The sequence below is a fragment of the Hakea prostrata genome, chromosome 4, assembly GCF_041222555.1.
Source record: "Hakea prostrata isolate BN-2017 chromosome 4, UWA_Hpros_2, whole genome shotgun sequence".
Taxonomy (NCBI): domain Eukaryota; kingdom Viridiplantae; phylum Streptophyta; class Magnoliopsida; order Proteales; family Proteaceae; genus Hakea; species Hakea prostrata.
The window spans coordinates 41,921,328-41,993,416 of NC_142603.1; the positions used below are offsets into that span (position 1 = coordinate 41,921,328).

The 72,089-nt window shown below is 38.7% G+C and overlaps 1 protein-coding gene, 1 non-coding gene and 3 pseudogenes across 2 annotated transcripts; all 5 read left to right on the forward strand.

The window, feature by feature from the left end:
* The first annotated feature begins 4,817 nt into the window (after positions 1-4,817).
* On the forward strand, positions 4,818-6,657 carry LOC149018925 (pectinesterase pseudogene; annotated as a pseudogene).
* A 14,493-nt stretch (positions 6,658-21,150) lies between these two features.
* LOC149018926 (small nucleolar RNA R71) lies at positions 21,151-21,257 on the forward strand. Its single transcript, XR_016173233.1, has one exon. It is a non-coding gene; the product is annotated as a small nucleolar RNA R71 (small nucleolar RNA).
* Positions 21,258-39,733: 18,476 nt separating this feature from the next.
* LOC149018927 (pectinesterase pseudogene) lies at positions 39,734-41,576 on the forward strand (annotated as a pseudogene).
* A 9,330-nt stretch (positions 41,577-50,906) lies between these two features.
* LOC149018928 (pectinesterase pseudogene) lies at positions 50,907-52,745 on the forward strand (annotated as a pseudogene).
* Positions 52,746-63,975: 11,230 nt separating this feature from the next.
* On the forward strand, positions 63,976-70,216 carry LOC149018929 (uncharacterized). Its single transcript, XM_089154015.1, has 5 exons — positions 63,976-65,029; positions 65,152-65,538; positions 65,627-66,333; positions 66,526-67,388; positions 69,298-70,216. Exons 1-5 carry the CDS (start codon positions 63,976-63,978, stop codon positions 70,214-70,216), a joined length of 3,930 nt encoding a protein of 1,309 aa, XP_089010141.1.
* Positions 70,217-72,089: the final 1,873 nt, after the last annotated feature.

The window sequence follows — 72,089 nt, forward strand, 5'->3', positions numbered from 1 at the left end:
AATACATGGACTTTGGTACCAAGGACTCCTGAGATGAATGTTGTGAGTTGTAAATGGATTTTCAAATCCAAGTTAAAACCAGATGGTACTCTAGAGAGGCTTAAAGCCCAAATGGTTGCTCGTGGGTTTACTCATGAAGAAGATATTGATTTTTTTGAGACTTTTAGCCCAATTATTAAACCTAGGTCTATACGTTTGGTTCTTAGTATTGCCACTATGTTGCATTGGGAAATTCGGCAATTGGAAGTTAAGAATGCCTTTTTACATGGGTTTCTTACTGCTCCAGTCTTCATGAATCAACCACCAGGACTTGTTGATTCATCTCGACCTAATGATGTATGCCATCTTCATAGATCTCTTTATGGTTTACGTCAAGCGCCAAGGGCTTGGTTTGATCGCTTTAGTAGATTTTTATTGGAGTTTGGGTTTGCTTGTAGCATGTTTGATAGCTCCCTTTTTGTCTATCGGGCTGATGGTCTGATACTTTTGTTGTTGCTCTATGTCGATGACATTGTCCTCACAAGAAATGATCCGGCATTTATTACCACTTTTATCTCTACTTTGGCCAAGACTTTTGCTATGAAGGATTTGGGTCCCCTTCATTACTTTCTTGGCATTGAGATCATTTCTACATCTTATGGCTTGCATCTTTCACAAACAAAATATGCTTCTGATTTACTTCGACGTGCTCAAATGGATGGGGTGAAGCCAATGCCCACTCCTATGTTACCTCATTCTTTAAAGACGATTGGTTCTTCTCCATATCCTAATGTGACTTTCTTTCGTAGCATTGTTGGGGGTTTACAGTATTTGACTATGACTCGTCCAGATATATCTTTTGCCATTAATACGGTTTGCCAGTCCATGCAATCTCCCACTATGGCTGACTTTGTGGCTGTCAAACGTATTGTACGCTATATTAGTGAAACTTTGGACTATGGGCTTCACATTCATCGTGAGAGTTCTTTTCAGCCCTATGGTTTTTTCGATGTGGATTGGGTAGGATATCCCGTAACTTGTCGTTCTACTAGTGGATTTTGTACTTTTCTTGGGGCCAATTGCATCTACTGGAGTGTAAAAAAGCAACCCACAGTTTCCCGATCAAGTACAGCAGCCGAATATCGTGCCATGGCTTCCACTACTGCGGAGCTCACTTGGTTGACTTTTTTGTTACGTGATATTGGAATTCCTCAACCGCAGCCCACTGTTCTTTTTTGTGACAATCTTAGTGCTTTGCACATGTCCGTTAATTCTATATTTCATGGTCGTACAAAGCATGTGGAATTGGATTATCACTTTGTTTGGGAGAAGGTGGCGTTGGGTCATCTTATTACATGTCATGTTTCTACACATCACCAATTGGCTGATTTTTTTCCAAAGCGCTTCATAGAAAAGAATTTGGGGGAATACTTTTCAAACTCGGTCTAGTTCCACAGCCTAGTTTGAGGGGGGGGGGGGAAATAAGACTAACATGTGTCACATAGAGGTAGTGTGATGTAAATCGTGTGATGTAAGTCTATATATACCTCTGATTTATCTTATCATTTCATTCAATTCAATTTCATTTTTCATACTCTATTAGATAATCAACTGAAAAACAATATTCTCAAGTTATTTGATTGAGAATCAACTGTAGGGACTCTGAGACCCTAAAATAACCTGAGATCATTTGTTCATTCAAGAAGCTTTTACCAGTAGAGAATTTTTAGCCGGTGGTAAGTGTCCCCTTGTTTTCCTGCTTCGAGCTAGGAGGTCCATGGAAACGGGGGACATCATAAAATCAGTTGGGCTTCTGTATCTGCAAGTGATAAGTCATGGAAACAAGGAAGCACAAAAACCCATTATTTTCATTAATATTTTAATTTGTATAGAATGACCTGAGCACCTTTCTGCAGCTACAACTTTGGGTTCTCTTTTCCCTTATCAATGCATGATGTGGCAGTGGACCTCTGTGAGCGGAATTACAGTTTTCAGATTGGCAAATCATGTGGGACTTTAACAAAGGGTGCAAGTTTGGCCCTGGTGGCCCTGACCAGCCCTAGGCCTGAACAAGGCCTGCACTTAGGATTTTGGCCATAAGGGTGGGTCAGGGCAAAAACATTATTGTCTTGAATCAAGGCCATGGGCAGGCCTGTGACCACATGTAGTTTCACTTGGGCCGGCCTTTCTTGGTCCTAATTTTTACGCTTATGAATTTGGCCCTTATTCAGACTGTAATTGTGGCATTGATTTTCTTCCTAATCCTGAATTTTGTCTTTGATTTTAGCTTTAATCTTGACCCGGACTTTAACCAAGAACTTCGTCCTCATATTGACCTTCGTGCTATGCTTTATCCAAGCCCTGATTAGACCTTAAGTCATTTTGATTCAATGATTCCATTTATGTTCTATTTTTTTATTATGTTACCACAAAGAAAGACTTAAGTTTTTGGTTAATTCTACATTCTTTTTAAATTTATTTATGTAAATTTTTAGAATCAAATTGCTAATCCAATTGAATTCTTGATTATTTTTAGAATCAAAACGAGGATTCCAGACTATACATAATCGAGGAGCTCATAAGCTGGCCCGATGAACCTCAAATACCAAAAGGAAAAAAAAAAAAAAAAAAAAAGAACATATTTGAGCATATACTTTGAAGACAACTATAATTGGTGTATGTTACCCTCCGTATTAAACATAGAAGAAAAAAAAATCTCAACTGTACACATTTCTCTACTGCACACAACAGTGCACTTTCACATGGCGACATGTGGAATATGCTAAACGGAGGGTTCAGATTAAAAGGATGATTTAAATGAAAAAGAAATACCCAATTTTGAGACCCGTTTAGCTGATACCCCCATTTCTACAAACCCACTTCAAATCTTCTTCAACCCACAAATTCCCTCTCACTCTCGTTTCCTCCATCCTTTCTCTTTGAACATATATGGCGTCCTTCATCACATATGTTTCCTCAAACCACAGAGAAGATGAAGAAAAAAAGAGGGAAGATGAAGAATCTAGATTTCTGCAAGTTGAGATTTATTCTCAAAAATCGTTTAGAAGTTGATCTCTTCTCAGAAATTTATGCAAGTTGGATCTCTTTCTCACCCCTTTCCTCCATTTTTTAAAGTTGAGGTTTCTTCTCAAAAAATGGTTCTGACGTTGGATCTCTTCTCAGAAATTTCTGCAAGTTGAGATTTCTCTTCCACCACTGCCTGTATTCCCATTTCCGCTTTCATTGTTGGGAGGAAAAAAAAGAGGTTCAACAATTATTATATACTTGATAAACAGTGATTTAATGGTTTCAGTGACAAATTAGACTAAGGTGTCTAATGAAAATCCAAATTTGGGGTGTCTATGCTTTTCAAACATAAAGTGGGGTATTAGTGCTTTAAGGCCTCTATTCTTTAGTGCCAGTGCAAAAATTTATGTTATCTAGTTTATTTAACATACAAAAGAGAAGGAAAAAGAGAAAATAACAAAATATTCCAAGATAAAGTAGAAATATTTAGATAAAGAATAATGAAACTATGCATAACTTTAGTTATTTTTTTCAATGGAAAAAACATTATTTAGTAGATCCAGGATAAAGAAATTAAAAACTAATGAGTTGTATTAGGTAGTAATTTTGAAAATAAAAAATTGAATATCTATTTAAACATCAACATAATATAATCAAAAGTCGAATCAAAAGACACTTCCTTTCTTGCCTTACTTATATGGTCACACCTGCATTTGCACGTGTTATTTTTACTAGTATTATATATAAAAATATATAGGGTCTTTCCATTCAATTAAATAGTCCATATGTCGAAATTAACCAAATTAACTAAGGGTGCAAGTTTGGCACTGGTGGCCCTGGGCCCAAACAAAGCCTGCAGTTAGGATTTTGGCCATGAGGGTGGGTCAGGGCAAAAACATTATTGCCTTGAATCAAGGCCATGGGCAGGCCCTCGACCACATGTAGTTTCACTTGGCCCGACCTTTATTGGTCTTAATTTTTTACGCTTATGAATTTGGCCCTTATTCAGATTGTAATTGTGGCATTGATTTTCTTCCTGATCCTGATTTTTGTCTTCGGTTTTAGCTTTAATCTTGACCCGAACTTTAACCAAGAACTTCGTCCTCATATTGACCTTCGTGCTATGCTTTATTCAAGCCCTGAATTAGAGCTTAAGTCATTTTGATTCAATGATTCCATTTTTTTATATTTTTTTTATTATATTACCACAAAAACAAACTTAAGTTTTTGGTTAATTCTACATTCTTATTAAATTTATTTATGTAAATTCTTAGAATCAAATTTCCAATCCGTTTGATTTCTTGATTTTTCAGAATCAAAACGAGGATTCCAGACTGTACGTAGAAAGTAATTCCCAAGCTAACTCCTGTCCACAGAGAAAAGAAAAAAGGAAAAGGAAAAAAAAAATCATTTACAATGTATATGATGTTTGCGAATTAGTTATTGTGGAAGTAGAGGACTAGAGGCAACGGGCGTGGAGTGGATAAAGTTTTACAGAATCGAATTCTAACCTATTATTTTCTTTCCATTGCTGGGGCTTCTTCTGCGGTCTCGCTCAATTGAGATCGATCCGACGACCCAAAAATATTGAATCCCAACCCTATTATTTAAATTTAACGTTCATCAACTTTCAACAATGCAAAGACTCCTAAAACTTCTGGTGTTGCATTATCACTTCACACTTTAATTAGGCAGTATCATCTCATCACCAAAGCGTTGCCATCACGCTGTGGGTTGTCGTCTGTGTTTCATCTCCTGGTATATATAATCACCTTTGTTAGTCTCAATTTGTCACGATCGACGACGACGAGATGGGGAAAGGCAAAGCAATAGTTGCCGTCGTTTTACTCATAGTTGTGGTAGGCGTGGTCGTTGGTGTAACTCGTGCTAAGCATAGATTCAGTAATGGAGGCAGCAGTAACACCAACTTGACGACGGGGATGAAGACTGTTAAGATCGTCTGTGAACCCACGAGCTACAAGGATCTCTGCGTGAGCACCCTCAGCGAGATTTCCAAAAATGAAACTGTTGATCCCAAGGATTTCATCAGACTGGCAATTTCCGCCACCCTAGAGGAGGTGCGAGTTGCTATGGCTAAAGCAGCCATCCTCGAGAAGGATAACAAAATAAACAAGACGAAGATTTCATTCGCAGTATGTAAAGAATTTCTGCAATATGCCATCGATGAGCTCCAGGAGTCCATCTTGGTAGCAGCTGACAACGATTTGAAGACTGTACACGCACGCGTGCCAAACCTTGCCAATTGGTTGAGCGCCGTGGTCGCTTACCACGAGACTTGCAAGGATGAAATCGATGATCCAAAGCTGAAATCGGAAATCACAAATGTGCTTCTAAATTCAACCCAGCTGACAAGCAATGCCCTTGCCATCGTTGTGGAGTTTTCCCAAATACTTGGCGCTCTAAACGTACCTCTTGACATCACGATCCCCAAGTCACGACGGCTCTTGGTGGCAGAAACTATCCAAGTCGACAGGGAGGGCTACCCCACATGGTTATCGGGAGCCGATCGCAAGCTCCTGGGCCCAGGAAAAAAGTTCAAGCCCCATGCGATTGTCGCAAAGGATGGGAGCGGCAACTTCAAGACAATTGCAGAAGCTGTAGCTGCCAATCCAAATCCTCGTTCCAAGGAAAAAAAAGACATATCGATACCTAGATACGTTATCCACGTTAAGGCCGGTGTTTATAGTGAGTACGTCGTCATTCCCGGCGATATGGCTAACGTTTTCATGTATGGGGATGGCCCCTCGAAAACCATCATTACAGGAAAGAGGAGCAATGTGACAGGCTACAGCACGTCTCAAACAGCCACCTTCAGTAAGTTGAATTATATTAATTATATGGAACCACTTAAAAAGTTTAGCAAAATGACCATGAGGGAAATTAAGGAAGGGGATTATAATTATTTGAATGTTTAATAAATGTGCAGCGGCCATAGGATACGGATTTATGGCGAAATCGATGACATTTAAAAACACGGCGGGCCCAGCAGAACACCAGGCCGTGGCTCTCCGAGTTCAATCCGACGAGTCGTCCTTCTATGATTGCTTGATGGACGGTTACCAGGACACGTTGTACGCACATACACATCTTCAGTTCTATAGGGATTGTGTCATCAAAGGGACCGTGGACTTCATATTTGGTGACTCTACAACGTTAATCCAAAACTCTAAGATCATCGTCAAGAAACCCTTGCCAGGGCAACAGAATACAGTGACTGCACAAGGGAGAACAGATCATAAAGAGCCAAGAGGTCTGGTGCTCCAAAATTGCCACATCATGCCCGACCGGGATTTTGTCCTTGCTAAGTTCCCAGCCCAAACATACTTGGGCCGCCCATGGAAGGAGTTTTCAACAACGGTGATCATGGAGTCCACCCTGGACGCCTTCATCAACTCTACAGGATGGCTGCCATGGAACACTTCCGACTTTGGATTAAACACTTGTTACTACGCTGAGTACGCCAATCGTGGGCTTGGTGCCAAAACTACTGGAAGGATCCGATGGAAAGGCTTCCATGTCCTTCACCATGAAAAAGAGGCTCGTAGGTGGATTGCAAGAAATCTCTTCTTCGCAGGATACAAATGGCTGATGGCCGCCGGTGTACCTTATTACCTCGACTTCTCACGTTGACACTTGTACATCCATGTTAATTTTTAATTAACCTTTTTACGTGGATTCGGGCAAGGTTTAAAGTGTATCTCGCGATACGGTGCGATACTAGACGATACACATCCATATTAGATATAACAGATACGAGAAATATCCAGACATTTTTCTCTCTGGATTGCACTAAAATGCAATGTCCAATACGATACAGTACTCGACACAAGACGACACGCCTCTTAAAATTGCCAGACCGATACGATACTCGATACCGATACTTAAAATCTTGGATTCATGAACCGTTCTAATCTGGTATTTTAAGCTGGATTTCCTGAGCTTATATACAAATGAAGAGAACAACGGCAAGCGACAGTTAAAAAGAGAGTCAAGCCACTGTATAATAATTTTCTCTTCTTTCTTGTCTCCAAGGGGATGAATATCGATTCACTGACGATCCTAATATCTTTTTTCTCACGGTTCCAACTGTGCATGATTTCGATCACGGTTTAAAGCGTCCCAGAATACAGTGCGATACTAGTTGTAGTTATGTATCCATATTAGAGATAACCAATAAGATACATATCGAGATGTTTCTCTATTGGATTGCACTAAAATGCATTGCCCAATACCATACAATAATCGATACAAGACGATATGTCTCTTAAAATCACCTGACTGGTGTGATGCTCGAATACTAAATTCTAAACAATGATTTTGATAACCATCTTGAATGCCGATTGAAATCATTGTTCTCAATAAGTTCCACCAATTTTTTTCTTTTTTTATCATCATTTTTAAGACCAAATAATGTATAAACCCCTGGGTTTGTAAATTACTATGTTCATACTCCCAAAACTAAATTTTCTTCAATGCATTTATCTCACACCCCACGCAGTTGGATCCAGTCATATCCGAATACCCGTGGGGGTGATACATTACAAGACCAAGGTTCACGGCCAAACCTATACTACCATACAACATAGCATAATTAATGGACAAGAACAAATTAAAGATTGTGATTCAAAGTTATAAAAATCAAGTTATCAAATATGATTACAGTCATCCATGAATTAAAAGTGTAAACATTAACCAAAGTTAATCAAATCCTAATCATCAGAGTTAAAGAGAGGAATAGTTAACTGTGGAAGTCTATTTTCTTGAGAGGTTTCAAAAGTTAAATAGTGCCCTCGCCTATTTGTTGGGTGAGAATGATAAAGCACAAAGATACAAGGGTGAGAAAGATAAAGCAATACTATAACGGCTGGACTCCGTAGGCACAATCTGTAGAGGCACACGACTCGCCATGTAGCTCCGTATCCTTTGCCTTGGGTCCCTTGTAGGACTCTGTTATTCCCAGATTGACACTGAGAGGGGGGTGAATCAGTGTCTTCAAAAATTCACCACAATGTGGCTGGGTCTACCAGATAGTGTACCACCACTCTGCAATCAAGGCACTCCAATATGTGCAACAAAGAAAAATAAACAAAAAACGCAATGCACCAGAGTTTACGTGGTTCGGCCAAATTGCCTACATCCACGGAATAATACCCTACCTAGGGTTTCGTATATTACTCAATGCACTCTTAGATATTTTGACTGCTACAACAGTCCAGGAACACCAATCCCTGCTATAGTCTAAATGCAATTCAGACAAGGGCACCAACCCCAACCCCCTAGACAAGCTCCAACTTGCTAGGTCACAATGTAAACCAATAATTCAAGTTCCCCAAATTACATTCATGAGCTAGATTCTTCATCATTAAACATAACCTAGAAAATAATAGACAATCACTTGTGAATACGGGTTACCTCAACTTGTGTAAGATGCATGGTAACAACACTTGTTTCTCTTGGGTTATGGGCCCACCATGCTTCTGCTGCACTTTTCAGACAGGCTAACAACAACCCTTTATCATTCTTGAAAGCAAATAACTACAATCATGTTCCCTTCTTTTCTTCTGTTGCTTCTTCTTCCTTCTCTTTCACTTTCTTTCTTGTTCAGCAAAACAAAAGACTTCCTTCAACAGCAACTTTTCTTCCCAAGCTTCAGATCTCTAAAGCCATCCAACATCTTCTGGTTCGACCTCCACGCTCTTCCCAAGCACCTCAAAACGTCCTTATCTTCTGCTGGAGTTTGCTCTCCTTTTATAGATTAATTTAACTCAGAGTTTGAATCAAACTCAGAGTTCTTATCTGACTTAAAAGGAGTGTTTTAACGTACAAATCGGACTAACTTCGAGATCTCCATTGAACAATCCCACCGTTGGATTTGAAGATCAAGAAGTCGTGAAGCTCTCCTCCAAAAATCGGCTCAATCGGACACTGTATGACCATCCGATGAAAGGGTTGATCAACGCTGGACAGAGACCCTCAAAAACGGGATTCTTGAGTTTTCTTTATTTGAATTGGATTCTTTCTCTCAAATCTAATTTCCATATCAAAGCCCACTTAAGTTGCCAACAATGACAACACCTTCATTTTAGGCCAATGGAACAATAGACTCATACGGCAGTGGACTCTAAAGGTAAATGGGGTCCTCATAACCTGCAGTGAGATTTAAAAATAACATAAACATAAAATGAATGAGTTCAACAGAACTCAGTAAGATCAACTTAACTGCATATCAAATATCCATTCACGATTCTCCATACAAAGTCATATAAATAATATTAAGATAAATAATAAAAAATATGCAATGATGCTTCTAACTCTAATCATGAAGTTTGTATGGTAGACACTCATTAAGCTATATACACCAGCCTCCTCTGGACGGTTTCAATCATGCTCGCTCAACAAGAGACGTCTATTGGGTTCTTTGTGATTGTTGGGTCAAGTCACATCAATCTGTGGTTGGAGATATAGGTCACCACTCTCTCACATAACCATTTGGCTTGAGAACTGGAGCGTGTCAAGGACAACTCTATGCCCAATGCATGGTCATACGGTTTCATACTACATATGGTCTGGAAATCATTCTTCAACGAGAGGCATATGTTGGTCTGATATCCTTATCCACCTAGAAACGGGATCCTCAATGAGAGTCATTTCTTGAATTCTATTTCTCAACCCTATGGTTATCCACATATATATAAGCGGACGCTCTCATCACTTCCCTGCGGAATTGCACATTGATCGTGTCGCTAACCAATCAAAAATAAAATCCTATACTAATCTAGCAAGTAGAAAGTACAGGGTCGAAGGTCTGGAAATCATTCTTCAACGAGAGGCATATGTTGGTCTGATATCCTTATCCACCTAGAAACGGGATCCTCAGTGAGAGTCATTTGTTGAATTCTATTTCTCAACCCTATGGTTATCCACATATATATAAGCGGACGCTCACATCACTTCCCTGCGGAATTGCACATTGATCGTGTCGCTAATCAATCAAAAATAAAATCCTATACTAATCTAGCAAGTAGAAAGTACAGGGTCGAACTATGGGGAACTAAAAGGCTAAGTCACTAAGATTGACTTCAACAAAACTAAATCTACTAATTAATGCAAAAACGTTAACTATGAATATGTGAAGATCTTTGGGATTTCGAATCCCCAATGCTTTTCCCTAACCGATATAACTCTATACTTCAAAGCAAATTAGGGATGATCTTCCTAGATATGCCCTATCTTCGCAAGACTATCGTCCTTCGCCGAAGCTTGGCACGCTTAATTTGCTGAGCTATAGAACATCTTTGGCCAAACTCAAACAAAATCAACTAGAAGATATAGAACAATCAAATTAATGAACTAAGCATGGTTCATCTACATCCCAAAGAAAAGGAACTAGCTACTCATTATCACAAAGTTCATAAGAAAAATAAAGATGAAACATAGAGAGAGAGAGAGAGAGAGAGAGAGAGAGAGAGAGAGAGAGAGAGAGAGAGAGAGAGAGAGAGAGAGATGTGGTCTTCTTCTTCAGCAATGAGAGAGATGAGAGCCGCATTTGCCGTCTTTTTCCTCTTCTCTGTGGTTGGCTTCTCTTTTATGTCTCCCGCACACAATGAATCCCCCCTCTTTACCCGTCGATTTGACCTTTATTCTTTCTGATTTTGGAAAACCTAAAAACTGGAAAGTTGTAGATATTTTTGATATTGTTCTATAGCATCTTCAATCACCGAAATCCAAGCTCATACGAGAGAGATATGCCCAAAACACTGAAGGTATGTCTGTTTACCCGATTTTCAGATTTATTACCAATTTTGTTTCTTGGACCTCCACTTGTTTCCAATTTGGCTAAGATCTAACTTTTCATGATTTCTTGAGCAGCAAGATTGAATGCTATGATTTAAAATCCACCAATATCTAATATATTTGCCAACTATACTTCATATTATCTCTAATATCCAAAATCACCTTATTCCTAAAAAATACACAAAAATACTCAATTTAGCTCTCTTCAATTAAATAAGTATGGGGAATTAAATCAAATAAATAATGGTAAATGCATGCTTATCACACATCACGCTAAAAATGACACGAGCCCAAACACTATTCATATGCAACCCTACCATCTCATGATGGCAATGGGCCTGCTTGATGCTTGCAGTACCCAACCTAGTATCCATGTACTTAGGTCTAAGTGTGTGTCTATATATATATATATATATATATATATATAAGTCACATACATACAAGAGGACAAAGTCCCTACAATCAAATCCACACATTCACATCATTCTCATATCATAATTCATGAAATTTGAAAGTGGAAACAAACATAGAATGATCTTACTTTATGTTCGCGCAAAGTCACATAGAATTTATAATAACATACAAGATATAACAAATAATGAAGATTCAAATAACATCATCAATCACCCTAGATATGGTTAAGTATTTTCCTCACCTTTCAAGCTAATATCAATCCTCCATGTTACAAACAAATCCTCAAAAGAGAGTGTAATTGACCAAACACGAGAAATTAAATTATCAACAATCGAGGATCAACCTAGGTCAAAGGGGGTAAAAACACGCACTCGAAATTGGGGCGGGGGGTTGAGCCACATAGGGCTGGTCGACTGCCCATTGTAGGGCTCAGGCCACTTTGGTGGATTTTGGCCCCAATTCAAAATCAACTTGAATGGGACTTTGGGATCTACAAATTGACAACATTAGGGTCTCCAAACTACCTTTTGAACATCCCAATTGGTTGCCAAACGAAAACCCCCAGTTTGGGCTCTCCGTGTTTGCCCGTGAGCGTCTTAAAGAGGTTCAAATCCATTTCAAATGAAAGGTATTGCACGAGCCAACTCTCACAAAAGTCGGGAAACATTAATGGGAGCACAAATAAGCATTCAATGCTGCCCAACAACTACAACCGCCACAACTATCCAAAGATCTCATACTAATGCTTCAAAAGAGAAGTTGCAAAAATGGGTTTTTGAGTCTCCTTACCTTATCGTGTGATTTCTTTTGTATCTCGCACTACAACACCACCAAAGGAGTAAAGAAGCTTCAAAATCCGAAGCTCTCCCTCGCTCCCACGTTCTCAGCCTCCCTCTAGCATAAACAATGTGTTTGTGAGGTTCGAAGAATATAAAATATGGTTTTTAACCCGAAATTATGAATATGCCCTTAAACTGAGCAAGGGTGATCGACCCAACCGATCAACCGCCTCCGACCAACCGGCCCTATATCTCCTTCACGTGAAGGCTGATTCCGACGGGATTCAGAGGGTAGATAGGTCCTTTCAAGATCTAATCAGTGGTATAATTTACCTCGAATTTTGAGTCTTATAAAATCAGTTTATGGGCATGTCAAAACCTCCTTTTTATGCCTTTTGGACTAACCTTCTCTTTCTCCTTGAAATCCATTAGAGTGACCGGGCCCTCATCATGGTCATCCATCTCCATAGGTTCAATTTCCAAACACCCGGGCTCAACTTGTATGGTCCAAAGTTGTCGCTTACTTACACTCCGGGTTACCAACTCGAACTACGTCTTCTCTTAATCCTATTGGTAATCCACATATAATGGACAAGAAGCTCTCATGTTTTCTCACGGTTGGTTACCAATCTTGATTGTAACAACCCCCATAATTCTAACCCGGAATCCGTATTGAAGGTCCGATAACCCAAAGGTCAAGTCGGATTAAGTTGTGGAGTGTCCAGATAGAAGTCCATGATCCATACCCTGAACCCATGGATCTAGGTTTTCTTGATGAAAAACCTGCCTTGCTGAGAAGTTGGATCTCTGGTAGAAGGCAAGTGGTGTTTGGAGATGTCTGGAATGAAGGTAAGACCTCCCCCATGTGTTGTTTAGGATTAGGTTGAAGTTGGGAGTCAACCCCTTGAGCAAAGCACCCAAGTGCAGCAATGTACTAGAGGGCCGTTGCTTAAGGTGGTTGATTGGGCCAATCAACCGCCCCAAGCGATTGCCATAGTCTGCTTGCTGGATTTTGCCCTAATTTACCCCCTGTCCTCTATAAATAGCAAATCCCGTGTTTTTAACTCATCATTATATTCGAGATTGCTGTTGTGGACGTTTAGGAGGCAAAAGTCACGTGTTGGAAGGTGAGGAAAGCTTGGATTGCGATCTGGATCTATTCCCCGAAGTCTGTTTGCTAATCTAGTTGAGGTAAGTGCATCCCCTTCACTTCTTTCAACTTTGGATTGGTGTTGGATCCATCTCCATCATGTTGGAGAACCCCTTTGCTTGCTAATTTAGAAAACCAATTTTTAGCTTTAGAAAGAGAAATTGGCAAGAAACTCATTTAGTTTATTTTGTTTGCTTCCGCTGAATTTGTTATTTCTTTTGAACATTGTTTCTTTCTTTGATTCTTTTATTGGTGTATTTGGACTCCTGTAATCCTTTTTTATTAATTATTGAACTTACTCTTGCTCTTAATTATCTATACTTGCATTTATTATAATTGATGGGTAAGACCGTGGATCCTGTGACGGATCACACCCACGAGTTGTCGAGCGGGTAACCGAGACCAGCAAGTGGGGTGTGACATTGAGTGTCCATGAGCCCAAGTATTATATGCAACCCTACCAATGAGGCCCCCACAATGTGGTTGTGTCCTCTCACGAGTTGGTTACCGGTGTTGAGCGCCCATAAATCTCCATTGCTACCACGGGTCACTTTGTCTCAATTCCCCTTCCGATAGGGTCAGATATGACAGGGGTTTCCCTTGCCAAACACTTCTAGACCAATCCTAGGTATGTCAACCAGTAGTCAGGGAAAGCGCTAAGTCGCACCACAGGAAAGCGTCCCATACCATCTCCACTAGTGTCCAATGACAGAAATGCCAAAATGGCATTCCCCATTCCACAACCACATACTAGGCAATCACATCACATCATAGTTCCATAGATAACATATTCAAGTCCAATTCACAATTCATATAATTCATAATCAATTCTAGTATGTAAATCACAACACGAATAGCCTATTGTAATTACAAAAGCAATACAATATAAAGAAAGTGAAACTACAGTAGTTAACTCATGCATTCAAGTAATACATCAAGGGATGTAAATGTGCATATTGTGAGTGGACATAGTCATCTTGTATTCAACTTCTAAATCTTCAAGTAAGAGATCACTGAACAAGTCCAAAATCACCTAAACAACCTTAGACAAACATGTATATAATATAAGGAACAAACTCCAAAGATAAGAGACAAAACGGAGACAAACAGAGCAAAGTTGCTGTCAGCAAATAGTGTACGGACAGTAACTCCCAACTTTCGTCGGAAACTCGCTGAAACACATTAGAACACTCTGAAAAGAGTTCTAACGACCTGTTATCCTTGGAAGACTTTCCTGGCATATTGCTTATACAGAGCAATTATAGACTCTATCACGAGCTTTTCTAACCTTTGAATTAAGTTGTTATTATGTCCGATAAGGTAATAAAAGGTTTCCTATATCTGGTCTTTGGGTTGTTCTTTGAATCAAGGGCCATCAACTATGGAAACAAGATTGAAGAAGTATCAGTCTTTTCTTAATAGATATCTAAATTGTCAAGAGGTGCTTTTTGGAAGGTTAGTTTGAACGGCTAACAAATAAACCTTATAGGAAAGAACATATTTGTCAATGCAGGGTTGGTAGAGTGGTATTGCGTACTTCTCAGTGGAGAGGTAATGGGTTCGACCCTTGCAGACAACAAAACTCCCCCCTGAGGATGTAATCAAGGTGTGCGTAAGCTGGCTCAGATGAACCTCAGATGCCGACCAAAAAAGAACATATTTGAGCATATATTTTGGAGACAACTTTAAGTGGTGTATGTTACCCTCCATATAAAACATAGAAAGAAAAAAATCTACTGTACACATTTCTCTACCGCACACAACAGTGCACTCTCATATGGCGACACGTGGAATATGCTAAACGGAGGGTTCAGATTAAAAGGATGAATTTTTTTTGGCTAAAAGGATCATTATATTAAGCGAAGAAGAAATATTAAAAATACATCAATTAATACCTTATGAGGAACCAACCTCCCTTACGCAACAAACTGTTCGCCCCCAATACACCCTTCCTCATTGGTTCCTACTCAAATTATAAAACCACTAACTCATAAAACAAAATCTAGGACGTCTAGAGGCACCCACATCAAGTTCATTAAGGATTGAAGCTGACCAAGGAATGTTAATATCAGAAGTTCCTATCCTAGCTGCCGAATTTGCCAAAACAATCTGCCATTATATTAGTTTCACGATAGCAATGTGAAATCTTCCTATCTATAGTCAACAAATATTCTTGTAACTCTCTCCACATATGAAAGATATACCAAGGTATTTTATTCTGCTGTATTAAAGTCACCATAGCTTTTGAATCACTTTCTACCCAAAGCTTTGTAATTTGTAAATGCCTTGCCCAACGTAATCCATGAATGAGCGTTTCCAATTCAGCCTCAAAGTTGGTTTTAACATCTAAAAAAAATATAGAAATTGAAAACCACCGCAGAAACTTCATTTCGAAATACTCCACCGCCAGACCTTCCTGGATTGCCCAAACAAGACCATCACTATTTAGTTTTACCCATCCTGCAGTAGGAGGACACCAAAAAATTTCTTGTGGAGAAGCAACACTAAAGATAGAGAAGTGAAGACCCAGTCTTCTTGTAGTCGAAAGAATGGTAGGAGTTACTTTTCTCCCATCCATTTTAAAGCCAAACTATACAAAGTCTGAAAAAACTAAACTCACCACCTCATCAGTCCTGAAATTTAAATTTTCAAACGGGATTTGATTGCAGACCATCCAAAGAAAGTATAAAAGCAAACAACATCCATTAATCCAAGCAGTCCGTAAAGGAGACTGTGAAGCCTAGTGTTTCCAAGCCTTGAACGACTCTACAATCAAATCTTTTACTGTCCAGCTATAACCAAACTTTGCTACAAAAGCTTCTCCACATGCACGTGAAAATGAGCAATGAAGAAAGAGATATCCTATGTCCTCTAAAGCTTTACCACGGAGATTATAACGAAAGGCCAACATAATCCTTTTCCGAGACAATAAGGCATCAACAGGTAACCTATCATGAAAAAGTCTCCAACAGAAAATTTGTTGTCTAGGATGCAAAGAAGTCTTCCAAATACTTTTTGCCCATTCCAGTTGTTCTCCTTTTCTACAATAGAGCTCCCATGCCGATCGAAGACTAAACTCTCCCCCCACCGAACCTTGCCAATGAAAAACATCAACAAAACCAGCACAAGGAACAGGATATAACATAGTAAGAGAGATTACCTCTTGAAATTTGGCATTGTCTACTGACAGAAATCTCCACTCCCCTTGCTGTAAACAATCTACAACAGTCAATTTCAAATGACCCTCTAGATCCAAAGGAATATCAACATAGTCTGCAATGTTAAAATTCCCCAACCATTTGTCAAACCAGAAATTTATATTCTGACCATCTCCAATTGACCACCATTCATGAGCTTGAACAAAACCCCAAACCTTCCTCAATCCCAACATCAAAGATGACTGCTGCCCATAAATCTTTAAATTTCCCCTTTTGTCCACCATCTTCCCCTTTAAAAAGTGAGCAAGACCAGAGTGTTTGTGTTTAATTATCCAAGCCAACTTGCATAAGGATTCAAAATTGACAACTCTTAATCTCCGAATACACAAACCACCCTCACTTTTTGAAGTACATAGTTTTGCCCAAGACATTGTTGATCGTGTCGCTAACCACTCAAAAATAAAATCCTATACTAATCTAGCAAGTAGAAAGTACGGGGTCGAACTATGGGGAACTAAAAGGCTAAGTCACTAAGATTGAATTCAACAAAACTAAATTTAAACTAAATCTACTAATTAATGCAAAATCGTTAACTATGAATACATGAAGATCTTTGGGATTTCGAATCCCCAATGCTTTTCCCTAACCGATATAACTTTACACTTCAAAGCAAATTAGGGATGGTCTTCCTAGATATGCCCTATCTTTGCAAGACTATCGTCCTTCCCCGAAGCTTGGCACGCTTAGTTCGCTGAGCTCTAAAACATCTTTGGCCAAACTCAAACACAATCAATTAGAAGATATAGAACAATCAAATTAATGAAATATGCATGTTTCATCTACATCCCAAAGAAAAGGAACTAGCTACTCATTATCACAAAGTTCATAAGAAAAATAAAGATGAAACATAGGGGGAGAGAGAGATGTGGTCTTCTTCTTCAGCAATGAGAGATGAGAGCCGCATTTGCCGTCTTCTCCTCTTCTCTGTGGTTGGCTTCTCTTATATGTCTCCCGCACACAATGAATCCCCTCTCTTTACCCGTAGATTTGACCTTTATTCGTTTGGGTTTTGGAAAAACTCAAAACTATAAAGTTATAGATATTTTCGATATCGTTCCATAGTATCTTGAATCACCAAAATCCAAGCTCATACGAGAGAGATATGCCCAAAATACTAAAGGTAGGTCTGTTTACCCGATTTTCAGATTTATTACCAATTTTGTTCCTTAGACCTCCACCTATTTCCAATTTGGCTAAGATCTCAACTTTTCATGATTTCTTGGGCAGCAAGATTGAATGCCATGATTTAAAATCCACCAATATCTAATATATTTGCCAACTTTACTCCATATCATCTTTAATAACCAAAATCACCTTATTCCTGAAAAATACACAAAAATACTCAATTAGCTCATTTTAATTAAATAAGTATCAGGAATTAAGTCAAATAAATAATGGTAAATGCATGTTTATCAAATACCCCCACACTTGAGTGTTTGCTAGTCCTCGAGCAAAACGAAACAATAACTGTAATACGGAAAATAAAGAAGAAAAAAACCTAACTCAATTTCGTAGGAATCACGGTTGCACTTAGCATGTGCAACAAGCCTTTAAACCCCTAGGTTACCCTACTGGACGAGTTGTGTCTTGTGAGTGTTGCAGAGAATATACACACAAAATTCTTAAGTGCTCTTCTAATTATTCTAGCAATAGTAAGAGTAAAATGATAGATTCCAAGACAAAGACACTCCATTAACGATTGAAGGGAATGTAGGCACCCCCACACTTAAGCTCTTTATACCCTCTTTTGAGTCTAGCTCTAGGCAAACAAATCGAGAAGTCTCCTCTTATCTTCAGTCTACCAGTTCACCCTTAGATAAGACTAAACTAGGTACCAAATAATACCAAGAACTCAAGATCTAAGCAATATTGACCTTCTTAGACATTTCACCTTTATAAGCACATTACTTCACTTCTTTCTTTAATGCTCATAGTTCTAGTCCATGCAATGTCTTGCTTCTTAAGCTTTCTAGATGGCCTATGTAACTAGTGTTGGGTCAGCCGCTCTCAAACCATATGGCCTTAAGGGACTAGGTGTAGAATACCCCTCGAACTTACTTACTCAAGCCAACTAGGCTATAGGCCAAGACTGGACCAAAGACACCCCAACTGTTTGACGCGAGGCACGATGTTGGTGACACCGAGACCCGGTTACCAAGAAGGAGGTCTAACCTTTAAACTTCAAGATATTTTTTTTCACATTATACTTCAATTCACTTCACATTTAAATAGTCTAAAATCGGTCTCAACTTGTCACCATAAGCACAAGGCAATACAAGATAACTAGATGGTCAAACCTTTTGGACTACCTAGAGTTCCAATTTTTCGATTCAACCTCAGTCTCAAAATTTTAAACCCATTACTATTCTCTCAAGAGGATGTTCATTACATCATATGGGATTTCTAAAACACTTAAACTCTCATTTTGTATCCAAGCAAGGAATTAAAACATTTATCTTACCAAAGCCAGAAAAAAATTGGGCACTTTTTATCTTTGTGACAATGCTCTACCAACTATCAACAAATCTTACTCGAGTTGACACCCCCCCCCACACACACACACTTAAATTATGCAATGACCTCAGTGCATGCAAGATATATAAAATAAAAAAACATGATAGAAGCAAATAGAGGAAAGAGTGTACCCGCTGTTTGAAATCATGATAGAGCACGCAACAATAAAACCTAACAACAAACAAAGAAAAGAGAAGAAAAAGAACAAGAAATATCATCTAAACAAATGGGTTGCCTCCCATAAAGCGCTAAGTTTAGAGTCTTCAGCCAGACTCAGTGAGATGCAGCCAATGGAGGAGGAGGCTCAAATCTAAATGTGAATGGTGACTGCTCCAAAGAAGTGGAAGAGTCCAATAATGTGTTGACTTTCTCAATATTTAGGGTAGATTCTCCAAATGGCAAGTAATACTGCAGGGGATCATCAATAAACATGTTTGTAGTAGAATCAGCCACTACCTCATCAATAAAGTTAATCACAAAGCACTCTTCATCCCTATTTGAGCTTAAGGATGCATTGAAGATGTTGACTCTAAGTTTCTTATTGCCAAATTATATGTCCATAATACCCGATCTACAATCGATGCAAGCATTCGCAGTGGCTAAAAAAGGGCCGTCCAAGAATGATTGGTGGTAACTTATTGGTAGTTGTATTGTCCATATCTAGGATAAAAAAATCAACAGGAAAATATAGATCCTCAACCTTTACCAAACGTTTTCAAGTAGCCCATAGGGTCGTTTGATTGAGCGGTCTGCCAATTGTAGAATCACATCAATGGATTTCAAATCTCCTAGACCAAACCTATCATAAACTGAACCGGGTAAAATATTCACACTAGCTCCCAAATCAAGCAATGCTTTACTTATGAATAAATCTCCAATGACACATGAAATTAAATGTGTACCTAGATCTTTAAGTTTAACGGGCAATTGGTTGGAAATTACCAAGCTAACTTATTTAGTTAGGTGCACAATTTTAGGTGTTTGAGTCTTCAACTTACGCTTTTGGGTGCACAGATCTTTTAGAAACTTAGCATAAGCTAGGACTTGCTTGATAGCATCTAATAGTGGGAGATTGATACGAACTTGTTGGAATAAATCAATCATCTCTTGCATCTTAGCATTCTTTCTAGAATCTGGAATTGACGACTCAAGAGCTTCAGGGAAGTAGGCTTTGGGAGTGTAAGATTTAGGAGTAGGACCCTCTACAATCAGAATGTGCAACCCCTTACGAGGAAATTGATCAGGAATACTCACAGGTGGTGTTTCTTTACTAAGCTTGTGTGCATCATCGCCAATCTCATGGGTCAAATCAACCTCCTCTCGACTCTCAAGATCAATGGGCAATGGCTTGGGAGTAGGCAAAGGTGCATAATATTCCTTCCCACTACGTGTCACAATAGAGACTGCTTGGACTTGTTCTTTCCTAGACCCAATTTGATGATTAGGGTTACCTATTGATTGACTAGGTAACTGACCAACCTCCCTCCTACTGATGGCATCAGCTAGTTGACCAAGTTGAGTTTCCAAATTGTTAATAGACTGAGAATGGGAATGCAACAATTGAGTGTTTTGCTCTAATCCACTAAGTGCTTTTAGTACCTTATTCTCAAATGATGAATTATGTGAGGATTGTGGAGATGATGGTTGCTCATTCCTATAGGCATTTTGGTGCATATTAAATGGAGGTGGCCTACAAGGTATTTGATTAGAGGGATTGGGCATTGAGTTTTGCCATGAAAAATTGGGGTAGTTTCGACATCCTGGGTTGTAGGTATTGGAATATGGATCATTATCCAATTTAAAAAATCCTTGGGCCAAATGTGCATGCTCCTTAACAAACTCAGGGTATTGTGTAGCCAAATTGCACTCACTGACATGATGGGATATGCTAGAACATAAAACACATGCTTCAATCTGATTAGGTGGAGAGAAACTTGTAGGAAGTGGAGATGGGGTTTGTTGTCCTAATGACAAGAGATAATCCAATTTCTTAGATAGCAAGTCAACCTTAGCACTCATCTCAATGGTAGGATTGATCTCATAGAGACCGCGCCTCTTTGGTTGCCCAATGGATGGAATCTCAGTCTTAACTGCTGAAGCATGGTGTTGGGAGTTTTCATTAAGGGTCTCAAAAAGTTCACATGCTTCATTCTCATTCTTGTGCATGAAAGTCCCACCACAAGAAGAATCAACCATTTGCCTATGTCGGTCCCTAAGGCCATCATAAAAGCATTGAACCAATTGCCATTTAGGAATAGCATGGTGGGGGCACTTTCTAAGTAATTCTTTTAGTCTTTCCCAAGCCTCATGAAATTGTTCTCCTTCTTGTTGGGAGAAACTCGTTATCGTTCTCCTAATGCTATTAGTATGGCCAATGGGGAAAAACTTTTTGAGGAACTCCTGTTGCATTTCTGCCCAAGTAGAAATTTTAACATTGTCCAGAAAATGAAGCCAATGCTTAGCTTTATCTTTAAGGGAGAATGGGAAAAGAAGTAACCTTAAAGCATCAACTGAGAAGTTTTGAATTTTAACCGTGGAGGACACCTCTAAAAACTCATCTAAGTGCTTATAAGGCTCTTCATTGGCAAATCCATAAAAAGATGGTAGCATTTGAATCACACTAGATTTGACCTCATATTGAGACGCCTCTATGTCAGGCAACTTAATACAAGAAACCGGAGTATATATCGTAGGAATGAAATGCTCACTCAAGGGCCTCATTGGAGGATCATAGTCTGCCATGGTTCTTTGCCTTCTAAGGTTAGCCAAAGTCTCTTCTAACTCTAAGTCAAGTGGAGTCAACTCAAGGTTTAGGGAGCGACGACCATGCATACACACAAAAGAATCAAAAACAAAAAGAAGCTAAATAAGTAAAATTAAAAGAAAATAACTATAGCAAAAGGGAGAGTTTAGGACGTACCTGAAGCGCAATCCACGTGATCTCTCGAACAAAAGTTACACGTGGGATCTGAGAGATGGAGATTTTTAAAAATTAACCTAAACAACCATATCTAATGTAAATATTACAATTGAAAAGTCCTAAATACAATTATATCTAAGAAAGAAAAGGTAAAAACCTAAACTAATTATCGAAGCGCTACTCTTGCAGTTACCTACAAAACAAAAGAAAAAGAGATTAGTTAAATAAGCAAAGAAAAATTAAAAATTAAAAACACTAAAATTACTCTAAAAATTATGCCTAATTGATAAAAATCAATCCTAGCAACCGTGCTTTGGTTCCCCAGCAACGGTGCCAAAATTTGATCGTGTCGCTAACCAATCAAAAATAAAATCCTATACTAATCTAGCAAGTAGAAAGTACGGGGTCGAACTATGGGTAACTAAAAGGCTAAGTCACTAAGATTGAATTCAACAAAACTAAATTTAAACTAAATCTACAAATTGATGCAAAAACGTTAACTATGAATACGTGAAAATCTTTGGGATTTCGAATCCCCAATGCTTTTCCCTAACCGATATAACTCTACACTTCAAAACAAATTAGGGATGGTCTTCCTAGATATGCTCTATCTTCACAAGACTATCGTCCTTCGCCAAAGCTTGGCACGCTTAGTTCGCTGAGCTATAAAACATCTTTGGCCAAACTCAAACACAATCAACTAAAAGATATAGAACAATCAAATTATTGAAATAAGCATGGTTCATCTACATCCCAAAGAAAAGGAACTAGCTACTCATTATCACAAAGTTCATAAGAAAAATAAAGATGAAACATAGGGGGGGAGAGAGATGTGGTCTTCTTCTTCAGCAATGAGAGATGAGAGCTGCATTCGCCGTCTTCTCCTCTTCTCTGTGGTTGGCTTCTCTTTTATGTCTCCCGCACACAATGAATCCCCTCTCTTTACCCGTAGATTTGACCTTTATTCGTTCGGATTTTGGAAAAACTCAATACTATAAATTTGTAGATATTTTCGATATCGTTCCATGGTATCTTGAATCACCAAAATCCAAGCTCATACGAAAGAGATATGCCCAAAATATTGAAGGTAGGTATGTTTATTCAATTTTCAGATTTATTACCAATTTTGTTCCTTAGACCTCCACCTATATCCACTTTGGCTAAGATCTCACTTTTCATGATTTCTTGGGCAGAAAGACTGAATGTCATGATTTAAAATCCACCAATATCTAATATATTTGCCAACTTTACTCCATATTATCTCTAATAACCAAAATCACCTTATTCATGAAAAATACTTAACTAGCTCTCTTTAATTAAATTAGTATGGGGAATTAAGTCAAATAAATAATGGTAAATGCATGCTTATCAACTATAACCTTCTTCACAGCCTCTATACTCCTTGTCCAAATGAAGTTACGCATCCAAGCCTTTGCTTGAGAAATAATAGAGCTAGGCCACCAGTACACTGAAAAATTATGAATCAGCATGCTAGAAATAACTGAACGTACCAGCTCTACTCTACCTGCCATAGGTATCAGCTTTCCACACTACCCTTGTAGCCAATTCTTAATCTTGTCTAAAATTGGCTGCAATCTGATACGAGTAACTCTTCCTTTAAAAATATCTACCCCCAGATATCAAGTAGGAAAGAGTGCAATTGGGATATTTCATATGTCCACAATTTTCTGTTTCCGACTAGGAGGCACATGTCCAAGAAAAAGCTTACTCTTCTCCAAACTCATATGTTGACCCGAAAATTTTTGATACTTCGGTAAGAAAGTTTTCAAAGCTTTAACATAACATAAAGAAACATTTGAAAAAATAAAAATATCATCAACATACATCAGTATGGAAGAAACTTCTAAAAAAATGATTTAAATAATAAAAAAATACCCAATTTTGAGACCTGTTTAGCTGATACCCCCCATTTCTACAAACCCACTTCAAATCTTCTTCAACCCACAAATTCCCTCTCACTCTCTTTCCTCCATCCTTTCTCTTTGAACATATATGGCGTCCTTCTTCACATATGTTTCCTCAAACCACAGAGAAGATGAAGAAAACAAAGAGGGAAGAGGAAGAATCTAGATTTATGCAAGTGGAGATTTATTCTCAAAAATCGTTTAGAAGTTGATCGCTTCTCATAAATTTATGCAAGTTGGATCTCTTTCTCACCCCCTTTCCTCCATTTTTTAAAGTTGAGGTTTCTTCTCAAAAAATGGTTTTGACGTTGGATCTCTTCTCAGAAATTTCTGCAAGTTGAGATTTCTCTTCCACCACTGCCTTTATTCCCATTTCCGCTTCCATTGTTGGGAGGAAAAAAAAGAGGTTCAACAATTATTATATACTTGATAAACAGTGATTTAATGTTTCTCAGTGACAAATTATACTAAGGGTCCAATGAAAATCTAATTTTGGGGTGTCTATGCTTTTCAAACATAAAGTGGGGTATTAGTGCTTTAAGGCCTCTATTCTTTAGTGCCAGTGCAAAAATTTATGTTATCTAGTTTATTTAACATACAAAAGAGAAGGAAAAAGAGAAAATAACAAAATATTCCAAGATAAAGTAGAAATATTTAGATAAAGAATAATGAAACTATGCATAACTTTAGTTATTTTTTTCAATGGAAAAAACATTATTTAGTAGATCCAGGATAAAGAAATTAAAAACTAATGAGTTGTATTAGGTAGTAATTTTGAAAATAAAAAATTGAATATCTATTTAAACATCAACATAATATAATCAAAAGTCGAATCAAAAGACACTTCCTTTCTTGCCTTACTTATATGGTCACACCTGCATTTGCACGTGTTATTTTTACTAGTATTATATATAAAAATATATAGAGTCTAGAGCCAGCGCCCGCGGAGGCACCCTCCATGCTTCCCGACCACGTGTGCAATGCTGGCATGCACACCCCGTGCACAAATGAGGTTACTCTGCTGCCCATCCAAGCCTTTGGGCTGACCCATGGTGCACATGTGTGTGCCAACTGCTGCACATGTCATGCCATACCCGCACAATGGGGGAGCAGAGACGGCCAACCAAGACATGGGTTTGCTGCGTGCGTGGGCAGCTTGTGCACGCTTGGAAGAGCCTTGACACATGAAAAAATCCCCCGACGTCCCTTTTGTCCCATCGAGAGGCATCAACGGTGCGGCGACTTGGGCCGTGGTGCGCGCGGCGGCCCAGCCTTGTGCACCATAGCTCGTCCGGCTGCCTAGCCATGCACACCACGGTGCGCTCAACGGCCCAGCAATGCACACCACGGTGCGCGCAACGGCCCAGCCATGCGTGCCACGGGGCGCACGGCTGCCCAGCGTTGTGCACCACAGTGCGTGCGGCTGGGCAGCCATGTGCACCAACGTGCATGCACCGGGCCAGCCGTGCGCGCCCTGGAGCGTTTGGCTGCCAAGTCCCATGCATGTAATGTTGGCTCGATTGCATGTCCCTTATCATGGTTGGGTGGCGATGTGGGCGCGCTCACATCGCAGTGCGCATGGTCGCAGGCGCGCCTGCATCGCCATGCGCATGGGTTGCATGGGCGCCCGCGTCGCGGTGCACACGCCGACGAGCAAGCTTGTCACGTGCTGCATGTATGCGGGCGCCTCTGCAAACACACACACCTAACGAAATGCAATATTTTCTCTGCTCCCCCACCAGACCCCCCGAAGCACCACACGCAAAAAACTTCTGTTTTCTAAAAGGCATATGCATCGCCATGCGGCCTGCACCTGTTTGTTGATCGTGCCTCTGACGAGTAATGGTCTAGGCGGGGGCTGAACCGGTCGTGTTCTTGGCCCCCTACCGCAGGCGGCGCCCCTAGTGGGAACTCCTCGGGGACGACAACTTATGGGTGCTTGGCCATGTCCCGTCGCATGTTTTCCCCCCAAAACTCGGTTTTCATGAACATGTTTTCTTCTAAACCCCCCCCCCGTTGTTTGCTCGTACTGTGAAATCGAAGAGGAACTTCCATGCCAAGCGGGGCGTATAGGGTTCGACACTTTACCAATCCCTCCCAATGGGGGGGTAGTGTGGTTGTTGTTTCTGTACGTGTACGTGATGCGTGTGAGTGGTTGTCGGCTATCGTGTGATGGTGGGCTCTTTTCTTGTGCATCGAACCACCGTCCGCATATGCCATTGCGGTTAATGACACGGGCGATTGACAATAAGACATGCAAGGCAAATCAGCTGCTGAATTAGCAGTTAACCCTGAGAAAATAAACCTCTAGAGCTTTTCAGCAGGCTTTCTACCATATTTTCAGATTTATTACCAATTTTCAATCAATTTTGTTTTTGTCATTGTATTCTAAAGAAAGAAGTCATTAAATGAATGGATTTAAGAAATAAACTGAAATTAAGAACATTGGTAAGAATGATGTGAATGAATGGATTCAAAAATCAAGCCCCATATACTTAAAATATCCACCCCCATAAAATGGAGTTAGACATATTCAAGAACTTTACTAAGAAAATATAGTTTATCATTAGAAAATAAAAATACAGGAATGTCAAATATTCTGACCTGTAATATAATTTTGGAGGAAAGAAGAACAATAAATGAGAGGGGCACTCAGGAAACCACCTGATTAACAATCTAGAATCTAGTAGATGTGCTTCTGAATCAAAGAACAACACATATAGTAGATGTACCTCTAAATCATAGAAAAATATTCTAGAATTGCACAACACTAGTAGTTTGAAATCCAAAACCCAAATTAGGCCAAAAGTTCTTTGATTAATCAAATCATATGGATGGTATAAGGCATCACATATTTATGACACTGGATCCTATGTGAAATAAAACAGATGTCTAAACTGTCCTAAACTTCCAAATTTATTGGCTACTATTGAAGAGTCATTAACTAACCCAAACACTTGAGTATACATTCAAACATATGGCCATCAATCTAGTCTAGTAATAATTCATCTTACCATGACTGAGACTTCAACGAATCACTGATAATATTCCATTCTCACAGATAAAAGTTATGCTAACCTGTCCAAGCCAAAATAAAAACATTAAAATTTAGAAAACTCTCTGTGGAATAATACCAATTAAAAATACAAAACATCGAATCGTTTCTCATGGATACGTACTCTGTCAATCAGATTTTAGAAGGGCCTTCGAGAGTTAGACAGATGCAAGAACTTTACTAAGAAACTGTAGTTTATCATTAGAAAATAAAAAAAAAAGGAGTGTAAAATATTCCTGAACTATAATATAATTTTGGAGGAAAGAAGAACAATAAATGAGACGTGCACTCATGAAACATAAAAACAAAAGAATGAATGATTTGACAAATATTTTCCTATAAAACAGAGGAATGAAATGCATTAGAAGTTTTTAACTAACCCAAACACTTGAGTAAACATTCAAACATATGGGTATCATAATAATTCATCTTACCCCGACTAAGACTTTAACAATTCAACGATAATATTCCATTCTCATATATAGAAGTTATGCTAACTTGTCCAAGCCAAAATAAAAACATTAAAATTCAAAAATTCTTTGTGGAGCATAAGGACTGATAAGGAAAGGACTAATTTCTTGAAAAAGAGGTTCCACGGAAAAGGAAAATACAAAATTAATTATTTCATTAGTGCCAATATATTATGCAAAAGGACTGATTTCTGGTGTTGCTTGGTGGGCTTCTTTGAAGTCACATGCTGGATGACACTCGGCTTTAATAGGATCCAACCACTTAAAAAATGGGAACAACTATCAATGTAGTTAGAAATAATAAGAAAGTTCCTCCAAAAGTTCACAAGAAGCATCCAAAGGAATTTCTTTAAAAAAAAATGTCCTAACAATAATGGGTAAGAAAGCAAATGGTAAAATGATAAGAAGCGATATGCAGCCACACCTCATCCCTATTAAAGTTTTCACCACTATGAGGATCAAAGAGAACATCACCAGTTGCAAGCTCAAAACATATGCAAGAAAATGACCAAAGATCTGCTGAAGTAGAATATTTCGAAGCAAGGGAACCTCGGGGCATCTATACTGCCTTGTTTGAATATCACTTGTAAAATTGCTTATGATATTAATATAATAGCTACATAATTCCATAGAACAACTAGGGAATGGGCTACGGAATTTCATAGATTGCAGATTAATCCATATTATTCTGCTTATTGATAATAGGAAAGCTCAGATTTGAGGCTATTCTGCATCAAAAAGCTGCTACAATGAGAAAATGGGATTATAATAAGACTAACACGTGTCACATAGAGGTAGTGTGATGTAAATCATGTGATGTAAGTCTATATATACCCTTGATGTATCTTGTCATTTCATTCAATTCAATTTCATTTTTCATACTCTATTATGGTATCAGGCTTTCCAGCGTTTTGACTTCTCCATTTACGAAGTTCTTTTTGTTTCTTGAACTTTCTTTCATTTGTTTTGTTCGAAGTTAGGGTTTCGCTCTCTGCTTTCCCTGCTTTAATGGCGTCTCTATTTACCCTGTTTCTTCTCCTTATACTTATCCAAGCAACCTGAATGTGACAAACTTTGTCACTCTTCGATTAACTTCTGATAATTACTTGTTGTGGCACACTCAGATCTTATCCCTCCTAGAAAGTCAAGATCTAGACGGCTTTATTACAAGAGAATGTTTAGCACCTGAGGTGGTCATCTAGAATTTTGCAGGTGAAGATGTGCCAAATCCGAGTTATCATTCATGGCTGAAGACCGATCATCTTGTTAGAGCGTGGATTATTGGAACTCTTTTTGAAAGCTATTGTAGCTCAGTCATCATTCGATCTATGGAAATTGCTATCTAATGCTTTTTCCCAATCTTCTGAGGCTCAAGAATTTGAGTTGTTATCTCGATTACACTTTCTCAAGAAGAAAGGGTATGTATCTCTAAATGAATTTCTCATTCAATTTAAGACCCTTTGTGATCAATTAGCTACAATTGGAAAATCAGTTGAAGATCAACAAAAGGTGTTCCTTCTTTTGACAAATTTAGGTCCGGCGTATGAGGCATTTGCAACCACCATGCTCAAGCCGCCGGTACCTACATACGCTGCTTTAATCTCGCTTCTTCAGAGTCATGATTTGCGAAGCCGAGAAAATTTTAGTCAGTCTCCGACTCCGAATCCGGCTTTTCTTGCTTCGCAAAACAAATAAAGGAGGACGATCTTTTTAGGGTTGTGGTTGTCCGTTACTTCACAAAACCGAGGGTTTGCTCCTACTACGAAGTCTGTCAGCAAGAATAGTTCGAAAATTTCTTCTAGAAAAGAAAATTAGGAAAGCCTCTTGAATTCTACAAAATCTATTATTCGTTTTCAAATTTGTAAGAAACTTGGCCATGGTGCTCTCAAGTGTTGGGGTCGATTTGATCACTCCTATCAATCTGACGATGTTCCTCAGGCTTTAGCAGCAATTCGATTCAATTCATCTCAAGATCGGGGTGGTTTCCTGACTCTAGAGCTACTGACCATGTTACAAATAGTCCGGGTAAGCTTTCTTCTGTTATGTCTCTTCAAGATTCTTGTTCACTCATGGTAGGTAGTGGTGAAAGGTTGCCGATTACACATGTGGTAATGGTTCTTTAAATCTTGGTAGTACGAATTTGCCTCTTAAAGATGTTTTGGTTGTACCTGACATTAAAAAGAACTTGATCTCTGTCTCTAAACTAACCAGAGATCTTGGTTGTTCGATTGAATTTACTGATTGTGGTTTCTTATTAAGGAGATCAAAACTCAGAAGATTCTGGCATCGGGGAGTAAGAAAGGAGGGTTGTATGTTTTTGGTGATGATGATTCTGCTACTGTTGGTCATGCTTTTGTTGTTGATTCTATTAATTCTGCTTCTGTTTTTCTTCGGTATGGCATTCTTTTCATCTAGGTTTGTGATTGCCTCTGAAGATGTATGGCATCAAAGGTTGGGGCATCCATATTCTAGGATTACTACTTTTTTGAAGACTCATGGATTGATAAAAGTGAATTGTAATAAGAGGACTGTTTGTAATAGTTTTAGTTTAGTAATAGCTCTCATTTACCTTATGTTAGTTCTTTTACTAGAACATTGGCACTGTTGGACAAGATACACTGTGATCTATGGGGAAAGGCTCCAGTAACTAGTGTGCAACATTACAGATATTATGTTCTATTTGTTGACGATTACTCCAGATTCGCTTGGCTTTATCCGTTGCATAAGAAATCTGAATTTTTTAGTGTCTTCTTGAAATTTCAAGCTTTGGTTGAGAGGCGGTTTTCTTCTAAAATAAAAGTTTTTCAAAGTGGAGGAGGAGAGTTTTCTCTCAAAGCTTTCCAGGATCATCTTGCTGTCCAGGGTATCATTCATTGTGTTTCTTGCCCTAAAACTCCAGCTCATAACAGTATTGTTGAGAGGAAGCATAGACATGTGGTTGAGTTGGGTTTAGCTTTATTGTTTCATGCTTCTGTTCCCTTGAAATACTGGGTAGAAGCTTTCTTTACTTCAGTTTTTCTCATCAATTGACTACCTTCAAAAGTGTTAAAAATGGATAATCCCTTGCATGTCCTTTTTGGCCAACAGCCACATTATTCTTCTTTTAGAGTTTTTGCTCAGCATGTTTTCCCTGTCTTTGGGTTTATGCTTCTCATAAGTTTGATCTTTGGTCTTTGGCTTTTGTTTTTATGGGGTATAGTGACCGTCATAAGGGTTATCGTTGTCTTTATGTTTTCACTGGCCGAGTTTATATTTCTTGTGATGTAATCTTTGATGAGAGTGTGTTTTCTTTTTGTACTTCTCAAGTTATTGCCTTTTCTGAGTCTTCACTTCCATGTTCTTCTCTTGAGGGTTGGACAAGTTATTATAGTTTAGTTTCTGATTCTGTTTCTAAGAATTTATCATTACCTGTCTATGATTCAAAATTGTCTTCTTGGTTTAATTCTGATTCTACTCATGCTACTTGTATATCTGAACCTGCAAGATCTGGTAATGAAGGGACTAATATGGGAGGTTCTAGTGATGATTCCATGGTTAATGGACACTCTGGATATGATGAAATTGCAACACTAAATAGAGAGATTCCTGGTTCTGTTTCCAGATCTGATTGCTTAAATAACAAAATTGGTCAAGTGGGCTTGTCTTCACAAAATGTTACATCTGATTCTACTATTGTGGGCTTTGATAGTATTGCTCATGGTAATGGGCTTGTGGTGTTACAAATACTTCTTTGGGTCATTTAAATGCTTCTACAGTGTTGAATAATGATCTTGGGCCGATTTCCGTCTCTACTCATGCCATGGTTACCAGTGCTAAAACTAGTGTTAGGAAACCAAATCCACGATATGCTCTTGCTGTAACCTGTATACCTGTCAAACCTCGGACAGTCAAGGCTGCTTTGGCTCACCCTGGTTGGCAAGCAGATATGCAAGAAGAAATGAATGCGCTTGTTGTTAATAATACATGGACTTTGGTACCAAGGACTCCTGAGATGAATGTTGTGAGTTGTAAATGGATTTTCAAATCCAAGTTAAAACCAGATGGTACTCTAGAGAGGCTTAAAGCCCAAATGGTTGCTCGTGGGTTTACTCATGAAGAAGGTATTGATTTTTTTGAGACTTTTAGCCCAATTATTAAACCTGGGTCTATACGTTTGGTTCTTAGTATTGCCACTATGTTGCATTGGGAAATTCGGCAATTGGAAGTTAAGAATGCCTTTTTACATGGGTTTCTTACTGCTCCAGTCTTCATGAATCAACCACCAGGACTTGTTGATTCATCTCGACCTAATGATGTATGCCATCTTCATAGATCTCTTTATGGTTTACGTCAAGCGCCAAGGGCTTGGTTTGATCGCTTTAGTAGATTTTTATTGGAGTTTGGGTTTGCTTGTAGCATGTTTGATAGCTCCCTTTTTGTCTATCGGGCTGATGGTCTGATACTTTTGTTGTTGCTCTATGTCGATGACATTGTCCTCACAAGAAATGATCCGGCATTTATTACCACTTTTATCTCTACTTTGGCCAAGACTTTTGCTATGAAGGATTTGGGTCCCCTTCATTACTTTCTTGGCATTGAGATCATTTCTACATCTTATGGCTTGCATCTTTCACAAACAAAATATGCTTCTGATTTACTTCGACGTGCTCAAATGGATGGGGTGAAGCCAATGCCCACTCCTATGTTACCTCATTCTTTAAAGACGATTGGTTCTTCTCCATATCCTAATGTGACTTTCTTTCGTAGCATTGTTGGGGGTTTACAGTATTTGACTATGACTCGTCCAGATATATCTTTTGCCATTAATACGGTTTGCCAGTCCATGCAATCTCCCACTATGGCTGACTTTGTGGCTGTCAAACGTATTGTACGCTATATTAGTGAAACTTTGGACTATGGGCTTCGCATTCATCGTGAGAGTTCTTTTCAGCCCTATGGTTTTTTCGATGCGGATTGGGTAGGATGTCCCATAACTTGTCGTTCTACTAGTGGATTTTGTACTTTTCTTGGGGCCAATTGCATCTCCTGGAGTGTAAAAAAGCAATCCACAGTTTCCCGATCAAGTACAGCAGCCGAATATCGTGCCATGGCTTCCACTATTGCGGAGCTCACTTGGTTGACTTTTTTGTTACGTGATATTGGAATTCCTCAACCGCAGCCCACTGTTCTTTTTTGTGACAATCTTAGTGCTTTGCACATGTCCGTTAATTCTATATTTCATGGTCGTACAAAGCATGTGGAATTGGATTATCACTTTGTTTGGGAGAAGGTGGCGCTGGGTCATCTTATTACATGTCATGTTTCTACACATCACCAATTGGCTGATTTTTTTCCAAAGCGCTTCATAGAAAAGAATTTGGGGGAATACTTTTCAAACTCGGTCTAGTTCCACAGCCTAGTTTGAGGGGGGGGGGAAATAAGACTAACATGTGTCACATAGAGGTAGTGTGATGTAAATCGTGTGATGTAAGTCTATATATACCTCTGATTTATCTTATCATTTCATTCAATTCAATTTCATTTTTCATACTCTATTAGATAATCAACTGAAAAACAATATTCTCAAGTTATTTGATTGAGAATCAACTGTAGGGACTCTGAGACCCTAAAATAACCTGAGATCATTTGTTCATTCAAGAAGCTTTTACCAGTAGAGAATTTTTAGCCGGTGGTAAGTGTCCCCTTGTTTTCCTGCTTCGAGCTAGGAGGTCCATGGAAACGGGGGACATCATAAAATCAGTTGGGCTTTTGTATCTGCAAGTGATAAGTCATGGAAACAAGGAAGCACAAAAACCCATTATTTTCATTAATATTTTAATTTGTATAGAATGACCTGAGCACCTTTCTGCAGCTAGAACTTTGGGTTCTCTTTTCCCTTATCAATGCATGATGTGGCAGTGGAGCTCTGTGAGCGGGATTACAGTTTTCAGATTGGCAAATCATGTGGGACTTTAACAAATGGTGCAAGTTTGGCTCTGGTGGCCCTAACCAGCCCTAGGCCTGAACAAGGCTTGCACTTAGGATTTTGGCCATGAGGGTGGGTCAGGGCAAAAACATTATTGTCTTGAATCCAGGCCATGGGCAGGCCTGTGACCACATGTAGTTTCACTTGGGCCGGCCTTTCTTGGTCCTAATTTTTTACGCTTATGAATTTGGCCCTTATTCAGACTGTAATTGTGGCATTGATTTTCTTCCTGATCCTGAATTTTGTCTTTGATTTTAGCTTTAATCTTGACCCGGACTTTAACCAAGAACTTCGTCCTCATATTGACCTTCGTGCTATGCTTTATCCAAGCCCTGAATTAGACCTTAAGTCATTTTGATTCAATGATTCCATTTATGTTCTATTTTTTTATTATGTTACCACAAAGACAGACTTAAGTTTTTGGTTAATTCTACATTCTTTTTAAATTTATTTATGTAAATTTTTAGAATCAAATTGCTAATCCAATTGAATTCTTGATTTTTTTTAGAATCAAAACGAGGATTCCAGACTGTACATAATCGAGGAGCTCATAAGCTGGCCCGATGAACCTCAGATACCAAAAGGAAAAAAAAAGAACATATTTGAGCATATACTTTGAAGACAACTATAATTGGTGTATGTTACCCTCCGTATTAAACATAGAGGAAAAAAAAATCTCTACTGTACACATTTCTCTACTGCACACAACAGTGCACTTTCACATGGCGACATGTGGAATATGCTAAACGGAGGGTTCAGATTAAAAGGATGATTTAAATGAAAAAGAAATACCCAATTTTGAGACCCGTTTAGCTGATACCCCCATTTCTACAAACCCACTTCAAATCTTCTTCAACCCACAAATTCCCTCTCACTTCGTTTCCTCCATCCTTTCTCTTTGAACATATATGGCGTCCTTCATCACATATGTTTCCTCAAACCACAGAGAAGATGAAGAAAAAAAAGAGGGAAGATGAAGAATCTAGATTTCTGCAAGTTGAGATTTATTCTCAAAAATCGTTTAGAAGTTGATCTCTTCTCAGAAATTTATGCAAGTTGGATCTCTTTCTCACCCCCTTTCCTCCATTTTTTAAAGTTGAGGTTTCTTCTCAAAAAATGGTTCTGACGTTGGATCTCTTCTCAGAAATTTCTGCATGTGAGATTTCTCTTCCACCACTGCCTGTATTCCCATTTCCGCTTTCATTGTTGGGAGGAAAAAAAAGAGGTTCAACAATTATTATATACTTGATAAACAGTGATTTAATGGTTTTCAGTGACAAATTAGACTAAGGTGTCCAATGAAAATCCAATTTTGGGGTGTCTATGCTTTTCAAACATAAAGTGGGGTATTAGTGCTTTAAGACCTCTATTTTTTAGTGCCAGTGCAAAATTTATGTTATCTGGTTTATTTAACATACAAAAAAGAAGGAAAAAGAGAAAATAACAAAATATTCCAAGATAAAGTAGAAATATTTAGATAAAGAACAATGAAACTATGCATAACTTTAGTTATTTTTTCCAACGGAAAAAACATTATTTAGTAGATCCAGGATAAAGAAATTAAAAACTAGTGAGATGTATTAGGTAGGAATTTTGAAAATAAAAAATTGAATATCTATTTAAACATCAACATAATATAATCAAAAGTCGAATCAAAAGACACTTCCTTTCTTGCCTTACTTATATGGTCACACTTGCATTTGCACGTGTTATTTTTACTAGTATATATATATAATAAAAATATATAGGGTCTTTCCATTCAATTAAATAGTCCATATGTTGAAATTAACCAAATTAACAAAGGGTGCAAGTTTGGCCCTGGTGGCCTTGACCAGCCCTAGGCCCGAACAAGGCCTGCACTTAGGATTTTGGCCATGAGGGTGGGTCAGGGCAAAAACATTATTGCCTTGAATCAAGGCCATGGGCAGGCTTGTGACCACATGTAGTTTCACTTGGTGTTGTTGACGCTTGAGGGATCTGCACGCACACCAGAACTGTTGTTGTAATCACAGTACTTCTTTAGAGCTGAAACGTACATGAAATACTTTCTTTAAGGTATTTAGACACCCCGAATTGTGCAATATGGGTTCTAAAAGTGTCTTCACCCCAAGATCAGTCAGCCCAAACCTTTAAGGTTGGACCCCAGAAAGGTTTACTCAAGGTATAATCAGGTTATGTTCACTGCTTAACAGAATAACGGGGAGAGAGAGAGAGAAAGAGGAGGAGGAATTCTGTGTGTCAAGAATGAGCACGAAATGGAGTTTATATAGAGCCCCAAAGGCTGTGGGTGAAATGGTAAGGCTGTGAGGGTACCTTTCAGCTCAACTCTCTTCAGCAAGGTACCTTCAGCTGACCTCCCTACAGGAGAGTGCCACTCAAATGGCATCTCCACGTATTCACCCGTTAGTGGGCTTTCTAGAATAGGGCCCATGACAAACTGGGCCTTCCGGATCAAGCCCACGACCCACGGCAAGTGGAGTCAACTCAAGGTTTAGGGAGCGACAACCATGCATACACACAAAAGAATAAAAAACAAAAAGAAGCTAAATAAGTAAAATTAAAAGAAAATAACTATAGCAAAAGGGAGAGTTTAGGACGTACCTGAAGCGCAATCCACGTGATCTCTCGAACAAAAGTTACACGTGGGATCTGAGAGATGGAGATTTTTAAAAATTAACCTAAACAACCATATCTAATGTAAATATTACAATTGAAAAGTCCTAAATACAATTATATCTAAGAAAGAAAAGGTAAAAACCTAAACTAACTATCGAAGCGCTACTCTTGCAGTTACCTACAAAACAAAAGAAAAAGAGATTAGTTAAATAAGCAATGAAAAATTAAAAATTAAAAACACTAAAATTACTCTAAAAATTATGCCTAATTGATAAAAATCAATCCTAGCAACCGTGCTTTGGTTCCCCAGCAACGGTGCCAAAATTTGATTGTGTCGCTAACCAATCAAAAATAAAATCCTATACTAATCTAGCAAGTAGAAAGTACGGGGTCGAACTATAGGGAACTAAAAGGCTAAGTCACTAAGATTGAATTCAAGAAAACTAAATTTAAACTAAATCTACAAATTGATGCAAAAACGTTAACTATGAATAAGTGAAAATCTTTGGGATTTCGAATCCCCAATGCTTTTCCCTAACCAATATAACTCTACACTTCAAAACAAATTAGGGATGGTCTACCTAGATATGCTCTATCTTCACAAGACTATCGTCCTTCCCCAAAGCTTGGCACGCTTAGTTCGTTGAGCTATAAAACATCTTTGGCCAAACTCAAACACAATCAACTAAAAGATATAGAACAATCAAATTATTGAAATAAGCATGGTTCATCTACATCCCAAAGAAAAGGAACTAGCTACTCATTATCACAAAGTTCATAAGAAAAATAAAGATGAAACATAGGGAGAGAGAGAGATGTGGTCTTCTTCTTCAGCAATGAGAGATGAGAGCTGCATTCGCCGTCTTCTCCTCTTCTCTGTGGTTGGCTTCTCTTTTATGTCTCCCGCACACAATGAATCCCCTCTCTTTACCAGTAGATTTGACCTTTATTCGTTCGGATTTTGGAAAAACTCAAAACTATAAATTTGTAGATATTTTCGATATCGTTCCATGGTATCTTGAATCACCAAAATCCAAGCTCATACGAAAGAGATATGCCCAAAATATTGAAGGTAGGTATGTTTATTCAATTTTCAGATTTATTACCAATTTTGTTCCTTAGACCTCCACCTATATCCACTTTGGCTAAGATCTCACTTTTCATGATTTCTTGGGCAGAAAGACTGAATGTCATGATTTAAAATCCACCAATATCTAATATATTTGCCAACTTTACTCCATATTATCTCTAATAACCAAAATCACCTTATTCATGAAAAAATACTTAACTAGCTCTCTTTAATTAAATTAGTATGGGGAATTAAGTCAAATAAATAATGGTAAATGCATGCTTATCAACTGTAACCTTCTTCACAGCCTCTATACTCCTTGTCCAAATGAAGTTACGCATCCAAGCCTTTGCTTGAGAAATAATAGAGCTAGGCCACCAGTACACTGAAAAATTATGAATCAGCATGCTAGAAATAACTGAACGTACCAGCTCTACTCTACCTGCCATAGGTATCAGCTTTCCACACTACCCTTGTAGCCAATTCTTAATCTTGTCTAAAATTGGCTGCAATCTGATACGAGTAACTCTTCCTTTAAAAATATCTACCCCCAGATATCAAGTAGGAAAGAGTGCAATTGGGATATTTCATGTCCACAATTTTCTGTCTCCGACTAGGAGGCACATGTCCAAGAAAAAGCTTACTATTCTCCAAACTGATATGTTGACCCGAAAATTTTTGATACTTCGGTAAGAAATTTTTCAAAGCTTTAACATAACATAAAGAAACATTTGAAAAAATAAAAATATCATCAACATACATCAGTATGGAGGAAACTTCTAAAAAGATGATTTAAATAATAAAAAAATACCCAATTTTGAGACCTGTTTAGCTGATACCCCCCATTTCTACAAACTCACTTCAAATCTTCTTCAACCCACAAATTCCCTCTCACTCTCTTTCCTCCATCCTTTCTCTTTGAACATATATGGCGTCCTTCTTCACATATGTTTCCTCAAACCTCAGAGAAGATGAAGAAAACAAAGAGGGAAGAGAAGAATCTAGATTTATGCAAGTAGAGATTTATTCTCAAAAATCGTTTAGAAGTTGATCGCTTCTCATAAATTTATGCAAGTTGGATCTCTTTCTCACCCCCTTTCCTCCATTTTTTAAAGTTGAGGTTTCTTCTCAAAAAATGGTTTTGACGTTGGATCTCTTCTCAGAAATTTCTGCAAGTTGAGATTTCTCTTCCACCACTGCCTTTATTCCCATTTCCGCTTCCATTGTTGGGAGGAAAAAAAAGAGGTTCAACAATTATTATATACTTGATAAACGGTGATTTAATGTTTCTCGGTGACAAATTATACTAAGGGTCCAATGAAAATCTAATTTTGGGGTGTCTATGCTTTTCAAACATAAAGTGGGGTATTAGTGCTTTAAGGCCTCTATTCTTTAGTGGCAGTGCAAAAATTTATGTTATCTAGTTTATTTAACATACAAAAGAGAAGGAAAAAGAGAAAATAACAAAATATTCCAAGATAAAGTAGAAATATTTAGATAAAGAATAATGAAACTATGCATAACTTTAGTTATTTTTTTCAATGGAAAAAACATTATTTAGTAGATCCAGGATAAAGAAATTAAAAACTAATGAGTTGTATTAGGTAGTAATTTTGAAAATAAAAAATTGAATATCTATTTAAACATCAACATAGTATAATCAAAAGTCGAATCAAAAGACACTTCCTTTCTTGCCTTACTTATATGGTCACACCTGCATTTGCACGTGTTATTTTTACTAGTATTATATATAAAAATGTATAGGGTCTTTCCATTCAATTAAATAGTCCATATGTCGAAATTAACCAAATTAACTAAGGGTGCAAGTTTGGCACTGGTGGCCCTTGGCCCAAACAAAGCCTGCAGTTAGGATTTTGGCCATGAGGGTGGGTCAGGGCAAAAACATTATTGCCTTGAATCAAGGCCATGGGCAGGCCTATGACCACATGTAGTTTCACTTGGCCCGACCTTTATTGGTCTTAATTTTTTACGCTTATGAATTTGGCCCTTATTCAGATTGTAATTGTGGCATTGATTTTCTTCCTGATCCTGATTTTTGTCTTCGGTTTTAGCTTTAATCTTGACCCGGAATTTAACCAAGAACTTCGTCCTCATATTGACCTTCGTGCTATGCTTTATTCAAGCCCTAAATTAGAGCTTAAGTCATTTTGATTCAATGATTCCATTTTTTTATATTTTTTTTATTATATTACCACAAAAACAAACTTAAGTTTTTGGTTAATTCTACATTCTTATTAAATTTATTTATGTAAATTCTTAGAATCAAATTTCCAATCCGTTTGATTTCTTGATTTTTCAGAATCAAAACGAGGATTCCAGACTGTACGTAGAAAGTAATTCCCAAGCTAACTCCTGTCCACAGAGAAAAGAAAAAAGGAAAAGGAAAAAAAAAATCATTTACAATGTATATGATGTTTGCGAATTAGTTATTGTGGAAGTAGAGGACTAGAGGCAACAGGCGTGGAGTGGATAAAGTTTTACAGAATCGAATTCTAACCTATTGGTTTCTTTCCATTGCTGGGGCTTCTTTTGCGGTCTCGCTCAATTGAGATCGATCCGACGACCCAAAAATATTGAATCCCAACCCTATTATTTAAATTTAACGTTCATCAACTTTCAACAATGCAAAGACTCCTAAAACTTCTGGTGTTGCATTATCACTTCACACTTTAATTAGGCAGTATCATCACATCACCAAAGCGTTGCCATCACCTGTGGGTTGTCGTCTGTGTTTCATCTCCTGGTATATATAATCACCTTTGTTAGTCTCAATTTGTCACGATCGACGACGACGAGATGGGGAAAGGCAAAGCAATAGTTGCCGTCGTTTTACTCATAGTTGTGGTAGGCGTGGTCGTTGGTGTAACTCGTGCTAAGCATAGATCCAGTAATGGAGGCAGCAGTAACACCAACTTGACGACGGGGATGAAGACTGTTAAGATCGTCTGTGAACCCACGAGCTACAAGGATCTCTGCGTGAGCACCCTCAGCGAGATTTCGAAAAATGAAACTGTTGATCCCAAGGATTTCATCAGACTGGCAATTTCCGCCACCCTAGAGGAGGTGCGAGTTGCTATGGCTAAAGCAGCCATCCTCGAGAAGGATAACAAAATAAACAAGACGAAGATTTCATTCGCAGTATGTAAAGAATTTCTGCAATATGCCATCGATGAGCTCCAGGAGTCCATCTTGGTAGCAGCTGACAACGATTTGAAGACTGTACACGCACGCGTGCCAAACCTTGCCAATTGGTTGAGCGCCGTGGTCGCTTACCACGAGACTTGCAAGGATGAAATCGATGATCCAAAGCTGAAATCGGAAATCACAAATGTGCTTCTAAATTCAACCCAGCTGACAAGCAATGCCCTTGCCATCGTTGTGGAGTTTTCCCAAATACTTGGCGCTCTAAACGTACCTCTTGACATCACGATCCCCAAGTCACGACGGCTCTTGGTGGCAGAAACTATCCAAGTCGACAGGGAGGGCTACCCCACATGGTTATCGGCAGCCGATCGCAAGCTCCTGGGCCCAGGAAAAAAGTTCAAGCCCCATGCGGTTGTCGCAAAGGATGGGAGCGGCAACTTCAAGACAATTGCAGAAGCTGTAGCTGCCAATCCAAATCCTCGTTCCAAGGAAAAAAAAGACATATCGATACCTAGATACGTTATCCACGTTAAGGCCGGTGTTTATAGTGAGTACGTCGTCATTCCCGGCGATATGGCTAACGTTTTCATGTATGGGGATGGCCCCTCGAAAACCATCATTACAGGAAAGAGGAGCAATGTGACAGGCTACAGCACGTCTCAAACAGCCACCTTCAGTAAGTTGAATTATATTAATTATATGGAACCACTTAAAAAGTTTAGCAAAATGACCATGAGGGAAATTAAGGAAGGGGATTATAATTATTTGAATGTTTAATAAATGTGCAGCGGCCATAGGATACGGATTTATGGCGAAATCGATGACATTTAAAAACACGGCGGGCCCAGCAGAACACCAGGCCGTGGCTCTCCGGGTTCAATCCGACGAGTCGTCCTTCTATGATTGCTTGATGGACGGTTACCAGGACACGTTGTACGCACATACACATCTTCAGTTCTATAGGGATTGTGTCATCAAAGGGACCGTGGACTTCATATTTGGTGACTCTACAACGTTAATCCAAAACTCTAAGATCATCGTCAAGAAACCCTTGCCAGGGCAACAGAATACTGATGATCGCACAAGGGAGAACAGATCATAAAGAGCCAAGAGGTCGGTGCTCCAAAATTGCCACATCATGCCCGACCGGGATTTTGTCCTTGCTAAGTTCCCAGCCCAAACATACTTGGGCCGCCCATGGAAGGAGTTTTCAACAACGGTGATCATGGAGTCCACCCCGGACGCCTTCATCAACTCTACGAGGATGGCTGCCATGGAACACTTCCGACTTTGGATTAAACACTTGTTACTACGCCGAGTACGCCAATCGTGGGCTTGGTGCCAAAACCTATCTGGAAGGATCCGATGGAAAGGCTTCCATGTCCTTCACCATGAAAAAGAGGCTCGTAGGTGGATTGCAAGAAATCTCTTCTTCGCAGGATACAAATGGTCGATGGCCTCCGGTGTACCTTATTACCTCGACTTCTCACGTTGACACTTGTACATCCATGTTAATTTTTAATTAACCTTTTTACGTGGATTCGGGAAAGGTTTAAAGTGTATCTCGCGATCCGATGCGATACTAGACGATACACATCCATATTAGATATAACGGACATGAGAAATATCCGGGACATTTCTCTACTGGATTGCACTAAAATGCAATGTCCAATACGATACAAGATCTCGACACAAGACTGACGCCTCTTAAAATTGCCGACCGATACGATACTCGATACCGATACTTAAAATCTTGGATTCATGAACCGTTCTAATTTGGTATTTTAAGTCGGATTTCCTAGCTTATATACAAATGAAGAGAACAACGGCAAGCTTACGGTTAAAAGAGAATCAAGCCAATTTGTAGACATAATTTTCTCTTCTTTCTTGTCTCCAAGGGATGAATCTCGATTCACCGGCGATCCTAATATCTTTTTTCTCACGGTTCCAACTCGAGCGTGATTTCGATCACGGTTTAAAGCGTCCCAGAATACAGTGCGATACTAGTTGTAGTTATGTATCCATATTAGAGATAACCAATAAGATACATATCGAGATGTTTCTCTATTGGATTGCACTAAAATGCATTGCCCAATACCATACAATAATCGATACAAGACGATATGTCTCTTAAAATCACCTGATCGGTGTGATGCTCGAATACTAAATTCTAAACAATGATTTTGATAACCATCTTGAATGCCGATTGAAATCATTGTTCTCAATAAGTTCCACCAATTTTTTTCTTTTTTTGTCATCATTTTTAAGACCAAATAATGTATAAACCCCTGGGTTTGTAAATTACTATGTTCATACTCCCAAAACTAAATTTTCTTCAATGCATTTATCTCACACCCCACGCAATGGATCCAATCATATCCGAATACCGTGTGGGGTGATACATTACAAGACCAAGGTTCACGGCCAAACCTATGCTACCATACAACATAGCATAATTAATGGACAAGAACAAATTAAAGATTGTGATTCAAAGTTATAAAAATCAAGTTATCAAATATGATTACGCTCATCCATGAATTAAAAGTGTAAACATTAACCAAAGTTAATCAAATCCTAATCATCGAGTTAAAGAGATGAATAGTTAACCGTGGAAGTCTATTTTCTTGAGAGGTTTCAAAAGTTAAATAGCGCCCTCGCCTATTTGTTGGGTGAGAATGATAAAGCACAAAGATACAAGGGTGAGAAAGATAAAGCAACTACTATAACGGCTAGACTCCGTGAGGCACAATTTGAACAGGCACACAACTCGCCATGTAGCTCTCGTATCATTTGTCGTGGGTCCCTCGTAGAACTCATACGAGCAGCGGACTCTAAAGGTAAATGGGGTCCTCATAACCTCGCAGTGAAATTTAAAAATAACATAAATGTAAAATGAATGAGTTCAACGAACTCAATAAGATCAACTTAACTACATTCAAACATCCATTCACAATTCTCCACACAAATAATATTAAGATGAATAATAAATAAATATGAAATCATGCTTCTAACTCTATTGATGAAGTTTGTATGGTAAACATGCATTAAGCTATACCTGACCTCTCCTCACGGACGGTTTCAATCACACTCTCTCTATAAGAGATGTCTATTGGGTTCTCTACGATTATTGGGTCAAGTCACATCAATCTATGGCTAGAGATATAGGTCACCCACTCTCTCACATAACCATTTGGCTTGAGAACTGGCACATGTCAACGACAACTCTATGCCCAATGCATGGTCATACGGTCTCATACTACATATGGTCTGGATATCATTCTTTAACGAGAGGCATTTGTTGGTCCAATATCCTTATCCACCTAGAAACGGGATCCTCAATGGGAGCAACTGTTGAATTCGATTTCTCAACCCTATGGTCATCCACATATATATAGGCAAACGCTTTGATCACTTCCCCCGGGAAATTACACATCATGCTAAAAGTGACATGAGCCCAAACACTATTCATATGCAACTCTACCATCTCATGATGGCAATGGGCCCGCATGATGCTCACAATACTCAACCATTGACATCATTTGGTTAACCTGTCTTCAACACCCGTCTTGGAGAGGTAGTAGCATTCATGGGATTACTTAACCAATACAACTAGACACTTAGTATCCATGTACTTAGGTCTAAGTGTATATATATATAGTCACTAGGGTAATGGGCAAAGCCACAACCCTAATTGGCATATAAGTACAAGAGGACAAAGTCCCACAATCAAATCCACACATTCACGTCATTCTCATATCATAATTCATGAAATTTGAAAGTAGATACAAAATAGAATGATCTTACCTTCCGTTCGCGCAGAAAGACACACAATTTATAATAAAATACAAGATATAAAAAATAATGAAGATTCAAATAACACCATCAATCACCCAAGATATGGTTAAGTATTTTCCTCACCTTTCAAGCTAATATCAATCTTCATGTTACAAACAAATCCTCAAAAGAGAGTGTAATGGACCTAAAATAACCCTAGAATTAAACCACGAGAAATTAAATGATCAACAAACGGTGAAGACCTGGGTCAAAGGGGTAAAAACACACCCTCGAAATAGGGGATGGGGAGTTGAGCCACGCAAGGCTGGTCGACTACCCATTGTTGGGGCTCGAGCCACTTTGGTCTATTTTGGCCCCAATTCAAAAGCAACTTGAATGGGACTTTGGGATCTACAATTTGACAACATTAGGGTCCCCAACCTACCTTTCTCAACATCCCAATTGGTTCCCAAATGAAAACCCCCGGTTTGGGCTCTCTATGTTTGCCAGCGGCATCTTTGGCGATATTACTTACCCCTTGGAAAATCCAGAAGAATGAACTCCTCATGACACGATCAACATGAGAAAGTGAAGGTCCCTTCCTATCTTTTATGTTCTTTCCATATTGGTTCATGCAAGTCATCATAGAATCCGAGCCAACCCTCTTCACTTGGAGGATGTGTGTTATTGGTGGTCAAAGAAAGCAAAATATCTCAAGATGTGGACTCCTTGTTTGAAAGGCTTTGCTCTTATCACTTCTTAAATCTGGAGGGAAAGAAATCGAGAACATATGATGAGCAACGTACGGATGGTGGGTGGGAATTTCTTGGGATAATTGCGGACTTGCAACTTGGCTCTTATAAGTTGGAGGACCCGGTGGGGCTGCAAGAGCTCCTAATCGTTTGTAGACTGGTATTCACGTTCATATGAAGCACATGAAGGAACCCTTTGAGGTTTTGTGGGCCCTTCTGATGGGTGGTGCAATTAAATATTGATGGTCCTCCCTTGGGAACCTTGGACAAGTAGGGATTGATGATATTATTAGAAATAGTGATGGAAACTCCATCACTATTTGGGGGTGTTCCAATGTTGTGGCCAATTTTTAGGATTTGGTTAGGGGTGGCTCTTAAAAGAGCTCATATCATTGCTGAATTGTGGATTTAGACTTGTTGGGAAATGCCATGTCAGGATTGCCACATCAGCCTCCATTAGTTTTGATGATAACAAACACAAATTACTAATGCATACATTAAGTTGTGATCGTTCAGCTCATTACTAAAACAAGTGGACCAAATCCGACTCATTGGACCAAACTCACCAAATGCTCAAGCCCAAATCAAACTCAAATATCTTAGACAAGGAACCAAGAACAAGATGAGCGTCAAGATCAAAGCACAAGAAGATGGGAAAATCAAATCAAGTTCAAGACTTAAATGAATTTGTGACTTAGGATATATACACATGCACTCATATGTAATCCGCATTAAATTATATGCATATCGTGTCACTAGACCGACTTCCGATATATTAGGAGAGTGCATGAGGCTTAGAGTTTGCTAGAAATACCAAAAACACAATCAAGTCCCCCGTCCAAACCTTCTTGTACACTCGGTGCCGTAGACGGGCATCCGTTTGGTCACGGAGTGCTAGGCAGGCGTCTGTCTGGTCTCCGACTCAACCTAACGGCTATACTTTGAATGGTTAAATTTGAGACGGACTTATGTCCGGCCAAACGGAGATTGAAATTTCACAGGAAATTTCTATCCGTTGGGAGGTTGGGCCAAGCAATTGAATGCCATATTTATAACCCCAACCACCCCCATTTGAGAGTCTCTACCTTGCCTATGGAGCATTTACTATCTCTCAACTCTAAAAGCTCTCAAATTGGTGAACTAGCATTGATTACTTGTCTTCCAACTTCATTCAACTTTGAAGGACATTCCAAAGTTGTCAAGCAAACTCATTGGAGTAAAGCTTGGAGTGATTGAAGGCCATTAGGACTTCATTAGTGGTGCATCTATTCCGTTGATCATTCATATCATTGCATCACACTCACACAAGGGGTAAAGTGTCACCACCCCGTGTTAGGTAATATCTTCCAACTCTTCAAATTGTATTGATTGTTCAATTCTAGTCTAGGTTGATTAGAATTGGTAGAGGGTGCTCTTTCCCTACTTAGAACAAACATTGTAAATGGTGCTCTTGCCCAACTTAGAACAAAGATTGTAAAGGGTGCTCTCGCCTTATTGAACATAGATTGTAAAGGATTTGATCTCTACCCCATTGTATTGAAAGAGAATTACTAGTGGAATACTCTCTTGATCATGAGGCCAAGAGGAGTGTACGTGAGACTTACAAAAGTCGAACCACTATAAAATACTTGTCTTGTGGATTTATTGTATTACTTTGTTATCATTGAAACATACAATTTACTTTGTATTTGTTATTAAACTGAAAAATTAAGCAAGTCCATTAGTTGCAACCTATTCACTCCCCCTCTGGGTTGCCTTAACAAGACTGGATTTGGTGGTGACAGTTAATGGCCATAAAATCTCATGGACAATTATGTAGAGATGGCAAGCCCTTCAGGAAACCATCATGCAATTTAGTGAAAGATAAGCCATTGTTATCGACCTATGGCGGATTTCTCTACAAGGACAACATCAAAAGAGCACATTTCCTACAGTTACGTCTTGACCCACTTGGGATACAGGCTGAATGGGTTGGGATGCAGCACGATGGCTAAGCTTTCACTTTTCTTAGCTTGGCGATTGTTTGCAAAATAAGAAGTAACGACAAGCGCACGACGTGCATGAAACTAACGGGTCGATCTCGGGGGAGATCGTCACTTTAGAATTTAATCTTTTAATGTTAACTCAAGAGTGCAATGATTCAAAATTTTAAACTAATTAATTAAACTAAATGAGTAGATCTAACACATACATCTAATGCGATTGAATTGAGACTAAAAATAAAACAAACATAACCTATCCATTCATCATCTAAAAATAAATAAATAAAACGATAAATAAAAGGCAGGAAAAAAAAATGCAAACAATAAATAAATAAATAAAGGGAAGGATCCTAGTGTCAACCCGGATAGAGGAAGGCAAAGATAATTAGGACGACTTTGACCATGGGACCCTTGTCAGAAGCTTACCTCCACCGATCGGGGGAACATATATTAAAAAGAAAAAGAATGCGTAAAGTAAATAACAAAACAAATAATAAAGCAATAAAAGGAAAAGGGAAACTTTAACCAAAAGATGACGCATCTGAGGCATCTTTGATCAAGGGACCCAAGGGGAAAGGAAAATAATAAATAAATGTTGAAAATAAATCTTGGTTAAGAATATGGAGGGTAGAAAGAAGTGGGAATGGAGGGGGAGAGAAGATTATTGACGAAGACTACTTACTTGCATCTTTGAATCTTGAATGACAAAAATAATCCTTGAATAATCCATTCGAATCCCAACCAACTTCTAACAATCAGATCCGAATGATCCAAATGCAATTGCTAGACCCGAGAGAAAAACGAATCCTCTTGAAAATTGAAACTCAAAACTTAAAGCTTGAACTTGAAATTGAAATTGAAATTGCATTGATCAAAAGAAAGGAAATACACTTGCATAAAATAAATTAAACAACTTCAATATTCAGTTGCATTGCATAGAAAAATTGAATCTACAAACCAATCTATAAAATAAACTAAAGAGAAAGAAAGTAACGCTTAAATAAATTAAAGAGAAAGAAAGTGTCAACTAGGTCCAAGAGTGGAGGGATATTTATAGGAGATGGTGAATGATTTACAAATAAAGAAAATAAATAAAAGAGTGAAATAGGAAAAGAAAAAAATAAAGAAGAGCCTAATTAAGAGAAATCAAAAGGAATGAAGAGAGAGAGAGAGAATGAGTGGAGGGAAAGAAAATAAGAAATAAAAAATTTCTACAAGTTAGAAGTGGAGAGTAAAGAGGAAAGAATGAGAAAATAAAATACATATATTTTGTTAACAAAACATAAAGGAGTTATTAAAATAAACAAAATAGAAAGTGGGGGAGAGGGGAAAATAAATAAAATCTTCTAGGAAATCTATAGAAAAATCTAAAATCCTAATATTTGACTACTTGTGGGCTCCATATATTTTTTCAATTACAATAAAATAAAATAAAATAAAAATACTAACTAAACTCAACTGTAAATCAAAAATTGGCTGCTTTATTTTAATAAATATTTTGGGGTGGGCCCATAAGTGATCTCTAGCCCATCATGCTCCAAATCGGGGTCTTTTCGCACTTGATAATTTGAACGGTTTCTTGAGCGGTAAAATTGCACATATGTCATGATTTAAAAATCCACCAATATCTAATATATTTGCCAACTTTACTCCATATTATCTCTAATAACCAAAATCACCTTATTCATGAAAAATACATAAAAATACTTAACTAGCTCTCTTTAATTAAATTAGTATGGGGAATTAAGTCAAATAAATAATGGTAAATGCATGCTTATCAACTGTAACTTTCTTCAGAGCCTCTATACTCCTTGTCCAAATGAAGTTACGCATCCAAGCCTTTGCTTGAGAAATAATAGAGCTAGGCCACCAAGATTAATCGAAAAATTATGAATCAAAGCATGCTAGAAATACCCGAACGTACCAGCTCTACTCTCACCCCGCCATAGGTATCAGACTTTCCACCACTACCCTTGTAGCCAATTCTTAATCTTGTCTAAAATTGGCTGCAATTCGATACGAAGTAACTCTTCCTTTAAAAATATCTACCCCGGGATATCAAGTAGGAAAGAGTGCAATTGGGATATTTCATGTCCACAATTTTCTGTCTCCGACTAGGAGGCACATGTCCAAGAAAAAGCTTACTCTTCTCCAAACTGATATGTTGACCCGAAAATTTTTGATACTTCGGTAAGAAAGTTTTCAAAGCTTTAACATAACATAAAGAAACATTTGAAAAAATAAAAATATCATCAACATACATCAGTATGGAGGAAACTTCTAAAAAAATGATTTAAATAATAAAAAAATACCCAATTTTGAGACTGTTTAGCGATACCCCCATTTCTACAAACCCACTTCAAATCTTCTTCAACCCACAAATTCCCTCTCACTCTCTTTCCTCCATCCTTTCTCTTTGAACATATATGGCGTCCTTCTTCACATATGTTTCCTCAAACCACGGAGAAGATGAAGAAAACAAAGAGGGAAGAGGAAGAATCTAGATTTATGCAAGTGGAGATTTATTCTCAAAAATCGTTTAGAAGTTGATCGCTTCTCATAAATTTATGCAAGTTGGATCTCTTTCTCACCCCCTTTCCTCCATTTTTTAAAGTTGAGGTTTCTTCTCAAAAAATGGTTTTGACGTTGGATCTCTTCTCAGAAATTTCTGCAAGTTGAGATTTCTCTTCCACCACTGCCTTTATTCCCATTTCCGCTTCCATTGTTGGGAGGAAAAAAAAGAGGTTCAACAATTATTATATACTTGATAAACAGTGATTTAATGTTTCTCAGTGACAAATTATACTAAGGGTCCAATGAAAATCTGATTTTGGGGTGTCTATGCTTTTCAAACATAAAGTGGGGTATTAGTGCTTTAAGGCCTCTATTCTTTAGTGGCAGTGCAAAAATTTATGTTATCTAGTTTATTTAACATACAAAAGAGAAGGAAAAAGAGAAAATAACAAAATATTCCAAGATAAAGTAGAAATATTTAGATAAAGAATAATGAAACTATGCATAACTTTAGTTATTTTTTTCAATGGAAAAAACATTATTTAGTAGATCCAGGATAAAGAAATTAAAAACTAATGAGTTGTATTAGGTAGTAATTTTGAAAATAAAAAATTGAATATCTATTTAAACATCAACATAATATAATCAAAAGTCGAATCAAAAGACACTTCCTTTCTTGCCTTACTTATATGGTCACACCTGCATTTGCACGTGTTATTTTTACTAGTATTATATATAAAAATATATAGGGTCTTTCCATTCAATTAAATAGTCCATATGTCGAAATTAACCAAATTAACTAAGGGTGCAAGTTTGGCACTGGTGGCCCTGGGCCCAAACAAAGCCTGCAGTTAGGATTTTGGCCATGAGGGTGGGTCAGGGCAAAAACATTATTGCCTTGAATCAAGGCCATGGGCAGGCCTGTGACCACATGTAGTTTCACTTGGCCCGACCTTTATTGGTCTTAATTTTTTACGCTTATGAATTTGGCCCTTATTCAGATTGTAATTGTGGCATTGATTTTCTTCCTGATCCTGATTTTTGTCTTCGGTTTTAGCTTTAATCTTGACCCGGACTTTAACCAAGAACTTCGTCCTCATATTGACCTTCGTGCTATGCTTTATTCAAGCCCTGAATTAGAGCTTAAGTCATTTTGATTCAATGATTCCATTTTTTTATATATTTTTTTATTATATTAGCACAAAAACAAACTTAAGTTTTTGGTTAATTCTACATTCTTATTAAATTTATTTATGTAAATTCTTAGAATCAAATTTCCAATCCGTTTGATTTCTTGATTTTTCAGAATCAAAACGAGGATTCCAGACTGTACGTAGAAAGTAATTCCCAAGCTAACTCCTGTCCACAGAGAAAAGAAAAAAGGAAAAGGAAAAAAAAATCATTTACAATGTATATGATGTTTGCGAATTAGTTATTGTGGAAGTAGAGGACTAGAGGCAACAGGCGTGGAGTGGATAAAGTTTTACAGAATCGAATTCTAACCTATTGGTTTCTTTCCATTGCTGGGGCTTCTTTTGCGGTCTCGCTCAATTGAGATCGATCCGACGACCCAAAAATATTGAATCCCGACCCTATTATTTAAATTTAACGTTCATCAACTTTCAACAATGCAAAGACTCCTAAAACTTCTGGTGTTGCATTATCACTTCACACTTTAATTAGGCAGTATCATCTCATCACCAAAGCGTTGCCATCACCCTGTGGGTTGTCTTCTGTGTTTCATCTCCTGGTATATATAATCACCTTTGTTAGTCTCAATTTGTCACGATCGACGACGACGAGATGGGGAAAGGCAAAGCAATAGTTGCCGTCGTTTTACTCATAGTTGTGGTAGGCGTGGTCGTTGGTGTAACTCGTGCTAAGCATAGATCCAGTAATGGAGGCAGCAGTAACACCAACTTGACGACGGGGATGAAGACTGTTAAGATCGTCTGTGAACCCACGAGCTACAAGGATCTCTGCGTGAGCACCCTCAGCGAGATTTCCAAAAATGAAACTGTTGATCCCAAGGATTTCATCAGACTGGCAATTTCCGCCACCCTAGAGGAGGTGCGAGTTGCTATGGCTAAAGCAGCCATCCTCGAGAAGGATAACAAAATAAACAAGACGAAGATTTCATTCGCAGTATGTAAAGAATTTCTGCAATATGCCATCGATGAGCTCCAGGAGTCCATCTTGGTAGCAGCTGACAACGATTTGAAGACTGTACACGCACGCGTGCCAAACCTTGCCAATTGGTTGAGCGCCGTGGTCGCTTACCACGAGACTTGCAAGGATGAAATCGATGATCCAAAGCTGAAATCGGAAATCACAAATGTGCTTCTAAATTCAACCCAGCTGACAAGCAATGCCCTTGCCATCGTTGTGGAGTTTTCCCAAATACTTGGCGCTCTAAACGTACCTCTTGACATCACGATCCCCAAGTCACGACGGCTCTTGGTGGCAGAAACTATCCAAGTCGACAGGGAGGGCTACCCCACATGGTTATCGGCAGCCGATCGCAAGCTCCTGGGCCCAGGAAAAAAGTTCAAGCCCCATGCGGTTGTCGCAAAGGATGGGAGCGGCAACTTCAAGACAATTGCAGAAGCTGTAGCTGCCAATCCAAATCCTCGTTCCAAGGAAAAAAAAGACATATCGATACCTAGATACGTTATCCACGTTAAGGCCGGTGTTTATAGTGAGTACGTCGTCATTCCCGGCGATATGGCTAACGTTTTCATGTATGGGGATGGCCCCTCGAAAACCATCATTACAGGAAAGAGGAGCAATGTGACAGGCTACAGCACGTCTCAAACAGCCACCTTCAGTAAGTTGAATTATATTAATTATATGGAACCACTTAAAAAGTTTAGCAAAATGACCATGAGGGAAATTAAGGAAGGGGATTATAATTATTTGAATGTTTAATAAATGTGCAGTGGCCATAGGATACGGATTTATGGCGAAATCGATGACATTTAAAAACACGGCGGGCCCAGCAGAACACCAGGCCGTGGCTCTCCGGGTTCAATCCGACGAGTCGTCCTTCTATGATTGCTTGATGGACGGTTACCAGGACACTTGTACGCACATACACATCTTCAGTTCTATAGGGATTGTGTCATCAAAGGGACCGTGGACTTCATATTTGGTGACTCTACAACGTTAATCCAAAACTCTAAGATCATCGTCAAGAAACCCTTGCCAGGGCAACAGAATACGATGATCGCACAAGGGAGAACAGATCATAAAGAGCCAAGAGGTCTGGTGCTCCAAAATTGCCACATCATGCCCGACCGGGATTTTGTCCTTGCTAAGTTCCCAGCCCAAACATACTTGGGCCGCCCATGGAAGGAGTTTTCAACAACGGTGATCATGGAGTCCACCCTGGACGCCTTCATCAACTCTACAGGATGGCTGCCATGGAACACTTCCGACTTTGGATTAAACACTTGTTACTACGCTGAGTACGCCAATCGTGGGCTTGGTGCCAAAACTACTGGAAGGATCCGATGGAAAGGCTTCCATGTCCTTCACCATGAAAAAGAGGCTCGTAGGTGGATTGCAAGAAATCTCTTCTTCGCAGGATACAAATGGCTGATGGCCTCCGGTGTACCTTATTACCTCGACTTCTCACGTTGACACTTGTACATCCATGTTAATTTTTAATTAACCTTTTTACGTGGATTCGGGAAAGGTTTAAAGTGTATCTCGCGATACAGTGCGATACTAGACGATACACATCCATATTAGATATAACAGATATGAGAAATATCCAGACATTTCTCTACTGGATTGCACTAAAATGCAATGTCCAATACGATACAGTACTCGACACAAGACGACGCCGCCTCTTAAAATTGCCAGACCGATACGATACTCGATACCGATACTTAAAATCTTGGATTCATGAACCGTTCTAATTTGGTATTTTAAGCTGGATTTCCTGAGCTTATATACAAATGAAGAGAACAACGGCAAGCGACAGTTAAAAGAGAATCAAGCCACTGTAGACATAATTTTCTCTTCTTTCTTGTCTCCAAGGGATGAATCTCGATTCACTGACGATCCTAATATCTTTTTTCTCACGGTTCCAACTGTGCGTGATTTCGATCACGGTTTAAAGCGTCCCAGAATACAGTGCGATACTAGTTGTAGTTATGTATCCATATTAGAGATAACCAATAAGATACATATCGAGATGTTTCTCTATTGGATTGCACTAAAATGCATTGCCCAATACCATACAATAATCGATACAAGACGATATGTCTCTTAAAATCACCTGACTGGTGTGATGCTCGAATACTAAATTCTAAACAATGATTTTGATAACCATCTTGAATGCCGATTGAAATCATTGTTCTCAATAAGTTCCACCAATTTTGTTCTTTTTTTGTCATCATTTTTAAGACCAAATAATGTATAAACCCCTGGGTTTGTAAATTACTATGTTCATACTCCCAAAACTAAATTTTCTTCAATGCATTTATCTCACACCCCACACAGCTGGATCCAATCATACCCGAATACCCGTAGGGGTGATACATTACAAGACCAAGGTTCACGGCCAAACCTATGCTACCATACAACATAGCATAATTAATGGACAAGAACAAATTAAAGATTGTGATTCAAAGTTATAAAAATCAAGTTATCAAATATGATTACAGTCATCCATGAATTAAAAGTGTAAACATTAACCAAAGTTAATCAAATCCTAATCATCAGAGTTAAAGAGATGAATAGTTAACTGTGGAAGTCTATTTTCTTGAGAGGTTTCAAAAGTTAAATAGCGCCCTCGCCTATTTGTTGGGTGAGAATGATAAAGCACAAAGATACAAGGGTGAGAAAGATAAAGCAACTACTATAACGGCTAGACTCCGTAGGCACAATTTGAACAGGCACACAACTCGCCATGTAGCTCTGTATCATTTGTCGTGGGTCCCTCGTAGAACTCATACGATAGCGGACTCTAAAGGTAAATGGGGTCCTCATAACCTGCAGTGAAATTTAAAAATAACATAAATGTAAAATGAATGAGTTCAACAGAACTCAATAAGATCAACTTAACTACATATCCATCCATTCACAATTCTCCACACAAATAATATTAAGATGAATAATAAATAAATATGAAATCATGCTTCTAACTCTATTGATGAAGTTTGTATGGTAAACATGCATTAAGCTATACCCCAGCCTCCTCTGGACGGTTTCAATCACACTCTCTCTATAAGAGATGTCTATTGGGTTCTCTACGATTATTGGGTCAAGTCACATCAATCTATGGCTAGAGATATAGGTCACCCACTCTCTCACATAACCATTTGGCTTGAGAACTGGCACATGTCAACGACAACTCTATGCCCAATGCATGGTCATACGGTCTCATACTACATATGGTCTGGATATCATTCTTTAACGAGAGGCATTTGTTGGTCCAATATCCTTATCCACCTAGAAACGGGATCCTCAATGGGAGCAATCTGTTGAATTCGATTTCTCATCCCTATGGTCATCCACATATATATAGGCAAACGCTTTGATCACTTCCCCGCGGAAATTACACATCATGCTAAAAGTGACATGAGCCCAAACACTATTCATATGCAACTCTACCATCTCATGATGGCAATGGGCCTGCATGATGCTCACAATACTCAACCATTGACATCACTGGTTAACCGTCTTCAACACCCGTACTGGAGAGGTAGTAGCATTCATGGGATTACTTAACCAATACAACTAGACACTTAGTATCCATGTACTTAGGTCTAAGTGCATATATATATATTCACTAGGGTAATGGGCAAAGCCACAACCCTAATTGGCATATAAGTACAAGAGGACAAAGTCCCACAATCAAATCCACACATTCACGTCATTCTCATATCATAATTCATGAAATTTGAAAGTAGATACAAAATAGAATGATCTTACCTTCCGTTCGCGCAAAGACACACACAATTTATAATAAAATACAAGATATAAAAAATAATGAAGATTCAAATAACACCATCAATCACCCAAGATATGGTTAAGTATTTTCCTCACCTTTCAAGCTAATATCAATCTTCATGTTACAAACAAATCCTCAAAAGAGAGTGTAATGGACCTAAAATAACCCTAGAATTAAACACGAGAAATTAAATGATCAACAAACGGTGAACGACCTGGGTCAAAGGGGGTAAAAACACACACTCGAAATAGGGGATGGGGAGTTGAGCCACGCAAGGCTGGTCGACTACCCATTGTTGGGCTCAGGCCACTTTGGTCGATTTTGGCCCCAATTCAAAAGCAACTTGAATGGGACTTTGGGATCTACAATTTGACAACATTAGGGTCCCCAACCTACCTTTCGAACATCCCAATTGGTTCCCAAATGAAAACCCTCAGTTTGGGCTCTCTATGTTTGCCCGCTGGCATCTTTGGCGATATTACTTACCCCCTTGGAAAATCCAGAAAGAATGAACTCCTCATGACACGATCAACATGAGAAAGTGAAGGTCCCTTCCTATCTTTTATGTTCTTTCCATATTGGTTCATGCAAGTCATCATAGAATCTGAGCCAACCCTCTTCACTTGGAGGATGTGTGTTATTGGTGGTCAAAGAAAGCAAAATATCTCAAGATGTGGACTCCTTGTTTGAAAGGCTTTGCTCTTATCACTTCTTAAATCTGGAGGGAAAGAAATCGTAGAACATATGATGAGCAACGTACGGATGGTGGGTGGGAATTTCTTGGGATAATTGCAGACTTGCAACTTGGCTCTTATAAGTTGGAGGACCCAGTGGGGCTGCAAGAGCTCCTAATCGTTTGTAGACTGGGTATTCACGTTCATATGAAGCACATGAAGGAACCCTTTGAGGTTTTGTGGCTATTGCCCTTTGATGGGTGGTGCAATTAAATATTGATGGTCCTCCCTTGGGAACCTTGGACAAGTAGGGATTGATGATATTATTAGAAATAGTGATGGAAACTCCATCACTATTTGGGGGTGTTCCAATGTTGTGGCCAATTTTTAGGATTTGGTTAGGGGTGGCTCTTAAAAGAGCTCATATCATTGCTGAATTGTGGATTTAGACTTGTTGGGAAATGCCATGTCAGCATTGCCACATCAGCCTCCATTAGTTTTGATGATAACAAACACAAATTACTAATGCATACATTAAGTTGTGATCGTCCAGCTCATTACTAAAACAAGTGGACCAAATCCGACTCATTGGACCAAACTCACCAAATGCTCAAGCCCAAATCAAACTCAAATAATCTTAGACAAGGAACCAAGAACAAGATGAGCGTCAAGATCAAAGCACAAGAAGATGGGAAAATCAAATCAAGTTCAAGACTTAAATGAATTTGTGACTTAGGATATATACACATGCACTCATATGTAATCGCATTAAATTATATGCATATCGTGTCACTAGACCGACTTCTGATATATTAGGAGAGTGCATGAGGCTTAGAGTTTGCTAGAAATACCAAAAACACAATCAAGTCCCTGTCCAAACCTTCTTGTACACTCTGTGCCGTAGACGGGCATCTGTTTGGTCACAGAGTGCTAGACAGACGTCTGTCTGGTCCTGACTCAACCTAACGGCTATACTTTGAATGGTTAAATTTGAGACGGACTTATGTCTGGCCAAACAGAGATTGAAATTTCACAGAAATTTCTATCCGTTGGGAGGTTGGGCCAAGCAATTGAATGCCATATTTATAACCCCAACCACCCCCATTTGAGAGTCTCTACCTTGCCTATGGAGCATTTACTATCTCTCAACTCTAAAAGCTCTCAAATTGGTGAACTAGCATTGATTACTTGTCTTCCAACTTCATTCAACTTTGAAGGACATTCCAAAGTTGTCAAGCAAACTCATTGGAGTAAAGCTTGGAGTGATTGAAGGCCATTAGGACTTCATTAGTGGTGCATCTATTCCGTTGATCATTCATATCATTGCATCACACTCACACAAGGGGTAAAGTGTCACACCCCGTGTTAGGTAATATCTTCCAACTCTTCAAATTGTATTGATTGTTCAATTCTAGTCTAGGTTGATTAGAATTGGTAGAGGGTGCTCTTGCCCTACTTAGAACAAACATTGTAAATGGTGCTCTTGCCCAACTTAGAACAAAGATTGTAAAGGGTGCTCTCGCCTTATTGAACATAGATTGTAAAGAATTTGATCTCTACCCATTGTATTGAAAGAGAATTACTAGCGGAATACTCTCTTGATCATGAGGCCAAGAGAGGAGTGTACGTAGACTTACAAAGTCGAACCACTATAAAATACTTGTCTTGTGGATTTATTGTATTACTTTGTTATCATTGAAACATACAATTTACTTTGTATTTGTTATTAAACTGAAAAATTAAGCAAGTCCATTAGTTGCAACCTATTCACTCCCCTCTAGGTTGCCTTAACAAGATTGATTTGGTGGTGACAGTTAATGGCCATAAAATCTCATGGACAATTATGTAGAGATGGCAAGCCCTTCAAGGAAACCATCATGCAATTTAGTGAAAGATAAGCCATTGTTATCGACCTATGGCAGATTTCTTAGCAAGGACAACATCAAAAGAGCACATTTCTAATACAGTTACGTCTTGACCTGCCCAGATACAAGCTGAATGGGTTGGGATGCAATGCAGTGGCTAAGCTTTCACTTTTCTTAGCTTGGCGATTGTTTGCAAAATAAAAGTAACAGCAAGCGCACGGCGTCATGCAGCTAACGGGTCGATCTCAGGGAGATCTGTCACTTTAGAATTTAATCTTTTAATGTTAACTCAAGAGTGCAATGATTCAAAATTTTAAACTAATTAATTAAACTAAATGAGTAGATCTAACACATACATCTAATGCGATTGAATTGAGACTAAAAAAATAAAACAAACATAACCTATCCATTCATCATCTAAAAAATAAATAAATAAAACGCATAAATAAAAGGCAGGAATAAAAAAAATGCAAACAATAAATAAATAAATAAAAGGGAAGTGATCCGAGTGTCAACTCGGATAGAGGGAAGGGCAGGCATAATTAGGATGACTTTGACCGTGGACCCTTTGCCGTAGCTTACAGTCCACCGATCGGGGGAACATATATTAAAAAGAAAAAGAATGCAGAAAGTAAATAACAAAACAAATAATAAAGCAATAAAAGGAAAAGGGAAACTTTAACCAAAAAGATGCACGACTGTAGGCATCTTTGATCAAGGACCCAAGGGGAAAGGAAAATAATAAATAAATGTTGAAAATAAATCCTAGGTTAAGAATATGGAGGGGTAGAAAGAAGTGGGAATGGAGGGGGAGAGAAAATTATTGACGAAGACTACTTACTTGCATCTTTGAATCTTGAATGACAAAAATAATCCTTGAATAATCCATTCGAATCTCAACCAACTCTAACAATCAGATCTGGAATGATCCAAATCTGCAATTGCTAGACCCAGAGAAAAACGAATCCTCTTGAAAATTGAAACTCAAAACTTAAAGCTTGAACTTGAAATTGAAATTGAAATTGCATTGATCAAAAGAAAGGAAATACACTTGCATAAAATAAATTAAACAACTTCAATATTCGTTGCATTGCATAGAAAAATTGAATCTAAACAGTCAATCTATAAAATAAACTAAAGAGAAAGAAAGTGTAACGCTTAAATAAATTAAAGAGAAAGAAAGTGTCAACTAGGTCTAAGAGTGGAGGGGATATTTATAGGAGATGGTGAATGATTTACAAATAAAGAAAATAAATAAAAGAGTGAAATAGGAAAAGAAAAAAAAAATAAAGAAGAGCCTAATTTTTGGAAATCAAAGGAATGAAGAGAGAGAGAGAGAATGAGTGGAGGGAAAGAAAATAAGAAATAAAAAATTTCTACAAGTTAGAAGTGGAGAGTAAAGAGGAAAGAATGAGAAAATAAAATACATATATTTTGTTAACAAAAACATAAAGGAGTTATTAAAATAAACAAAATAGAAAGTGGGGAGAGAGGAAAATAAATAAAATCTAATAAAATAAAATCTTCTAGGAAATCTATAGAAAAAATCTAAAATCCTAATATTTGACTACTTGTGGGCTCCATATATTTTTCAATTACAATAAAATAAAATAAAATAAAAATACTAACTAAGCTCAACTGTAAATCAAAATTGGCTTCTTTATTTTAATAAATATTTTGGAGTTGGCCCATAGTCGTATCTCTAGCCCATCATGCTCCAAATCAGGTCTTTTTCGCACTTGATAATTTGAACGGATTTCTTGACGTGTAAAATTGCACATTTCATACCCAACACTCCAAATTTTTGCTCAAATTATGAAAATCCTAAAATCTGCAAACACAACATAAAACCCAAGGTAGCTCCACTCTAAATGTGTAAAATGCATGCTTTTTTTTTCTTCCTTCGCTAGAAGGGTCATTTGTATTAAAAAAATAATAATAATAATAATAATAAATAAATAAATAAATAAAAAAAGAAGCAAAATATTAATCATACAAGAAGGAATCTAACGTCATACCTGCAACATCAATTGCGCCCAATATACCCAACCTCACAGGTTCCTACTCACAGATAAACAAGAGAAAAGAAACTAGAATATGAACCGAGAGTGTCTAGATGCCTTGAGATCCAGTTCACACTTTATAGATGATGTCCAAGGCGAATTAACCTCTGAATGTCCCAATCTAGCAGCCTTATTCTTTTCCCTATAGCAATGGGAAATCTTCAAAACAATGCTGGCTAAGAATGATTCTAGACCTCTCCATCGTTGTAGGATGATCCAAGGTATTTTTCCTTTTCTGTATCAATATCACCACAGCAACTGAATCACATTCAACCCATAGCCTCTGCACCTCCATCCTTTTTGCCCATTCCAAACCTTGCATGAGGGCCTCCATTTCAGTTTCAAAATTGGTTTTAACCCCCATAAAAGTACTGAAATTAAAGACAACAACCGCTACCTCATCTCTAAACACCCCTCCCGCACCCACTTTTCCAGGATTACCCAAGGAGGATCCACTTTACCCACCCTGCAAATTGTGGCATCCAAAAAATTTCTTGAGGACAACTAGAGCTCTTAAAAGTGAGAGTCAATCCTATCACCCTTGATTGGGCAAAAACATCTGGTGAGACCATCCTTCCTTCAATCACTTAATCATGATGGGCAAGATCGAAGAGAATCTGATGCATCACCCAATTTTTAGAGAGCTTTACTTCCTCGAACCTACATTTATTTCAGACATACCACAAGTAGTATAGGTGGAGAAGAGAACCATTCAACCAAGCAGCCCTAAAGGTGAGGATTTTGCTTGTTATCTACACCTCCTATAGCTATCTTGAAGCAAAGGCTTAGCCGCCCAAACCTTATCAAACCTCGTTCCCAAGCTCTCCCCACAACTACGTGCAAAAGGACAAAAGAGAAATAGATTATTTAAATCCTCAGAAGCTCCCAAACACAAACTGCAACGGGAAACCAAGGGGATCCCCTTCGTCATAACCAAATCATCCAATGGGAGTTTCCCTTGAAACATACGCCAATATAACACTTGCTTCCTAAGTAGCAAAGGTGATTTCCAAAAAATTGATCTCAACTCCTAGCCAAAGGAACAAGGACCCACAAAACCCATAAATGGTCCAACGCCTTAAGTTAAGGGCCTTTTATTTTTCTAAAAAAATCCCATCTCAATATACATAAAAGTTACTTTCCTCTCAACAAGGTTTTAATGTGTTCACAATGGGTACCAAAATCACTCTCATTTCACACATCATAGCAATTGAAAGGGTATGTACACTAACCAAAAGCCAAAGTTAAAATCTGCAAAGAAACTGTTCCCCTCCACACTTAAGTAATGCAATGTCCTCAATACATGCATGAAAAGAGAAAAAAAAAATGATGCAAAGGAGTGGTATACCTTTCAGTCAGAATGTGTTTATCATGAAAAGCTTTAGTCTTTCTTTAGTAATCTCCAATATCAATGTAAGACGGAAAGACACTCTAAATAAGAAAAACTGTGAATAGAAAAGTCAACCCTAAAGACTTCAAGAAAAACCTTGATTGTCACATCCACCTAGCCGGTACCCTATTTGGAATACCCAAGTGTGTGATCCATAGTCCCGATGATACCAATAGAATAAATCAAAATGTAGAATGAGATGGAAACTCATTCCACAACAGTAGTGGAAAAGTAGATCAAAAAGGTAGCTTACAACCGGTTCCCAAAATGAAAGGGGAACAAAAAACTAAAGTCTCAACGAAGCTAATAAAAGTCAAAAAGAGGATGGAACGATATCCCATCACTATCACACAAGTGCTAAAGCTGAACTACTCCTGATAAGTATTAGTCTCGTACTGATAGTCTTCACCGACGTAGTCACCATAACTAATATTGTATGAGTCATCAACTTGGTCTTCATAATACTGACCATCATAATCAACAGTAGTATTATTACTTGCAGGAAAGTCTAACAAAAAATGTTGCAAAAAAAGGAGTGAGTTCAAAAGAACTCAGCAAAGCAGTTCAATCCATAATAACGTAATAACACATGGAAGCAAATCATACAGAATGCAAAATGATATGAAACAGACAATGCGGATATGCTTATAACTCTATGTATGCTGGTCTCCATTGGCAGACATGCATTAAGATAGAACACCATACTCCTCTAGGTAGTCTCAATCACTCTTCCCTCACGGCTATGATGCACGTCTATTGGGTTCTCCACGGTAATTGGGTCAAAGCATCCATCCCGGACATTCCATGGTTGGGCTTTAGGTCAACACTCTCTCACGCCTCCATTGGTATGAGTACTGGCACGTGTCAAGGCTAAGCTTAGCCAAATGCAAGTCTTCTACTTAGTTATATCAACTTAGATCCAGATACTTCCATTCCTCCCATCCCGGGATCCTTTCCAGTATCCTTCTCCCTAGAGTCAGCGTATCTTTATGGAATCCACCAAGTCGGACTACGTGCTCGTCAACCCTATTGGTCAGTTACATCAAGCTAACAGGTAATTCCCGTTTCCTCTCACGGATCATTTCACCGGTCTTGATTTCAGGGGCCCACATTCCACTTTTGCAACCGTACCAATGAATGGCCTCTCATGCACGAGTATCCGCAATGTGATCCATGTCCTCTCACTGATGTAACTAACTGGTATCCAAAGGGCCCACAAATCCCCATTGCTACCACGGGTTGCTCGGTCTCAATTCCCTTCCGATTGAGTCTGATTTAACAAGGACATCCTAGCCAAACACTTCTAGACATGCCTAGGTATGTCAACTAGTAATCGGGAAAAGTGCCAAGGGGTACCATAGGAAAATGTCCCATACCACCTCCACTAGTGTCCAAAAGCAGGAACACCAGAAGGGCATTCTCCAATCCCCAATCACAACCTAATCAGTCATTCACAAGCACAACCGATAATACAACACATAATCATTCATAATTGAAATAACAATTGAATTATAAGAACAAATACTACTGTAGTTGAGAACTACAACAGCAATATAATTATAAGAAACTAATTATAGCAGTGATATGATCATGTAATTCTAAGAAAAATACAAGTAGACATGCATATTAGGTTATTAGGAATCAACCATCCTTACCTTAAGTAATCTTTAAAGGATTCCGTAGAATTAATGAGGAAGAGGTCCATGACTAGCAATTAAAACCTAAGCAAGCATATAATAATGATTAGGAATAAGACCTAGAAAAATAGAAGTCAAACGGAAGCAAACAGAGCAGATTTGAGGCTACTATCTGTGTTGGTTGATTGGTTGGTCTATTGGCCCAGTCGACCAATAAGACAATACGGGGCTGCAAACCCTAATTTGATCATAACTTCTTCGTTTGAAGTCTGATTGGTCCGAAATTCAAAGGGGAGCTTCCTAGAACATAATAGGACTATCTAAGAAGGTCAAAGCATCAAGTCATGGTCAAAAGATAAGTTCTTAACTGAGCCATAAAGATTTAGGGTCTTAACATATACTAACCATAGCTCTCATGGAAAGGCCAGGGAGAATAAAGATTCACCCTAGGGAACATAAAGAATATGAAACCACATCAAGGAAAGCTTTGGGGATGATCCAATAATTAATAAAGGATTAGGGTTCTCAATTGAATATCATCTCATGAAGGTTCCCCTAGATTGGTCCTCAAAATAACCCAAGGTAGGTTCACAGAGGGTAAGGGAAACATAGGTTTAGTAATTCAAAATCAAGAATGGCATTGGGGAGGATCAAAAAATAGGGTTCCCAATTGGATACTCTCTCATGAGGTTTACCCAATTTGGATATTCTCTCATGAGGGTTACCTAAGGGTTTCCTCACAAATTCAACTATTATGGTTTCTCATTTAGGAAAGAAAAGGGATTCACCCAATAATCATGGGGACACAAGGGAAGGTCATGGTAATGGTATGAAACCTTCCCCCAAAATCATAAACTTTGAATGAAAAACAATACAAGAGAGTATTCAAGAATTCAAGTAAAATCAAGAAACAAGAACATCACCATATGGTTCAAGAATATAGAGTGAATGGGGGTTTCCTTTTGGTTCTCCCCAAAAACAACCATCTTTTTTTAAACCCATTTTAAAAGAACTCGAAAGAAAAATTCAAAAAGTGAAAAAGAAATTTTCTTTAGTTCTAAAAATTTTCAAAGAAAAAAAAAAGATGGATTACCAAAAAAGTTCTATTTATAAAAAGAATAATGAAAGACCTTGCACACGTAAATTCAATTCGATTATTTCGATTAAAGGAAGTAAATAAATCGAGTGACGAACAATTGGAAGCTTGATTATTTGATAGATCGGAGAAGCTGGCTGGGACTCTCTGACTCTGGAGAGGAACAATACTCGCTTTGCCTGAGAATGGATCGACAACCGGCCACTGGAGCTTCATCTCCAGTGGCCCAACGTCCACGACAAAATCCTCGTGGTGGGGGGTCAAATGGCAACCCCAGGCCTAAGGGTGGCCGGTCTTGGGCTAGCCTTTTTGCCGGCGGAAGTGTGAAAGAAGGAGCGCATCCACTCTCTTACCGATCGTCTGCGGTGCTGAACGGCGAAGAGGTTGCAGACTGTTGTATGGATGATTATGGTAAGGGTATCAAGCGGTGGAAGACAGCGCTTAAGGGATACATTTTTGGTGCTAAACCTCCTTATAATATTATGAAGAAATATGTTGAGGAGAAGTGGAGTTTTGCAGGTGCTTTTGAGGTTTTTGGGGTCAATGACGGGCTATTCATTTTCAACTTTCAGAGTGTTGACCTTAGCATGCCGGTAATGGAGGAAGGGCCATGGACCATTGGAGCAAAACCCATTGTTCTACGACCATGGTCGACGGAGGTACCGATGGAGAAACAAGAGGAGTCTGTACTGCCGATCTGGGTGCGTTTCTATGGGCTGCGACTGCACTTATGGGAAGATCTCGCTTTGGAGAAGATTGCGAGTGTTCTAGGGACCCCTCTATGTGCTGATCGTCGAACGGCCGCTCGAGAGAGGCTTGCTTTTGCCAAGGTTTGTGTTCTAATCCCGGCCACTAAGGGTTTCCCACCTACAATAAAAGTTCGCACTGCCAACGGCTCAATGGTACACCAACATGTTGAATATGAATGGATGCCTGCAGTGTGTTCTTCATGCCATATCTTTGGTCACCAGGAAGGATCATGCTCAAGAAAGAATGTTGAAAATTCAGCAGCAAGTGAAGTGGAACCAAGACCGCCTAAGGGTATTCAAGGTAGTGAATGGAGGATTGCCGGACGCTGGAGTCGGGGGAGGCGCAACCCTCAAGCAGCTAACACTGCTAATGGTAGTGGGATGGCGTCCATCCGGCGCGATTCACCGCGAGATCCTCGCTCACCGAGAGTGGAAAGTACAAACTTGGGTAGTGACAAGGGTAATGGAGGACAAAATTCTGATTTGGCAGGTTTGCTAAATTTAAATGAGGAAATGCTAATTTGGATTTGCAGAATCCAATCAATGATTATGGGATTCTCTCCTTGGGGCCCAACAATTTGAATAGTCCAACTTTTATGGATTGTCCAATAGTAACAAATCATGCAGTTGATATAAATATCAATAATAGCCATCTAAGCAATATCATTGAAATGGAGATCTTGGAATCTAACCAAGAAAGTTCTAGCTTAACAAGGAAGGAGTTGGAGGTAGAATCAGTGCTACAGAGGAATGAAAGTCATCATATTTTAGAGAGCCAACACTTGGCAGTGGTCCCCATTGAGGTTGCTCATGATCGAATTACTCACTCCTTAGGGAGCTTTGATCCAATCAAGGCATTGGTGGTATACTCGGATGATGTCAACATTGGCCCCACTCCAAATAAAAGACCCAAGGTTCGTGGTACCCGCCCCTCGAATCGGTTTGAACCTCTTTTGGATGATGAGAATCCCGGTGAAAGATGGACGGATGATGTTCATAGTGACACCCTGTCTCGAGTTAGAGAGAGAAGTCCTTCGGGGAGAGAATGGCTACGTAAAACATCAATATTTGTTTCCAATGAATAAAGTGGCTGCTTGGAATGTTCGAGGGTTGACTAACCATGGTAGGAAACGTGCTATCATGGATTGGGCGAAATCTAATACAATATCTATTTTTGGTCTATTGGAGACACATGTGAAGGCTCATAATTTTGATTGGGCGTCTCGACCTTTTCGCAATCATTGGGACTGTATTGGAAATTATGATACCTCCCCAATGGGCAGAATTTGGGTTTTGTGGAATCGTGACAAGGTAGATGTCAAACTAGTGCTATCTTCTTCTCAACTCATGCACACAGAGGTTACTTGTAGACGTACTCAACATAGTTTCTACGCTATGTTCATTTATGGTGCGAGCTTCGATGATGAGCGCAACTCTCTATGGTCTGATATTCACATGTTGGCTTCCTCTATCTCTGTCCCTTGGGTCCTACTAGGTGATTTCAATGCTTTTAAGGATCCATCTGAGAAGGAAGGTGGCATGTATAATAATATTCGGAGATGCCAACCTATGCGAACTTGCCTTGAAGACTGTGATTTAGTTGAGATGCAGCATACAGGGGTTTTTTATACTTGGAGTAATAATAGTTTGGGATTGAACAGAATCTCATCCAAGATTGACGATGTCATCTCCAATCACCATTGGAATTGTGCCTTTCCCTCCTCTTACGTCACATTTCAGAATCGCGGCGTGTCGGATCACTCTCCTATGGTGATCTCATTTGGGCTTGCTCCTGTGATTAGAGGTAAACAATTTTATTTTTGTAATTTTTGGGCTGATCACCCTGATCTTCTTCCCCTGTTTAGACACATGTGGCAGCAGCATGTTGAAGGCTCCCCCTTGTTCTCCTTGATGAAGAGATTACGGTTGCTCAAGGACAATCTCAAGTCCTAGAGTAAGCGAAATTTTTCTAACCTTGATGGTCAGATTGAAGATGCTAGGAATCAGCTCGATGCCCTTCAGTCTCAATTGTGGTCCATTGGGCCTGATGATACATTGGTAATGCAAGAAAAGTTGACTTCCTCCACCCTTGTTAAACTTCTCATCGCTAGGGAATCTGAGCTCAGGCAAAAGGCGCAAGTTACTTGGTTGCAAGAGGGTGATGGTAATATAGAGTTTTTTCATCGCACTCTTAAAAACCGTCGGGCTCGTAATTGGGTATCTTCTATTCAGGACTCTCATGGCAATACCATAACAGATGATGATGGGATCCGAAATGAAGCAAGATGTCATTTTGAAAATGCTTTTAATGGTACAAGACAGATCATTTGTGAGCACTTGGCACCTAGAGCTAACAGAATCCTTTCAAACGAAGACCTGCTGCTCTTGACTACTCCCTTCTCTTTTGAGGAGATCAAGGGGGTTGTCTTCGATGCTGATGAGGATAGTGCTCTGGGTACCGATGGGTTCAACACTGTCTTCTTCAAAAAGTCATGGGACATTACAGGTCAGTCGGTTTGTGTTGCGATCCTTGACTTCTTTACCACCCTCAAGCTACCGGATGAGTTGAAGTTTTCAAGACTCACTTTGATTCCAAAGGGTGAGAGCCAAACCACTTTCAATGAGTTTAGGCCAATAGCTATTAGCAGCCTGGTGTATCGCTTTATTGCCAAACTCCTTGCAAATCGTCTTAAGAAGGTTCTCGACAAAGTGGTGGGTGATAACCAAAATGCTTTTATTGAAGGTCGTCAAATTACTGATAACATTCTTCTTTGCCAAGAGATAGTTCATGATTACCATCTTAACAAGGGGAGTGCTCAGTTCACGGCCAAGATTGACTTAAGGAAGGCGTATGACTCGGTGCAATGGAGTTACCTTTTCACGCTTTTGCATAAATTAAATTTTCCCATCTGCTTCATCAACTGGGTTGTTGCTTGTATCTCAAGATATTACGCAAGTATACGTATCGCAATCAAGTAATAAATGATAAGTACAGAATCGATCCCACGGAGAATTATATCCTTAACTTTCAATGTAAAAGTAAAATTGATTTAAATGAAATTAACAAGGTTGATTGGTGATTAACTAACTAATTAACCAAATGACAGGTAAAGAAAACTAAGGAACTAAAATGTAGATTAAGCAATGGAAGAAACTTAATGAGTGACAAGTGTGTTAGGAGTCAAGTTTCCCTTCCCCTGAATTTTATAACACAAATATTAAAGCAATACTACAACCCCAAGATAAATCAAGAACTTGGAATGAATGGCACTATGGTATTTTCCAATACACATAAGCTAGCATCCTAAGTCAACATCTGCATATTCCTATGAAGAATTGAATTAAGTATGCAATTTAAACCCAATCCAATCAATGGTAATGTGAGGTAATTGGGTATTCCTACCCAACCTACTAATTAACACAACCTAATTAAAGATGATGCTAACTCACACAATTCAACAAACACCTAGACTTCATTAATTTTCCAATTAATGAAATCATAACATTCATTCAAGAAAGATCATTCAAGAACTGAAATTAGTCAATATAACATGCTGAATTCATTAACAATAAAGTGGATTGCAATAAAACTAAAGAACACATGATTAGTTACATATCAAAATTCAGGTTTAGGTACTACTATCATCCCAACACAGCTAAGATTTAGCCCATAACAAAATTCAAATGCATAAAACCAAGTATAGTTGACATGAGACTAGAAAGTAAGAAGATAGAGTTATAAAAACAAGAATAAACTAAGGCTTCCTTGTTTCCACAAGAGCTCCAGCCTTCTCCAGCAAATCAGCAACTCCAGCAGCTCCTTGCTTCCACAAGAGCTCCAGCATTCGTTCTATCTTCCCTCCTCTCAGCCGAGTCTCTATTCCCAACCTTAGCCCAATGTCTCTCCTCTCTCCTCTTTGCCTCTCTTCTCTTTCTTCCATAAATGTCTTCAATCATTAGGTTAGATTATGGCCATAGGATTAGAACTTTCCTCCTGAGATCAAGGGCTGAAAACCATCATGTATTTACAAGAATTTTGTCCACTTAAGTTAGCCCTTTTTGGTCAATTCCATTTGAATTGGATCTGAGAATATTCTGCTCCGTTGTTGTAGCAATGCAGCAACAACTCTACAACAAAGTTAGAGGACAGGTTCTTCTATTATGAATCTTCACCTACATTTTCAAGAGAAAGAGAAACAGTCAAATTCATCCATAAAAAGAAGGGAAATTCATCTAATGGTGACAGTAATGAACTAAACAAAATGCAACATGTTAAGACTAAATAAGACAACACCTAATGAATACTATCACTAAAACAAAGACAAAATACTCCTAAATCAAGCCATCTCAAGTATAAAAGTTATCAATCTTAACTCTATTTCATAGAGTTATCACTATCTCGGTGCGTGGTGAATCCTAGTTATGTGATCTTTCTAAACGGGACCCAATCTGGACGGTTTCATGCTAATCGTGGACTCCGGCAGGGGTGTCCCATGTCTCCTATGTTGTTTAATATAGTCATACAGGTTTTCCTAGATTCCATTTTGGATGCAGCTGCGAGAGGGGATTTCTTATTTCATCCTCATTTTGAGAAAACTCATCTCTCCTCCATTTGCTTTGCGGATGATGTGGTGGTTTTTGGTCAATCTGTTGAACAGAATACAGACACCTTTGACAGGATGTTCATGGATTTCTCAGCTCAATCTGGCTTATCTATAAATAGACATAAGTCGCAGATTTTCTTTTGCAATACGTCAGATGCGTCATCACTCATTTTACTCAGAAATTGGGTTTCTCTTTGGGTACTCTTCCAGTCAAATACTTGGGGATTCCTCTTTCTTCCAAGAGACTTCGTGTCCATGATTTTTCCAAGTTGATTTCTAAGGTGGACAAGCGGATTTCGAGATGGAAACACCGTTCTCTCTCTTATGGTGGCTGTGTAACTCTTATTAAATCAGTGCTGGCAGGGATCGTCTCGTTGTTAAATGTCATTCCTATTCCTAAGGGTGTCATTAATCAATTGGAATCCACTTTTGCTCGATTCTTGTGGAAGGGTGGCTCAAATTCAAGCTACAACAAGGTCTCTTGGCCCTTGATTTGCAAGCCGGTTGATGAAGGAGGGCTTGGTATTCGGAGTCTACACGAATGGAACATAGCGGCCTTAATCCGGTACATTTGGATTCTTGTTGCCAGTAATCACACGTGTTGGGGCACTTATGTGTTGAATCGGTGGTTGGGGAACTCTTCTGTGTGGTCAATGGCGGTGCCTAGAGATGGATCTGCGGTGTTGAAAGCCATCCTAAATACTAGAGACTTGGCCCGTAAGTGCATCCTTTACAGAATTAAGAATGGGCAGGACACTTCTCCGTGGTTTGATCCTTGGTTATCCAATGGCTCTCTAGCCTTACAAAATGATCTAATCGTGGAAGCGTTGGGGAGACGGCAGAGCGATAAGGTTTCTTTGCTACTTGATGCACATGGGCAATGGAGTTATGGTGGCAGGGATTTGAGGATTAATGCTCGTTGGGAGGAGATTGTCTCTACTAGGGTTTTTCCTCGGCAACTGCGAGACTCTCCAACGTGGCTATTAACTTCAAGTGGGAAATACTCTCTCAAGACTGCTTATGAAGTGGTTCATCTGAAGGGAGAGAAGAAGGCTTGGGCTAGGCTCGTTTAGTCACCTGGTGGTCATCAGCGTTTCAGTTTTATTGCTTGGTTAGCCGTTCTGTAGCGTCTTCCAACATTAGACAAGGTAATAGCTTGGGGTGGCTGTGAAAATTCGATCTGTTCCATCTGTAAAAACGCTGATGAGTCTCATGAACATCTGTTCATTGGGTGTGAGTTTTCTACTGCTGTTTGGTCTAAGCTTCTCCAAGTCCACGGGTTTGTTTATACTCGGAGAAACTCTTGGAGTGAGGAAATCGGATGGGTTGTGGAGAGGTTTGCCGGTGATGATTTGGTTAGTCGCATTCGCAAGTTTAGCTTTGGGAGTGTTCGTCTATCGGATTTGGGCAGCAAGAAATAATGTGGTTTTTCAAAATGGTCAAGCTATAGCTGAAAGCACGTTCCAACATATTTTAAGCGATGTTCGAAATAGGTTTTCAAGGGGCGCTTGCATGGTGATTGATTCCCCTGCTAACCGTGAGTTTTTCCACCGATGGAAGATTAAGGTGAAATTTCGGCTCCCAGTGGCAAGGGCGGTAAAATGGATTTCTGCTCCGAATGGGTGGATCTCGGTGAATTGTGATGGATCTATTCAGTCTGCCCTTGGTGGGTATGGTGTTCTCGCACGAGACGCGGCGGGAGCTGCTATTTTTGCTATAGCAGGTGCTGTGTTTGAAACAAATATATTGGTAATGGAGTTGAAGGCGATTCTTCGTGGCTTACAACAAGCATCTGATTTAGCCTATACCCGTGTCCAGGTGCGGTCGGATTCTCAAGCTGCTGTGGCAATGTTATGGGGCAAGTATAGCATTCCTTGGTTTGCTCAAGATTTAGTCGCGGACATTCGAGACCTCTCGCAACAGTTTGACTATTGTGTTTTTCATCACCACATTCGGGAGTTAAATACTGGTGCTAACCTTTTGGCGAGATTTTGTCACTTTGTAAATGAAGTTATTTTCTTCCCTCCTAACATTCCTGATGACCTTGCACGGTTAATCAGAAATGATGTGGATGGGATGTTCTATTATCGTATGTAATTTTGTTTCCGTTATTTATACAAAGCTACCTTTTTCCAAAAAAAAAAAAAAAAAAAAGGGGGAAAAAAAATATAAAATTCCAAAAAAAAAAAAAAAAAAGGGGGAAAAAAAAAAAAAAAAAAAAAATAAAAAAATTCTACAATTAGAAATCAGATTATTTATGAATCATCCATTCGAATCAGATCCACAGATTGGACAAATTTTTCACTGGTAGAACAAAAAACAAAGAATCTAGCTAATAGGACAAACACAATTAGAAACCAAATAGAAAAAATCACAAAAAACAAGAAAAAAAATTTGGCAGATATTAAAAAGAAGAAATACCCGATTAATACGTAAATGGCATTATTTATTTATTTTTTATTGAAAAAATACACATAGATACTCTTTTATATATCATTAGTATTCCGAGGATCCGTGGACAACTTTTCCTTGAATCAACAAAAAAATTCTTGTAAAATGCATTTACAATTACAATACTAAAATAAATCAAGAAGATATTAATGAAAAAAGTCAAAATACAATTCACTTTATTTCGACTATAAAAAAGTCGCTTTTTAATATTAGTAATAAGAATTCACAGATTTCTTGTGATCAATCTTCCTTTTCACAAATATATGTTTTTTACAAATTATCGCAAACTCAGGTTATTAGTAAGTATCACTTGAGATCTGTACTTCAATACCGCGGAACATCTCTTTTCCTTAACGATATAATAAAGAATGATTTTTGAACACAAGAAATACTTCATTCCGAATCAAGACATAAGAAATTTCAGAATTCCAGAATGAATGAATGGAAAAACTGGTTAAAGGGTCATTATCAATATGATTTATCTCAGACTAGATG

Bases quoted from the DNA above. Each gene is read 5' to 3' on its own strand.
- LOC149018929 (XM_089154015.1), top strand. From the start codon at position 63,976: ATGGATCGACAACCGGCCACTGGAGCTTCATCTCCAGTGGCCCAACGT. The intron at 65,030-65,151 runs GTTTGCTAAATT...ATTGTCCAATAG, and splicing joins ACAAAATTCTGATTTGGCAG to TAACAAATCATGCAGTTGAT. The intron at 67,389-69,297 runs GTATGACTCGGT...GCAATACGTCAG, and splicing joins AAGATTGACTTAAGGAAGGC to ATGCGTCATCACTCATTTTA.